General features: G+C 34.7%; 8 protein-coding genes and 2 non-coding genes across 12 annotated transcripts; 4 read left to right on the plus strand and 6 right to left on the minus strand.

The window, feature by feature from the left end:
- The first annotated feature begins 1,057 nt into the window (after window positions 1-1,057).
- On the plus strand, window positions 1,058-2,402 carry LOC146919851 (uncharacterized). The gene is made up of 2 exons (XM_085710680.1): window positions 1,058-1,896; window positions 2,010-2,402. Exons 1-2 carry the CDS (start codon window positions 1,642-1,644, stop codon window positions 2,100-2,102), a joined length of 348 nt encoding a protein of 115 aa, XP_085566806.1. The 5' UTR covers window positions 1,058-1,641; the 3' UTR covers window positions 2,103-2,402.
- A 2,630-nt stretch (window positions 2,403-5,032) lies between these two features.
- On the minus strand, window positions 5,033-9,286 carry LOC146919852 (protein DA1-related 5-like). The gene is made up of 5 exons (XM_085713255.1): window positions 8,633-9,286; window positions 8,274-8,543; window positions 5,962-6,310; window positions 5,482-5,693; window positions 5,033-5,387 (listed from the first exon to the last, which is right to left on the minus strand). Exons 1-5 carry the CDS (start codon window positions 9,225-9,227, stop codon window positions 5,341-5,343), a joined length of 1,473 nt encoding a protein of 490 aa, XP_085569381.1. The 5' UTR covers window positions 9,228-9,286; the 3' UTR covers window positions 5,033-5,340.
- A 3,561-nt stretch (window positions 9,287-12,847) lies between these two features.
- LOC146919853 (putative disease resistance protein At5g66900) lies at window positions 12,848-17,913 on the minus strand. The gene is made up of 5 exons (XM_085713253.1): window positions 17,157-17,913; window positions 16,173-16,576; window positions 15,293-15,669; window positions 14,366-14,637; window positions 12,848-14,010 (listed from the first exon to the last, which is right to left on the minus strand). Exons 1-5 carry the CDS (start codon window positions 17,782-17,784, stop codon window positions 13,145-13,147), a joined length of 2,547 nt encoding a protein of 848 aa, XP_085569379.1. The 5' UTR covers window positions 17,785-17,913; the 3' UTR covers window positions 12,848-13,144.
- Window positions 17,914-18,846: 933 nt separating this feature from the next.
- On the minus strand, window positions 18,847-18,918 carry TRNAW-CCA (transfer RNA tryptophan (anticodon CCA)). The gene has a single exon. It is a non-coding gene; the product is annotated as a tRNA-Trp (tRNA).
- Window positions 18,919-22,127: 3,209 nt separating this feature from the next.
- Window positions 22,128-27,514, plus strand: LOC146919855 (uncharacterized). 3 transcript variants are annotated; one of them, XR_015011615.1, is made up of 3 exons: window positions 22,128-22,273; window positions 22,448-24,902; window positions 25,019-27,514. XR_015011615.1 is itself a non-coding variant. In XM_085713246.1 (2 exons), exon 2 carries the CDS (start codon window positions 22,457-22,459, stop codon window positions 24,704-24,706), a length of 2,250 nt encoding a protein of 749 aa, XP_085569372.1. In that variant the 5' UTR covers window positions 22,128-22,273; window positions 22,352-22,456; the 3' UTR covers window positions 24,707-24,905. The 3 variants fall into 3 exon arrangements, 2 of the variants coding, with proteins under 2 accessions (XP_085569372.1, XP_085569371.1); XM_085713246.1 differs by lacking the exon at window positions 25,019-27,514 and having other exon boundaries at window positions 22,352-24,905; XM_085713245.1 differs by lacking the exon at window positions 25,019-27,514 and having other exon boundaries at window positions 22,448-24,905.
- A 1,341-nt stretch (window positions 27,515-28,855) lies between these two features.
- Window positions 28,856-28,927, minus strand: TRNAW-CCA (transfer RNA tryptophan (anticodon CCA)). The gene has a single exon. It is a non-coding gene; the product is annotated as a tRNA-Trp (tRNA).
- Window positions 28,928-29,123: 196 nt separating this feature from the next.
- Window positions 29,124-30,529, minus strand: RTNLB13 (Reticulan like protein B13). The gene is made up of 3 exons (XM_085713257.1): window positions 30,170-30,529; window positions 29,525-29,736; window positions 29,124-29,427 (listed from the first exon to the last, which is right to left on the minus strand). Exons 1-3 carry the CDS (start codon window positions 30,445-30,447, stop codon window positions 29,243-29,245), a joined length of 675 nt encoding a protein of 224 aa, XP_085569383.1. The 5' UTR covers window positions 30,448-30,529; the 3' UTR covers window positions 29,124-29,242.
- A 1,905-nt stretch (window positions 30,530-32,434) lies between these two features.
- On the plus strand, window positions 32,435-35,684 carry LOC146919858 (uncharacterized). Its single transcript, XM_085713258.1, has 3 exons — window positions 32,435-32,599; window positions 34,489-34,836; window positions 34,927-35,684. The coding sequence occupies exons 2-3, from the start codon at window positions 34,492-34,494 to the stop codon at window positions 35,572-35,574; spliced, it is 993 nt and encodes a 330-aa protein (XP_085569384.1). The 5' UTR covers window positions 32,435-32,599; window positions 34,489-34,491; the 3' UTR covers window positions 35,575-35,684.
- Window positions 35,685-36,695: 1,011 nt separating this feature from the next.
- LOC146919859 (L-ascorbate oxidase homolog) lies at window positions 36,696-40,932 on the plus strand. The gene is made up of 9 exons (XM_085713259.1): window positions 36,696-36,743; window positions 36,846-37,003; window positions 37,100-37,209; window positions 37,700-37,970; window positions 38,440-38,536; window positions 38,638-38,983; window positions 39,366-39,725; window positions 39,845-39,923; window positions 40,474-40,932. The coding sequence occupies exons 2-9, from the start codon at window positions 36,854-36,856 to the stop codon at window positions 40,675-40,677; spliced, it is 1,617 nt and encodes a 538-aa protein (XP_085569385.1). The 5' UTR covers window positions 36,696-36,743; window positions 36,846-36,853; the 3' UTR covers window positions 40,678-40,932.
- On the minus strand, window positions 40,776-43,817 carry LOC146919860 (methyl jasmonate esterase 1-like). The gene is made up of 3 exons (XM_085713260.1): window positions 43,389-43,817; window positions 41,434-41,568; window positions 40,776-41,300 (listed from the first exon to the last, which is right to left on the minus strand). Exons 1-3 carry the CDS (start codon window positions 43,755-43,757, stop codon window positions 41,013-41,015), a joined length of 792 nt encoding a protein of 263 aa, XP_085569386.1. The 5' UTR covers window positions 43,758-43,817; the 3' UTR covers window positions 40,776-41,012.
- Between the last annotated feature and the right edge of the window lie 24,457 nt (window positions 43,818-68,274).

Genomic DNA, 68,274 nt, shown 5'->3' on the forward strand with positions numbered 1-68,274 from the left:
CCATAGAAGCAGGGAGAAAAAGGTTTGAAAAGCACAGGAAGCAGACAAGGATGAAAATAGCAAGGCAGAAGTAACAGAAAAAGTAAGACTAGGGTTAGGGTTTGTGAATGATGGAACAGTTCACCCATGAGGGATAGCATATAAAGAAATGGATGGAAGCATCTAGATCCTGGATCAGATGAACACACAACTTCTCACTAGGCAAGATCCGGCCCAGGTGCGGCGGCAGCCCAAGAAGAGGGTGCAGCTGAAACCCTAGCGCACAAGAAACCCTAGGAGACAACTTCTAATAGCAAAAGATTCTTTTATCTAAAGGAAGGGAAGTCTATTAATTTCCTAGAAATCACGATACATATGAAAGCATAAATTTCCCGTCAAAAATAAAAATAAAAATATGAAAGCATAAATTCATAAATCAATCAAAGATGTATCCGATTTTGCTTTTCTAAATTCTTAACTCTTACTGTGTCTTTTGCGATTGAATTGACTCTAGGCTCTAGTCCACGTGTGTCTGCCTCTGTATCATCTTTGTAATACATTTGTATCAACACATATATTTGTGGCTAAAATTCTCCAAAATGTATTCGGCAACACTTAGACAATTATTTCAATTGAAATTCAATATTTTGATCATGTTACTTTAAGATCTATTGATCAAATATTAAAACAAAAAAACGTTTAATTTAGAAGAAGCATGACTATGTGAAATTATAATTTAGGTTTGAAAGGATTTGTGGAACTTATTTGATTCTTTTAAGTTTGTGGATGACCAGGCGATCCATGAAAGAAGAAGTTTCAAGGAGAATTATTTGTTATGGAGTAATTTTAGTAAATTAAGTTGAATCACTAAAACATCTTTGAAGGGATCACGGAAACATTTTGTTTCCATATTTTAGACCATCGGATTGTATAGATTGAATGGTTGAGATTTGGTGTAAGTCTTTTGACTTATATTTGGTGTCAACGGATCCCACCTAATATATATATGTGTGTGTGTGTGTGTGTGTGTGTGTGTGTGAAGATCTTCATCGTGCTGTAAAAAAACTCTCTCCTTCACTTTATGCTACAAATGAGAATTTTAAATAATAAATATGAGTAATACCTCAAATTCGTCCTTGAATTATCAGCAATCCATCAAATTCGTCCCTGAATTTATCGAAATATCTATTTAGTCCCTGAATTTTGCAGACGTCCATCAAATCAGTCCCTCCGTCCAAAAGCACCGTTAGTGGTGATGACATGTCCCCTTGCATGCTGTGTTGTCCTGTACACGTGTCAACAAGGCAGCCACGTGTACAGGGACGAAATTGATGGAAATGGAGAAAATTCGAGATTTAACTTTTGAGGGTAATTTTTCCTGTGTTTCCAATTATACCCCTCTATTACCATTGTCTTTCATCCTCACATTTTTTTTCACTCAGAAGCATCAAACCAGTCCCTAATCTTTCACCTTCCCGCCTAAACTGTCACCCTCTTCACTTCCCCAAAATCATCATCATCAAGAGGAAAATGTTGATGGTACTCAAGGAATGGAGGAAATGGCTTGTGATACTCAAAGAAATGATGAAGTCAATGTTGGTGCAACTGTAACCCAACAAACTCAACCTGAAACTCAACCTGAAGAAACAGTGACTCAGGTAAATGTCACCCAACAAACTCAGAATGAAGCTTCAAATGTGGGTAAATGTCACCCAACAAACTCAGAATGAAGCTTCAAATGTGGAAACTGTTGTTGAGAATGTTGCTACTGAGGTGCAACAAGAGAATGTTGCTACTGAGAATGTTGCTTCTGAGGTGCAACAAGAGAATGTTGCTAATGAGAATGTTGCTTCTGAGGTGCAACAAGATAATGTTGGTACTGATTATGGACCTGTAACTGATGCAGTTTCTAGACAGGTATGACTTTATCCAAAATATGGATCGATTTGAGACTTACTGGCATAATTTGAGGACTAATTTGATGGATTTTCTTATAATTTAAGGGCTGATATAATTGATTTTATTTGCAGATAATGAGTACAAGGAGATATGGCATGAGAGGACCAGTGATTCATTCAAATGACATGCATAAACAAACACCACTGAGGGGTCCTGCTCCATAGAATCCAACTGGTCCTGGAATTGTTAGAGTTCCAAATCCAAATTACGGGCCATCCGCTTCTACTCAACCCCAATACATGGAGTTTATCCCAACTCCAGGATTTCCAAAGCATTGATGCTTGTTTAAATTATGCTTTTTGACTAGTTTAATTATTGTTTTTTGGACTTGTTTAGTTTATGGTTTTTTGGATATGTAATCACTTAAGAACATCAAATGATTTGATGACTTGATGGCTATGTAATTTGCATTTTTTTGGCTATGTAATGACTTATGAACATCAAATATATGACTTATGATGGTATGCAATGTATGTCTTTTTATAATCAAAGTATGTATCTTTTACTTTTTACTTTATTCAACAAATGTATGTCCAAGGATCTAAGTGATATCTGGTGTGAAAATTCAAGGACCTATTTGATGGTAATTTCACTAATTTGAGGATCGATATGATGGATATGCATATAATTTAGGGACCAATTTGATTGAAATTTTTTGGCAGAAGGGTTTGATTCATTCATTGACAACCTCTTTTCATTACATCTTTGCAACATTACATGGACTTGGCACAATACAATAGCATTCTAAACAACTCAATCAAACATAATACTCCTATCAATATCTTAATCAACCTAAGCTCACTTCCTACACAATCAACTATATCCATCAACTTTGCCTTCCAAACCTCTTCTCTGCTCCTATCATTTGGCTTCTCTATCAACCTTGCATTTCTTCCATGACCAACGCCATTGGTTTTAAAATAGCCTAGTTCTTCAGTTTCATCAACCCACACAAAAAATTTACAATTTTCATCATCATCCTATACAATCAAAAAACAAAATCTGTACTATTTAAACAAACCATTCACACATCACATAACCATTGTTAAACAAACCTTAGGAAGAGGGCAGGCATAGAAAGGCCTTCCTTTGGACAGTGTTTGCTTTTCTTACAACACAAATTCTAGGACACCAACAATGAAGCTCTCTCACATCATCATTGTACATAGAGCTTGAAGATGAAGACCGGTTGCTGTAGTCGTTTTTGCCCATACGCCCACCACCCATCATATGTTAACACCAAATCTTCAACAATGACCAATGATATTTTAATTTCGAATTGAATCAACAAAATTAGGGTTTTATGTTTTTTGAATTGGGGAAGAACACCTACTCAATTCATGGAAGAATTTTGGGGGATTTTGAACTCTAGGTGACAAATAATAACATTAGGGTTCCATATTTATGTATTTGGGGAAGAAAGAGCCGTTAATTTGGAAGTGGAGAAAGAGCCGTTGCTGAGTTTGTTGAGAAAGAGCCGTTGCCAATTTTCTGAAAATCCATCAATTTGGTCCTTGGAAATTTTCTGTAAATCAATCAATTTGGTCCCTGCTTGCGTGGCATCTGACGTGGCAAGCCTTGTAAGAGGTTAACGTTAGACGTCACCTCCGTTAACAGACCAACTTAACGGAGGGACTGATTTGATTGACATTTTGTAAATTCAGGGACTAAATAGATATTTCGATAAATTCAGGGACGAATTTGATGGATTGCTGATAATTCAAGGGCGAATTTGAGGTATTACTCTAATAAATATATTCTGAAAATCTTCATCATGCTGTCAAATATCTCTCCGCTAAAGATGTTTATTTAAACACATAGACTGAAAGAAAATTTAAAGATCTTCATCATTCTTAAACATATTCTTGGGCTATTTGGATTATATAATCTGAAACTATTTAGCCAGGTTCAGATTATATAATCCGAAAACTCTCAGTTTATTTGAACAGTGGCATTTCACCAAAGGTTTGGATGGTTTGTGGTGTGCTTAAAGCATTTTTGGACATTGGAAAATGTATCATTTGACTATAGTTATGATCTATGACTTGTTTTAGGCTATAAATAGGCTTTCATCTTCAACGAATTCCTTCATTCTTCACTTCACCACTTTTCTTACTTTTGCTTTAAAAATAATAATTAGTTTTTAGGAGTGTTTATGGTGTCATGGTCATTGTTGACCGTTCATAGAATCTCTGCAATTGCTTTGCAGCTTATGCGTGGATTCTATGACGGTCGGCAGAGACCTTTGACATCAAATACAACACTAAAATCACAATTCATAAGTTTTCGGATTTTATATTCCGAAAAAGCTAACAATCTTTGCCATTTTTGCAGGACGCATGAGAATAGCAAAGGATGGGAAAAGTAATAGTCAATGATTTTTCCAAATAATGAACTATAACAAATAATATGTGTAATGTGAATATGTGATTGTAGAGTACCATTCTTCTCCCATATGTTTTTTCTCATTCCCTCCAAAATAGTCGAGCGTGAGTTAACTCACGCATGTGTATTCTCAGCATGAGTTAACTCACGCATGTGTATTTCTCAGCGGAAATGAGCAAAAACATATGAGAGAAAAGCAATTCTCATGATTACATTCCATTATTATTAACATTACAAATGACAAACTCTTAGCCTGTGGTGGATAGAGCTAAACTCTTAGCTTGGAAGTGGTTCCTGGCTAAGTGTCCTGGCAGTTCTTGCACTTTTCATGAGTGGGAGGTGCAACCCGTCCTTTGCTGGCATCGGTAGGGTTTGAGGTGGTGGTTTTTCTGGGGTTGTGAGGGGGTTGGGTGGGGGTTTCGTTGCCTCCTCCTTTCCGACCTGGCTTCCTGGTTTTTTCTTTGTGCTCTTTGTCTTTGCAGGTGTTTTTGCAGGTGTGGGGCTGTTGATATTGGATGGGCTCACCTTGTGTATGTTTTTTGCTGGCCTTTGTTTGCGGTTTTTTTAGTCCGTTTGGGGCTTTGTTTTGGCTTTTGTTGGTGGTTCTTTTCTTACTTTTTTGGGCTTCTCTTGAAGTCTTGTGGTGTATTTGTACTGTATCTAAACTTTTATCTTTATTTATATATATATTTTGCCATTAAAAAAAAAATTACAAATGACAAACTCTCTTTTATTATATAGGCTCCAAAGGAGAGCTCTAGACACATCATGGGATAATATTCTAAACATTTTAATAGAGAGTTCTTCACATTTCTCTCAACTAATTACATTTAATGTTTTTTTTTTTTTGTGAAAATTACATTTAATGTTAAATCTCTACTATTCTACTACTTCTATATTTCTCTAGAACTTTCTTTTAACCCCACCACTTAAACTAAAATGGGTCTAACACTTCATTAGTCCAATGGACCAAATCAAATTTATTATCCAACAAACCACTCCATGCATCTCTTGATCTTATCCTCGTTTTCCATTTACAGGAAGGGTCATACCAGCTACTATACCTATTGAACAAAACAAAATAAAATTTAATACAACCAATTCGAGAGGGGTAAAAAGTAGATAATTAAAGGAAATTAATCATATTCATTCATGTACCTATATAAATAAATGTTAGGAAGTCCATGCAGGCTCCTACATAAGAGATTACCAACAACGTTGCCATAACTCCCACAAACACATGCCAATCTTTCTTTATGCTTACCACGAACAACCACCTTATTGATTTTTCAGTCCATGCTCGAACTGTCTTTGCCATTCTCACAGCTGTTTCTTCTTTCAATTCAAGCCTCAACAAGTTTGGTGGTTCCCTAAATTTCACACAATAAATAAATGGAACTTAACTACCTATTTAGCACATAGCACCAACACTTTAGAATGAATAAGTGTTTGATGTTACATCAAAACTAAAGTGTGTCTAATGGCCAATACACATATACAAGACATTGATACATATAGTTACATTTAATCACTTCAATTTTCTCAAATTATTATTAGTACCTTCGTATCCGTGTTAGTCTACATAATGGAAAAATAGAGAAATTTGCATTAGAAGTAGAGGAAGGAGAAGGTGCTCACTTGCCGAAAAGTCTAAGCATGTTGGAATAGAGGAATATTGAAGTAACAACAAATATAGTGAGCCATGAGATAAGAGTGAGGAAGTTAAATTGATAAACTTCCATCGACACCCATGTTGCTGTTGCCGCAATTAGAACAATAGCACTAAGTTTCTTCCTCCTCCATAGTACTAGAATACTTGTACTTAGTTTCTTCCTCCTCCTTAGTACTATGTCCTTCAACATGTCATTGCCATCATTTTGCGCCACAAAATTATTACGTGTCATTATGTTCTTGCCACCATCTTGCCCCACAAAATAATTACCTGATGAATGAGAGGGAGTTGAGAAAGGTTTTGTTTCTGTTGTTTCTGTAGACATTGCAAATAATATTGTGGTTAATTAAGTGAAGATGATATTGTTCAATTCAAAGGAAGGAGTAGAAAAGTATAGGCTAAATTGCATTTTTGGTCCCTTAACTATTTAGGCAGTATCGCTTTGGTCCCTTAATTAAAATTTGATTTATTTTGGTCCTTTAACTTCTCTCCGTTACACATTTTGGTCCTTTCCGTTAATTTTAATTCAAAAACATTAGATTTTCTTCATTTTCTTCTGAATTTTTTTGGGATTCTTGTTGTTAAAGGTTGATGGAGATGATATGAAGATGAAAAAGAGGAGAAGAAGATGAAGAAAATCTAACGTTTTTGAATTAAAACTAACGGAAAGGACCAAAATGTGTAACAAAGAGAAGTTAAGGGACCAAAATAAATCGAATTTTAATTAAGGGACCAAAGCGATACTACCTAAATAGTTAAGGACCAAAAATGCAATTTAACCAAAACTATAATAATTAGTAGTAAAGTAATGAAAACTTTATTTTAATATATGATATGATGACAGAATGCGGTGGTTGGTAGCATATGAAGTATGAGTTATAGCCCCCTAAGAAAAAGGCTTAACTGCAGTTTTAACCCCCTAAGAAAAAAAAATACAAAACTGTCCCTTAAGTTTTGCAACTGTGGCAGTTTTGGCCCCCAAAGCCAATTTTGACTCAGTCTACGCTGACGTGGCACCCTAAGTGAGGTGCCACGTGTCATTTTTTTTTTGCCTTGGGGGCCAAAACTGTTACAGTTGCAAAACTTAGGGGACATTTTTGTAGTTTTTTTTCTTAGAGGGCCAAAATTGCAACTTTAGAAAAGTTAGGGGGGCTAAAACTGCAATTAAGCCTGAAAAAATTGTTGAACAAGGTGATAGGAATAGATTCAGCTGAATTACAAAAGGGTCTGTTTGGTAAGGCCACCAAAAGAGCTTATAGCTTATAGCTTATAAGCTCATTTGACAAAAAAAGCCCTGTTTGGTAACTTTTTTTACAATGAGCTTATAGCTTATTTCACGAATTTCAACGAGCTTATAAGCTATTTTTCAGAAGCTATTCCAAGTAGCGTTTGAGCTTATAGCTTATAGCTTCTCACTTTTAATTCCATTTCTACCCTTATTATTCTAACTAAATTCCATTTTTACCCATTACAATTTATTAATATAACTTCCTCATAAATACTACTGTGTCTCTTGCGAACAAAAATCCAATTCTTTTTCAAAAAAATTAAAAAAAGAAGCACTTGTCTTTCCTTGTTTTTTTTCTTTTCTTTATACGGCATACCGTCAGTTTTGTTAGTTTTTTTTTTACAAACCAAATATACTTTTTTTAACGTGCAAATCAATATACCTTCAGCTGTATTTTACAACTGATGAAAATATACCTTTTGTTATTTTGAACTAAATAAAAATATTTTACATCTATTTAGCATGCATATGATAATTATTAAACTTTTTTTTCAAGAAGATTATATTTAGCGTAACTATCAATTATTGTTAATAATACATATAATAATAATAATAATAATAATAATAATAATAATAATAATAATAATAATAATAATAATAATAATAATACATTCCAATAACCGTCTATTATTACACTTAATTTTTTTATAAAGTATAAACACTTAAATGAAAATATTTATATAATATAAAGGATATATTAAGTTAATAAATTTAAAGTATTTTTTCAAAAAATATTTAAATAAAGAATTTTCAAATACTTAAATATTAATTGATATAAATTTTATTATAAATTAAAAATACCCTTTTATGTCATTTTACATTTATCAGCTAGTTGAACCGCTAATTTTACCAAACACTTCAACTAGCTTACCAGTCATCAGTCATCAGCTAGCTTATCAGCTAAAAGCTATCAGCTAGCTTATCAGCTAAAAGCTATCAGCTACCTTATCAGCTATCCGCTATTTTTACCAAACAGAGTCTTAGTCTCACCAGTCAAAAAATATAAGATCTTATAATCTGGCAATTGGAATCGGAACTTATCAACAAGGCCTTCTGAGCCAGGCCAAACATCATCCAAGACTAATAATATTGGATATATACTAATTTTCCAAAATAGAAGTCCCAATTCGTTAATTGCATCTTCGTCACTTTGAAACTCAGGCATCCAAAGTCCACAGCGGGCAAACAGTGTTTGTACAATGTACTTCAAGTTGGGAGTTCTTGAGACGGGAACAACGAAAATGTTTCCACGAAACTTGGCTAGTCAAGACAAAAAAGTTTTCTAAATCAATGAGAGTGAATTGTATTGAAATGAAACAAAATAATTTTGATGATTGAATTCCAAATACCTTGGATTTGTGGATCCAAAGAAAGATTCATTCGAAGAGTGGGTTTAACAGAAGCACCCAAACCAGTCAAAAGAAACACAGAAACACCATACTTGATCAACTCAATCTTCAACTCAGTGAAAAGGTCAAGCCTTGGAGTAAATTCAGGAACTTGAGGAGGAGCACCACACCAAAACCTTATTTGATTCCCATGAATCTTTTCCGCAAGAACCAACAGCTTCATCAAATCCCTTTTATTCTCAAATGGAACAACAACAGACGAATGCCAGTGAAGAGCGTCAAGTTTCTTCTGAAGCTTTGCTTGTTGAGCTGGACAAGACAAACAGTTCTTGAAAGTAGGCTTCTTGCTTTTTCGTACAAGCTCTGTGAGCTCTCCTGTGATAGTCTCTACTAATTCTGTATCTTCACTTGGTCGACCCAACGAATCGTTGCAAACTATTATCTCTTCAACCAGAGGAGCCAAAGCATTGCAAGTTTTTCTGCCTCTTTCGAGAGTGGAAGGGTAATGTCGACCTCTGTTGAATGCTTGAATTGGGTATTTCATAGCCTCTCCCACCACAGCTCCAACGACAGCTCCACTCACTAGATCCGCCATAACTATGCAAGTAATAATGCGTTTTGTTGTTTTTGTGGAATCAAACAAATGTTTTGGATGAGAAAGAAAAGTCATGAACTCAAGTTATTTATAGATGGAGATTGTGATTTTTGGTCTTCATTTTACCCCACTTTACCTTTGCCTACATTTCCTTGTAGTTTCTTGGTTTGGTAGTACTAGTTCCGCGTTCACGTTTTATTTATGGGTAGTGATATATAGACCATCTTAGGTGGCATGTACCACTTATACACCCACATATAATTGTGACATGTGTTCATGTGGTCCCCACACAAAAAAAAAACTCACATTTTGTGTTTCTCACACACTCTCACATGAGGTAGTACAATGTATGTATGAAGAAAAGGGTGTCCATAAAACATTATCCTTTATTTATTGCTTTGTACAAAACATTTCTGCTGCGTTGTTGTGATAAAAGAGGTCATGAGGGGAGGTAGATTAGATCATTTATATCTTATAAATACATGACAAAAAAAGTTTTTTTTTTTTGTGTCTAGGTTCGAATTCAGACCTTGTATATATTATGCATTGTCCTTACCAATTGAGTTAAGCTCACCTGACACAAAAAAACGTGTTTGATAAAGGTTATTTCAATGTCAACTTATAATTTATTTTTAGATGCTATTTTAAATAGTGTTTGGATTTATAATTTATCATTAATATTTCTATCATTTTTTATCTTTATTTTTTTATCTAAAACTATTTTTATCCATTATAGTTAAGAATTTTTTTAATTACACCCCATGTATTTCTGGTGACATCCCAAAATGATAAAATTACCCTTAAATAACTCCGTTTATGTAGGTCCTATAAACTGAATTTAAGTGTACATGCTTAAACTTAATTTAAATAGGGCGCTGGGTGCGAGAGTGAAACATGTAATGTACTGTACCATGCATTTTCCCCATGCATTAGTAGTTTTTTACGAGCTTACATTACACTTGCTTGTACCATATAACATTCAACCCTTTTTTGTCCTCTTTATCTCCCTCTTCTTCTTCCTCTTTCACTTTAGGAACGGAATCAAACCAAATTCAACAACCTCTGCTATTTGATGAACTCTTCCCTTCAACATAAAATTTTCTTATCTATTTTTTTAAAATGAACATTAAAAAAAACACCAAAAAATAGTGTTCTTAAAAATTATCGAATGTTTAGGTTTAAGTGTTTAACATTTAAAGCCAACCCAAAAATTGAGAAAATGTATTTTTACTATTAAAATCAATCACAGCAAATTTGCAACACTATAACACTATCCATTTTGAGTTTGTTCCCTTTCTAATCTTCCATATATTTAATCTTTAAATTTATTTTTTATTGTTTGTTTTGTACAATAAACCATTTTTTATTGTTACACAAACCTTTTTTTATTCCCACCGTGACAGAGATTTAACAGGGTCTAAAATGGAAAAGGTGATGAAGGGGGGAAGATAAGTAGATTTAGGTGTGTTTTGTTTTTCTTCCTTTTTGTGGGTTTATTTTGTTGAATTGGGATAATTTGATTCCATTTTTATTCCCTGGATTTGGATGCATTTGATGATAAATTTGGTAAGGAAGATGAAGAAGAAAATAAATTTTAAAAAATATTTATTTTATTTAATCCTTTCTAAAGTTATTTGATCGTTTTTAAAGTTTAATAAAGAAATGCTACAGTGTGGAAAGTATAACATACTATGGCTATGTTTGGTAAACCCAAAAAAAGAGCTTTTAGCTCTTAGCTTTTAGCTTATAAGCTCATTTGACAAAATATGTCTTGTCCGCATTTGATAAACAACTTAAGCATTTTTAGCATAAGTTCTATTTGTATTGTTCTGTCTCTTTATATATCTCACGTGTAAATCTCCAAAACGTGCGTGATGTAGCTTCATCATCCTCTTTTCTGTTTTTCTCTGTCGCTTTTTTTTACGACATTCATCTTTCTTACTGCTAGCTAACCTCTTTGTTCCAGTCAAAAAAAAAAACATGGGTCAAATATGGATGTTACTCAAGCATTCCTTTTATCGTTGGTCATGTAGTCATCATTGGCAAATAGTAATAATAGGAAATGTACACTACTTAACTCCATAAATTAAAAACCTCAATTTATTGTAAAATAATTCAAACAATGGAATAATTTATTTAGTTTTTGGGTTAAATATATTTTTGTTCCCTATAAATATGTCAATTTTTCGTTTTAATCCCTCTAATTATTTTTTTCAACTTTTAGTCCTTCAAAAATTTTCATCTACACTTTTGGTCCATCCTTTAAAGTGGTCGGGGTTCGAACCCCAGACCTTACATATACATTACAACTGAACTCAGCTCACGAGTACTTGCTATTTTTTTTTTAATATTACAAGAATCTCTCCAAAAAAAATTAGAATTTTTTAACAAAACATAAATTAAATATGAATTTTTATATTTTTTGCGGTTAAAAATTCATATTTAATTTATGTTTTGTTAAAAAATTCTAATTTTTTTCGGAGTGATTTTTACAATATTCTACACATTTCTGCACAATTTCATTAAAAAAAAAATACAAAAATTTACTTTAAAATAGAAACTAAAATTAGTGATTGAAAATTTTATAGGGATTAGAAGTTGAAGGAAAATCTTAGAAGGACTAAAACAAAAAGTTAATATATTTATAGGGACCAAAAACATATTTAACCCGTTTATGCTATTTTATTTTATTTCATCTCAGTCCATTTCACATTATTTTTCATCTTAGATATTCAATTCAAGCATTGTCTTAAAGTTTATACAGTAATTTCTTTATAAATATAATACCAGTCCCATTTATCAACCTATATAATATTAGAGTAATGATATTTTGACAACCATTTGATGACAACTTTTGTGACAACCTTACTTTCCTTTCTTCTCATTGGTCAAAAACAATAGAGAGAGAAAAAGGAAGAGAGAGGATAAGTACATCATGTGAGTATGAGAGAGAAAGTTGTACAAAAGTTGTCATAAAATGGTTGTACAAATATCATTTCTCATAATATTAAAACCAAAATAAAAGTGGACCAAATTATCAAAAAGGATACTTTAACACCTCAAGCTACAATCAAGTTTATTACAGAATAATTGTCATGCTAAAATAGCACATGGAGTAATCTTTTAGGCCACATGGAGTATATTACATGTGCAGTGTAGTGACAAACTCCTGCTTTGTTCACTACACTTACCAAGACAAGATTATGATGAAGACTAGTTAATAAAACAACATATGTGTAGCAACATTGTTTACAAGTTTCAATATGAATTCTAGTTACTGTATCTCAGGGAAACAACATTCAGGAACGAGACCCATGAAGAAAGTTTAAGGTAATATCAACTTCAGGCATCTCTGTCTTTAGATTGGGAATTTTGCGGAAATTTTTCCATAATGCTTCCCCTTCTTCATCACAGATGACTTTTATTCCATGCTTTAGATTTCCAAAATTGATGACAGAATAAGGCAATCCAGTCAACTTTAAGCATCCCTTCATGTAGAGCTTCTCAAGCTTTTGCAAGTCACCGATATCTTTCGGTAATTTCAGAAGACTCATACAGTCTGAGATGTCGAGACAGAATGAGAATTGATTATATTGTATTGAAATAATTCAAATGGAATAGAATGCCAAATGAGATGAAATTGGTTTTATCTCATAACTCAATATTTTGGAGTACTGTAATTCTGCTGTACACAGATTCTATTTTCTCTACAAATGAATGAGAAAATATTGTGCTAGTTTATTACAGAATAGTAGTCATGCTACAATAACACATGGAATAATCTTTTAGTACACATTGAGTATGTTACATGTACAGTAACGCAAACTCATGCTTTGTTCACTACAGTTATATCGACAAGATTATGATAAATAGGAAAACATATGTGTTGCAACATTGCTTAAAAGTTCAACACGAGTTCAAGTTACTTTTTCTTCGTGAAACAACACTGACGAACGAGTTCCATGAAGCCAATTTAAGTTACTCTCGACTTTAGGCATATCTATCTTTAGATTGGGAATGTTGGGATATTGTTCCCATAATGCAGCACCTTCTTCATCACAGATCACATGTATTTCATGCTTTACATTTCCCAAATTGATGACAGAATAAGGAAGTTCACTCAAGTTTGAGCAACCCTTCATGTAGAACTTCTCAAGCTTTTTCATGTCACCTATATCGTTCGGTAATTTTGAAAGACTCACACAGTCTGAGATGTCGAGACAACAAAGCTTGTTTAGGCCTGCAACAGATTCTGACATCTCTTCTAAATCAGAACAGGAACAAAGCCTTAGCACTTCCAAATTCTCCAACTTCGCAATATCTTGAGGCATTGCAGAAAGCTTGTGGCAGTTTGTGATACTGATCTTCTTCAATGTGGTAATGTTACAAAATCCATCGGGCAATTTAATCAAATCATTACAATAGTCAATGCTCAACTCCACTAAATTTGGCATGGCATCTGAAATTTGGATGGAACAGTTTTCAAAAGCATCTCTTGTATTGCACATATGAAGGGATAATTTTCGCAGATTCTTCATTCTGTATAGGCAAGGGACTGAAACTTTCTCCAACCTTATTCTTTTCAAGTTTGATAAAGAACCAAGTAGCTCAAACTTGGTTACTTCAGAACGATGGAAACCATAATTTGTGACTATCAAAACTTTCAGTTTGCTCATTTTGTCGGTGAAATCCGGTAATGAGTACTTGTCAGACCGAAGATTTAAAACCAGAATCTCAGCTTCATCAGCTTGCATGTCACACCAATCCGAAGAAAATGTTTCATCTGTAAAAACGTCATATATGTCAAAATAATTGAGATGATGTATGACATGAGAACGAGTATTTAATATTGCACCCTCTGTTACAAAATAATTGTCATTTAAGGATTTAGTTTTTCCAAATTATTTGTCACTTCAGAAAATAAAATAAAAATTAACTGCCTTTTAGTTTTATCCAACTTTATTCTTACCTTTTAATGTTTTCTATTAAGTGAGATGGAAGATCATGGATAGAGTGAACATATAATGCAGTCAAATGAACTTACATAATCGTGAAATAATTGGCGAAATCTCTCAATAAAATTATTTTGTAATGTTATCATTGGTAAGCATGCATATAATTTAGACATAGAAACATACCGGTTGTTATAGACAATATGCGGGCAGAAACCTTTAGTTGTCTCTGTTTTACCAACATTCCGGCAATGAATGAGTACATACGACCAATGATTCCTTGCTGATTCAGTCCAATCCACCAATCAGGACGAGTATCTCCATTTAAGTCAATGATCAGTCTTTTTCTCTGTTCAAATGGTTCCCCTTTGCTTTGATGGATTGCTAGTTCTCTGAGGAGATCATGCAGCATGACATAGTGGTTATTGTAGTACTTGTCTGTTTCTGTTGCAACTTTCCTGTACAACAAGCATAATTTAGGAACTGAGGGAAGAACCAAATCACCAACAAGACGAATAATTTAATCTATTTGATAGAATAGTTTTACTGCTTTGCTTCATAATGACAATCTGAAATCCATGCATTCTTTACTTCTTTATTTACAATTTGTTTAAATCCTAACTCATGAGACAATGCATTTCAAATTGCATCCTTCCTGAAATGGTAAGAGCAGGGCCGGCCCAATGCATATGTAGGCCTAAAACGAATTTGAATTGAGGCCTTTTAAATAAGTTGACAAAGAAACATAAACAATAAGAATCTTAAATGTGTAATTTTATTTGATGCATGTCGAACACTAAATACAAGTATCGCTCACGGTCAGCGTTTAAACATTGAAATGGAAGGTTAACACAAAAACAAAAATAAACTTTGCTACCTCTGAGACCAAACTTGCAACATGAACTACAAGTCTACAACTCTTCATTTAACCAAGCTACACGCAAAAATGTTTAAAGAATTTAACTCATGAAAATATATTTAAATCAAAAAAGATTCAGGGGCATAAAAATTTTGGGAGCCTATAGCCCTTGCTTTAGTGGCAGCCCCCTTGGGCCGGCTCTGGGTAAGAGTACAGGCTTTATTATAAACTTAACATCAAGTGATATTGTTTACCTTGTAGCTATGACATTAATCAAATTCCTGGTGATTAAATCATGGACAATGGCCATTGCTTTTGTACCATCTTCATCTAGGTCATGCAATTCTGCCCACATATCAATGAGGACAGTAACAGGGATCCTCTGGTCTTCAGGAAATAGTCCCATATCCATGAAGCACTCCTTCTCCTTGATATCCTCCAACATATCCAAACTTTGTTGAAGATAAAAGAGCAAGGCAGTGCTATTATTGTGAAAATAGCTATCAGACTCCAGAATGGATCGACTCTTTAAGCGTTCCTTCATTTCTTCCCACTTCTCAAAAGGCTTCCCACAAAGTGATCCAGCAATGACCTGAAGCGCCAACGGTGAACCCTTACAACCTCTCACTATCTGTGCATAGAAGCGAAATCAGTGAGTAACATCAAAGGTTTGGGTAACTAACTTATATGCAATTGTATACTAACAAGGGACTATTTGGATTGACTTAATTGAACTTATCTACTGGTATAATTACTTTTGAGACTGCTTGGGAGATTTTATGAAAGCAGTGCATGTCATGTCGGTAAGCTAGCTTATGAAAACAGCTTATTGCAATTATATGAAAAAAATTCAACTTTATTTTAACTTTTATTATAAAAATGGTTTATAGTACATAAACACTTACATGATAAGCGCTTATGTTGTGACTTGTAAGTTCTAAAGTAAGTTGTTTATCCAAACAGGACCCTAGTCAGTTGACAGCTTTGAAAACTAATCATGTTTCTATTCATAAATAGTTTGTTTATATCCCATAGTAGAAGATTTAACATAACAAAGAAATATAAATTTCTGTCATGCCAATCATGTCTCATTGGTGCGATCAAAATTTAGATGGATTGAAGAGAAAGAAGCACCTCATCAACAAGATTTTTATCAGGCATGTATGAGCTGCTTTGATTCAATTGAGAAAAGTGATGGAAAAGAGACACAGCAGGATCATGATCAAGTGGATCCAACTGGCATGGGGTGCCAAATCTTTTAAATGCAACCTTTGAAGTCACCAAAATCTTATAATCTGGCAATTTGAATTTGAACTTCTCAACAAGGCCTTCTGAGTTAGGCCAAACATCATCCAAGACTAATAATATTGGATATCTACCAACTTGCCTCAGCAGAGTTCCTAATCGGTTAACTGCATCTTCGTCGTTTATAAAGTCAGGCACCGGAAGTCCGCAATATTCAAATAGTGTCTTTACAATGTTTTTCAAGATGGGAGTTTCTGAGACGGTGACAAAGAAGATGTTTCCACCAAACTTGCCTATTCAAAACAAAACAGCTTTCTAAATCAAGTAGAATGGATTGTATTATATTGAAATGAAGTCAAATGGAATACAATGAAATGAAATAAAATTGTATGGATATTTTTTATGATTGAATGCCAAATGAGATGAAATTGGTTTTATCTCATACACCTAAAATGAGAGGAGTAAAAAAAAGATGATAGAATGAAACTACATAAAGTGCTATCCAATCTCAATTAGAAGTCAGTTTAGATAATCCATCCATAACATAAGGCTAACGTCCTGTTTCAAATTAAATGCATGTCATACAAAACTACTAACTAAAGAAGCAAGTAGATTCACAAGACTAACGCCTTGTTTGGATAAACAATTTAATTAAGTGCTTATCATATAAGTCATTTCTATAATAAAAGATAAAACAAAGTTAAACTGATATCATATAAAGTACTATAAATTATCATAGAGAGCTCATGGAAATAAGCTGAAAACACATCATGAACATCCATTTCTATAAGTTCTCCCAAGCTGGTTGATAAGCTCAAATAAGTCAATCAAAACATGCATCACAATAATTTAGTGAAAAAAGAGAAGCAATACCTTTGATTTGTGGATTCCAACAGAGCTTCTTAGCAAGGGTGCTTTTACCAGATCCACCCAAACCAGTCAAAACAAGTACAGAAGCACCCTTCTTCATCAATTCAAACTTCAACTTATTCAAAGGCTCATCCATTCCAATAAATTCAGGCTCTTCAGGAGCACCAGACAAACCCCTTATTTGTTTCCCATCAAACTGACCCGAATTCACCATTCTCGTCAAAATTTCATCCACCTTATCCCTCAGCTTCATCAAATCAGTTTTATTCTCAAGTTGAACATTAACAGAGGAGTATCTTTCAAGTTTCTGACGTTGCTTGTGAAGCTTTGATTGGTATCTCGGAAAAGACAAAAAGTTCTTCCAAGTAAGCTTATTGCTTTTTGTTACAATCTGTTCCCATTCTCTTAAGAGAGCCTCTAGTCTCTCTATCTCTTCTTTAGGTCGATCCGACAAATGATTGACATCATTCATCTCTTTAACCAAAGGAGCCAAAGCATCCAAAGTTTCTATGCTTGCTTCAAGAGTGGAACCAAATTCTCGACCCTTTTGGATTGTTTGAATAGCATATTTCAGCAATTCTCCCATTCCAGCTCCAATTGCACCTCCACTAAATAGATCCGGATCCACCATAATTACTATATATGTAACTGTTTTGTGTTTGTAAGTAACAACCAAGGTAGGTACTCTTGTGTTTTGTTGTTGTTGTTAATGTAGTAGAATGAAATGTTTTGTAAAAAGAAAGAAAATGCATATGATCTTATGAACTCAACGATAACTGTTATATATATAGCAAATGGAAAATATGCTTGGTTGACTTGATGATTTTTTGGTCTTGATGAGATCTTAGTTTATTCATTTTTTTCTTAGCTTAGCCTACAAGTTTTATTTCATAGCACGCGTATACAAGTATATGGTCCGCAGTGGTACTTACTTGGAAATTACAGTTACTTCTAAATGAAGCCTGGATACTCCAAAATGGTGTCGTACCCGTGTCGGATACGTATCGGATACCGATACTCCGCGGATACTCCGGATACCGTATCCCAGAAGTATCGGAATTAATTATTTTAATTTAAAATATATATTTTATCGGATACTTAAAAGATACTCGATGGATACACACAGATACTTATAAGATACTTCACACAGACGTATCCAAAAAAAATGAAGTGTATAAAAATGAGATTGTGTTGTGAAAATTTAAGATACGAATCACTATAATTACTTTTCAATTAACAAATTAAATATTATGATTTTGGTGGATGAAAGTAACGAGAGAGGGGAGATGTAATCAATCAACATTAAACAAACTTTGTTTTGAGTTCTTTTATTGATACATTTGTTGATATCCTAACATATGAATGAAAATAGAATATGATTTATACAAAAACTTTACATTTTTTATTTTGATCATATGTTTTTTTTTTTTTTTTGTAAATTGTAACTTTTATGATTATATAGTATGAGTAATCAATGTTTTTTTTAAGTATTTTACACGCATATAAATTTTAATATAAATATTTTGTTAACGTATCTTAGCCGTATCGTATCCTAAATTTGAAAATTTTCGCGTATTCGCGTACCCGTATCGTACCCTACCCGTATCGCACTACGTATCCGGGCTTCATAGCTTCAGTCTAATGAATACTTCTAAAAGAAATATTAGCAATAAAAGAAATATTAGCAAAAATGTGAACCTGACGTGAATCGAACACGCAACCTTCTGATCTGGAGTCAGACGCGCTACCATTGCGCCACAGATCCACTTGTGATAACAATCGATACTCAGATTTAGAAATAACATAATCCACGTTCTCTAGAAAAATTTACTACCACCTCCTAACCAACTACGACAATTAGAAATTTTACTTGAAGCTTCCCATGACCAATGTAATTGTTATTGACTCTGATTTTCTCATATACACAAATAACCTTTTACCATTTGAAGGGATACCTTCCATTCAAGGTGGAGGGAGAAGCGGGGCGCTGGCAGCAGTGGTGTTGCGTCGCGGCGTCGACGTCAACGGAGGTTACCGAAGTGAAGCTCTCTCCGTTGTTCAACTGAAGTTCTGTTTCAAATTTTATTCAATAAATTGTCACTTTTACTTTTTAACGGACTTTTTTTTATTTCTTTTTTCAATAAAACTTTCTAATTTATATTACAATTACTAACATTGAAATATGGGCAAATTGCACTTACCTCCCTTCAGGTTTGTTAAAATGTCACTCACACCCCCTCTGTTTTATAATCAGACACAAACCTCCCCTACTTAATTTTAAATGTGAGAAAAACCTCCCTCATAGATTAACACCGTTAGGTTCAGTTGAAACATACATTGTTTGATCCACTGGCAGTAGATCAATTGAGCAAACATGCATCGTTACCTTTATTCCACACTCTAAATTCTCTTTCATTTCTACTTTTTGTGTTTCTGTATTTCAAATTAAAATTGATTGTGTTTCTGTGTTTCAATTTAAAATCGATAGTCAATATGGAATTGGTATTTGTACGAATGTTGGGATGCACTTTAAACCAATTAGTTTGCTATCATGACGCAAGCACATGACAGAGGAGCAATTGGCAGTGAAAAAAATGGCAGCACCTATCTAATGCTAATAAAAAAAACAATAGAATTATGAAGGTTCCCTAAAGTAATCAAGGAAATTCCGATTAAGAAAAAAAACTTGTTAACACAGTATACAAAAGTGAAAAATACTGATTAACAGAAACTTAACAAAGAAAGTGGCCTGGGAAATTCAAAGGTAAATTAAAGAATGTCGTTCAAGGAATTCTGTGGAAAAAATGCAAAAAACTAGGGCACAACTCAGAGAAGTCAAGAGTCAAAAGTGGATAAATGTTTTTCTCACTAACAGTGTTTCAATGGTGTTAACTTGAAGGGAGGTAGGTGTTAATTTAAAAAATAGAGGGGGTGTTTGTGTTGTTTAGTTAAACCTCGAGGGAGGTCAATGTAATTTTCCCTTGAAATATAACATAAAAAAAAACATTGAAATATGCATTTCCTAAAAAAAAAAACATTGAAATATGCATTATCTTGATTGTCGTTCCAATTTTTTTTAATTTTTTTTTAAGAAGTCGTTCCACTTTTTTATTATGCTTAACTGTATATTTATTTTATGAAATCCAATTATAAATATTTTGGAATACAACACAATTAAATAAAAATTTAATTATCCCCGTGAATTTATCTCAGTTGGTGGGGATAATGCATACAAATAGATTGTACACACCTTGACTTTGTGGTGGCTGAGGCTAGTCTTTCCGGATTCAAGGGTCATGCATCACACTAAATTGTTGTCCACTCTCGATTGTCCACCTACAACCATATAAGAGTAACTGACACAAATTCCATATACTTCGCCAAACAACGCTTAGATTACATCTAAGTTTAGCATCCAGAAAAGAAGAACGGGGGAAGTACATGGACTTGAAAATTCTAGCAACCAAAGATTCCGGATTAGACAGAAAGTTCCATCCCTACTTAGCTACCATATCAAGGTTAAAAGCTTTGAAGTTCTGAAACCTCATTCCACCAAACTCCTTAGGAATGCCACTCATTCCCGAGCCAATGAGCCATCCATTTGATCCCCCGGTCATTACCGTGACCTCCCCACCAAAACACATTAATCATCTTCTCAGTGTCATCTATAACGGAATTAGACATAATGTAAATACTCATAATATAGGAAGGAATAGTTTCGAGTACAAATTTGATCATAATTTCCTTACCCGCCTTCGATAACACGCACCCCTCCATGCATCGAAGGTAATCCTAAGTACTTGCCTGTGCCCACAACATGTCGGATACCAATAATACGCGCCAAGTCCTCTTGCGCTGCCCCACTCATAATACACACATTTTTTTTAGGGTACACGCTATTAAAATTCGAAGTATTGAAATTACCAGAGTTGTAGTAAAAAAAGTTACTTACCAGCGTTAAAAATTAAAATTACTAGTGCACACACGTCGCCAATCACCACCAAAACAAAGCCCTACCTCGAAGAACAACATCATGTGACATTCGCTGACACACACAGAGTCACATATTTGGATTCACTGCATCTGGGATGTTTGGATGGGCGGCTGCAAATAGTGTTTGATTAGAAATTACGACAAAAAAAACCACTTTAATGCAAAAGCTATAATTCTCAACTTCTTAAAATCGTGGTGAATTTACATCGATAGTGTGCATATGTGATTTGGCTTCATCAAACGCCACTCCAAACATGCATTCCATCAATAACGAATTATTCAATAGAACTTAAGTTTAATTTTTAGGTGAAACAATTCTTGACAACCTTTCCTTAAAAACCGGACGATTAACATAAGAAAATGTAACTTTTACTCTCAATTTTTTTTTTGAAGGAATTTTACTCTCAAATTTATTATCCAATTATTTAAAATTATAAATTAAATTAACTTTAATTAAAAGCAATTTAGCCAAAATCAGTTTTGATCACCGTTTATGAAAAAAAAATAGAAATTACATGTTGCTTTAGCTTTTACAGACAGAACACAAAAATGAAAGTTGATAAATATTGTGTTTGTCTAGGACATCTCCATGAACATAAATAGTAGTAATATACTCTCTCCGTTTCAAAATGAGTGTCGCTTTATTCAAAAAAAATTGTTTCAAAATGAATGCCACTTTCGGTTTTCAATGCAATAATAACTTTTTCTTTTCAATTGTACCCTTCAATTAATATTATGTTACACTTCCAAAGTATTATTTTTCCTTTAATGAAAAACAAACCAATAGTTGATTAGGATAATTTGGTAAAATTGCTATGACATTTGACTATTTTATTCCATTCCTTAATTTGTGTGCAATTGGCTAAAGCGACACTCATTTTGAAACGGAGGGAGTATTTTGAATTAAAAAATACAAATAGAATTGGGGGGTGAAACCGTAATTTTGTGAGTGTTAAAAACCCTTTCTGCCGAGTCATCTTTGTAGATGAAGCCACGAATCTTTCCCTCAGCTTCATAGAAACAAACAGAGAAGAAACAGAGACATTCCCCAATTTCCATTTCGCTCACCGACGCTCCATAGTTTCCATAGTTCAAATGTCGTCGTCGTCGTTTTCTTGATGCTTCAGGTTTCCTCCTTCTTCTTCTTCTTCTTTTAAACCCACTTTTCTTTTTTCATTCTTAACAAGACTATACTCTCACTCTAGCTTTGTTCCCAATGATGTTGATGTTGATAACGCTGTTTCTTCATTCAACAACTTTTCCATGGAATTTGAATCTCGATTCTGATTAACACTACCCAGAAGCAAGCAATGTTGAAGAAAGCTTTCAAAACCCCTCGCTTCTTCAGGTTCCGCCACAACCACAACAATTCTCTCACAACCTCTTCCGTTAGTTCCGACCAACGAGGTATTCGTTTCTGCATCTGGGTAGCTCTCAAATTTGAGAATCTTAGCTACCAACCTTATTGCTTGGTTAACCGTATCCTTTTCCATAAAAATTGGTATTCCATTTACTGGGAAGCTCTTGAGCTTCTCAAGAAAAAAGGTGTTTTAGTAACTTCAGATTCCGTTAGAGCTTTGGTTAGATCTTATTCTCATATGGGTTATACAGAAAAAGCTATAGAATCATTCAGTAGAATGCGTGAATTTGGCGTTGAACCTGATGCTCATATGTATAACACAATTTTGAGAGATGTGTTGAATGAAAAGTTACTTGAGCTTGCTCTTGCATTGTATACTACCATGCTTAAATCTAATGTTGAGCCTAATTTTTATACTTATAATATGTTGATTGATGGGTTTTGTAAAAGGGGTGAAGTTAAGGGCGCACAGGAGATGCTCGATGAAATGAAGAGAGTTGGTATTGTTCCTTGTGTCCTATCCACGACTTCGATTCTTTATGGGTGTTGTCAGGCCAAGAATGTGGATGAGGCGCATAAGTTGTTTAATGATATGAAAGAAACAAGGTACCCGCCGGATATGATTTCTTGTAATGTTGTTCTTAATGGGTTTTGCAAGATGGGGAGGCTAGAGGAAGCACTTTCGTTTGTATGGATGATCAAGAAAGATGGTTTCTCCCTTAATCGAAATAGCTATGCTTCACTTATTAATGCATTTTTTAAGGCTAGGAGATATAGGGAAGCACATGCGTGGTTTACAAAGATGTTTAAGGAGGGGATTGTGCCTGATGTTGTTTTGTACGCAATTATGATACGTGGTTTGTCCAAGGAGGGCAGGGTTGGTGAAGCTGCTAAGATGTTAGAGGAGATGACTCAGATTGGTTTAACTCCTGATGCTTACTGCTACAATGCTGTAATTCAAGGTTTATGTGATGTAGGTCTTTTGAATCGAGCACAGTCTCTTCGTCTTGAAATTTCCGAGCACAATGTTTGCACGCATACAATTCTCATATGTGAAATGTGTAAGCGAGGAATGGTTGCTGAGGCACAAGAATTATTTAATCAGATGGAGAAGCTTGGATGTGAACCTTCGGTTGTGACCTTCAATACGCTTATAAATGGACTGTGCAAAGCTAAAAATCTTGAGAAAGCAAAAAATTTATTTTGCAAGTTGGAGGTCGGGAGAAGACATTCGTTACACCTCAGTCTTTCTCAGGGTTCTGGTCAGGTTTCTGATAGTGCCAGGCTCCTGAAAAAGGTGAAGGAAATGTGTGAGGCGGGACAAATTTTGAGGGCTTACAAGTTAATCACTGATCTTGCTGGCGAGGTTAAGCCTGACATCATTACATACAACATTCTACTCAATGCCCTTTGCATGGATCGTGAAGTTAACGCTGCTTATAATTTTTTTGAGTTCCTGCAAAAGAAGGGTTATCCCTCACCCGATGGTGTTACATATGGGACAATTATCAAAGGGCTGTTCATGGTTGACAAAGAAGATGAGGCATTTAAGGTTTTTCAACGTATGCAGAAGACTGGCAATGAACCTTCCCTTTCAGTTTATAGAACACTTATGACTTGTTTGTGTAGAAAGAGCAAGGTCTCACGTGCATTCACTCTTTATTTGGAACATTTGAAGAGCCTTCCTAGTCGGGACAACGACTCAATCAGTACTCTAGAAAAATATTTATTCGGAGAAAAATTGGAACAAGTGATTCGAGGTTTACTTGAACTGGACTTCAAGGCCAGAGATTTTAAATTAGCTCCATATACAATTCTACTTATTGGGTTCTGTCAAGCAGGAAAAGTATCTGAAGCATTAATTATATTCTCTGTTCTTGATGAGTTCAATATCAAAATCAACGCTACAAGTTGTGTACATTTGATCAGAGGCCTTTGTAAGGAACAGAGGCTATATGACGCTGTAAAAATATTTCTTTACAGTCTTGAGAAGGGTTTCATGTTGAAGCCAATGATTTGTAATCACCTCCTCACGTGTCTTCTTTATTCCCGAGATTATAAGGAGTGTGCTGTTGATCTTATTGGTAGGATGGAATCTTTTGGATACCGTTTAAATTCAGAAGAATTTGCAACGACATTGACACTTTTACACCACTACCGAAAAGGAAAGAAAAGAAAAATAACCATCAGAAAAGATTAAATTACACTGATTGATTTAGATGAATGAGTTTCTTTATGCGGCTCTTCAGTGAATATCCCCAGTTACGAAAATGGTCGTGAATGCCCTTTATCCCTTCTGTATATGTTTTTTCTTGAAGCAGTCCTTATGTGTATGTTAAATTTCAAATAATGTGTTTCCAGAGTTATTATAGAATAGTACAAGGATCAATTGAGAGGTATATCCTTGCATGCTTCCTTTTAGAATTTTACTTTAAACCAAGAAATCACATGTCTATAACTAATACGGAATCTAAACACTTAAAATATTTCGGAATTTTCTTTATTGCTGTAGGATTTTGACGAGTGATTATCGGAGTTTTTTGTACAAAGAAACTGGCACATCCAATATCACTGGGACTTTTGGTCTCTCTGACATGAGATACCCACAAAGTTTCTTTCTTTCTTAAGTCTGCATTCAGTTCTTCATTTGCAGGTGTTCCAATGTGTGGAAATGTATGGACATGTCTCTTGGTGATTACAGAGAAATTACCGTTTGGGCTTTCTGCTCCAATGGAAAAGAAAAGATGCACTATTTTTTTTTTTTTTTTTTTGTGGGATTATTTTCTATTAAATTCATTAATGTTTAAAATGTTTCTATGATGTTGGAACATTGTTGATGCCATTATTCTTTACAATTACCCTAACTTCTTGCAGGGCTGATGTTGTCAAGACAATTTTTTTGCTCTATTGTCCCGCATGATTGTCATTACATCCTGTAGACCTTTGATTTGAGGTGTTTTAGGGGTGTTTCGGTTTGTTGTATGCTTCAGTATATTTCTTTGTATACACCTCAGAGCCTCGAGCAAATATCGGCAAAGAAGATTCGAAGACTGCTATTTCCCATGCACACATTAATTGTGGAGATATCTCATATATAATATACTTGTAGGTAAGGGTATCTTCCTTTAAGGTAGTCACTGTTTGATTCTGAACGCACAATTGTCCTTGCTAATAGTATATTTGACGGGATTTCTATTTGATGCTACACCCTTTTGTTATTGAAACATGCAAGGACCAAAACTTCGTAAAGTTTAAACATTATTGATGCTTATTTTGTTTTGCACCTAGAATTTAGGCCACCCAAGTGATTTAGCTCAAGTGATTAGAGGTCTCATTCAACGGATATGCAAAAATAATACACATGTATACATAAAAAACAAAAAAAAAAAAAAAACAAAAATACACATGCATACATTTTCTTTTTAGCTATATCTATCTATAGAATGAATCACCAATGTTAGTTTGCTGAAATTGTAGTGATTGATCCATGAAATTGTCAAAATTCTAAAGTAGTAGTTGAAACTCAGAATCCTCAATCACAGTAGTCTGTCTATTTGAGACAATTTTGAATACAAAATTAGTTGATCTAAAAGAGCTAATAAGGTAATAGGAAAAGTGTCATATTTGAAGTTACATATTTGAGCTAAGGTAACATGGTTTCCACGATATCTATGGCCTTAATCTAGTAATGTTGGGCAAGCAACTTTGGAAATTGTTAACCAACCCAAATCTATAGTTTATAGAGTCTTCGAAGTAAAATATTTTTCACATTGGAACTTCTTGGTGCGGTTATTGGCCACGATCCAAGTTATATTTGGTGTAGTATCTAGACTTTACGGATGGTTTTAGAAGAAGGACATCGCTGGAAAATAGGTGATGGTTCGTCAATTAATATTTGGACCGATCATTGGCTTAGTAGTATGTACATCCCATGTGTACAAACACCTTATACTTTTTTCACTCTATTACAAATAGTTGATAACTTGATAGATAACAGTACAAGATCTTGGATTGGTACATAAGCAAATATACTTTTGGAGGTTCTGATGTGAGTGCAATTTTGAAGATTACTTCGTTGAGATTGAATAAACCTGATGAGAGGATATGGATATTTGATGGTAGAGGAACTTATGCAGTTAAAAATGCTTACATAGTTTGTGCAGAACACTTGGCCAATATAAAGGAGCTTAAAATTCAAGGAGAAATTTTTTATGTGGAGATTTGGGAGTAATTGTCTCCCAAAATGAGCAAACTTGCAGACTAGAGGGGTTGTAACATGCCCCTCAGTCCGTGTCTGTTGTGAGTAAGCAACATAGAATTCTTGATACTTGTACCTTGAATGTACTGAGTAAGCAAAATATGTCTCTTTGGCCAATATTGAATATGCTAATACCCTCAGTTGAGAGATTTGATGATTTTTCTGTGTGCAGGTTTCACATCATATGATTGATAGTCAAATGTCCATGTTTACTATTATAGCATAAATAAATGGAAAAAAATAAATAAATCTGAGATTGCAAAACTAAATCGATTGATGGTGTTATTATCTGAGATAAAGACTGGCTACACTCTTGGCAGCACACACATCAAATTCACTAGACTAAGACCAATTCACAATTTTTTCGGAACCATCTCCATTTGGCTTCTTCAAATGTAATGTTGATAGAGTTATTTTTCAACAACATCTTGTTCCAGTACTGAAATGTGTGTGAAAGATGATCAGGGTGAACTTTGTGATGGCAAGATGGGATTGGTATTGCATGAAGTTTTAGGAGGGTAAATGTGAATCTTGAGTTTATATCTTGCTCTACAATGAATTTTAGCTTCAGTTTTGAGTAATGTTATGTTTGAGTTAGATTGTAAAGTAGTTGATGATATTCAGCATGTAAAATTCAATCTATTGGAATATGACCCATGGTTGTAAATCTATTTTTTTCTAGATACAACAACTTTCAAGTTGTTTTCACTAGGCAAAAAACTAATGGAGGAGCTCATGTTTTGGCACAAACTTCTATCTCTTATGTTCTTCGTAGTGATTTCCAGTCTCCTCTTGATTGTATTATGAATCTCTTAAAACATCCACAATAGAGGATGTTTTGCCTATTTAGCATCAAACTAAATAGGTACTCTTATTGTGGAGTAAAATATTTTGGTGTTTATAGGGAATTAAGACTACCAAAGCATCCTCTCTTTCTTCATTTATCGCATGTTCCATCGAATAAATTGTTCCATAATAAATGAATTTTGTTGAAATGTAATGATATAAAATTTATTTATAGGATCAATTTTATCAAAAAAAGATGATCGGTCAGAGAGATTGAATAATTTGTTTTTGGTTGAAGAAAAGATGCTTATAATATTTAATTTATAATAATAGTGTTAATACAATCGGGAAAATCAGAATAAATTATGGGGCTAACTGACAACGACATCGCCTGCAAGGACATAAGTAACCACATTTGCTTGTCGCCTATTAAACTCCACCCTAGAGTCTGTAAAATGCGAGGAAAAAAGATTCTGACAAGTTGTAACAACGTAGTCAAACTTTGTTACATGTTGACCTGCAAATTATAAATCCATACAAAAATGGCTTCCTCCGCGGAAACGGTGTTTTGGAGAGCAATAGAGATGTCATCCCATAACCCAGCTAAATTTGATACCTGAACTGGGGAATGAAAGAAAACATGAGCTAGGTCCTCAACATCATCATCACGAGTAACACAAGATATTGAACATTGCACTCTTTTATCTTGCAACCTAACTTTAGTGGGCAAACATCCACGATACATCCATTATGGAAATTCTTAATTTTTGGCGGTCTATTTCATCATTCATTGTCGTGTGTAATTCAACATGAAGGCTAACCTATTTCAAATTTTTAGCTCCTAGGTTAGATCTCGAAACCTTCCATTTGGTTCTAGATATTTGAGAGGTAAGTATGGAAATATTAACTACTAACTTGAAGATTAGTAAGAGAGATTGTTTTGGCAATAGTTTTCGTCTTAAAGAGGTGTAAAATGGCTAGGTTGGATGGTATTGGGTGTACTCTTCTCAATGGTCAAATGATAGAATTATATATCCCGTTAAGTGACAATATTTGGAAGGAGTATACTGAAATGATATCCTTCTTCAGCAAGAAAGATCCATATGGATTATTCTTGGTGACATGAACACTAGATTTTTTCAACAATCATCTCTCTATCACAAGAGGCACAATCAGATCTCAGCCCTTAAAAGAGGACAATGACAATTGAGTGCATAGTCAAAATATATTTTCCCATATTACTTTCAAGAAAAATTGGGAAGTGCTTGAACCGTTGGCAGTGAAAATAAAAAAAATACCAAAATGTGAACCTGACGTGAATCGAACACGCAACCTTCTGATCTGGAGTCAGACGCGCTACCATTGCGCCACAGATCCACTTCTGATAACATAATGCAGTCACAAGTATATGTTATAAAATTCATGCACAAAAGGGCCATCAATTTGAATTACGATTTTTTCTCCTCTTCTTTTCTTTGGAATAAATTAGAATCACGATTTTAGGTCAACAAATTCCCATATCCTTAACCAACTATGACAAATAATTTTTTGAATAACCAGTTATTACAAAAAGTAGTGTGAAAGTTATTCCATTATTATTAACATCACATTACATCTATAAAAAAAAAATATTACAATACAGTGCTTAATTTTTTTTACACAAGCTTCTAGTTCTAGCTATACAAAAGCAAATCACTCAATTTTCTTCTCCTTTTCCTTCTCATTATTTAGTATTCTACTTTTGATCTTCTTAATTGCCTTTTCATCTATAATCTCATAAGATTTCTTGTACTTTTCCCTCAGCCACTCCATGCATCTCTTGATCTTGTCCTCGTTTTTCATATAAGTTATAGGAAGTGTCATACCAGTTAATATACCTATACCATAAAACAAAATCAAAATTTAATACAATCAATTCAAGAGGGGAAAAAATAGATGATTAAAAGAAATTAAGAAATCAAATCGTGAATTTACCTATATAAATGAATGTTAGGAAGTCCATGCAAGTTCCTACGTAAGAGATTACCAACAACCTAGCCATAACTCCCACAAACAAAGGCCAATCTTCCTTTATGCTTACCATGAACAACCACCTTATTGATTTTTCAATCCATGCTCGAACTGTCTTTGCCATTCTCACAGCTGTTTCTTCTTTCAATTCCAGCCTCAATAAGTTTGGTGGTTCCCTAAATTTCAAACAATTAAAATAAATGGAACTTAGCTACCTATTTAGCACATAGTGTATCAGTGTCGTTGTAATGGTACTAAAGTTGATATAAGGAAATCTCAATTAATTGATAATGTTTTACTGTGAACACACAATGACAGAGTACAATTACAAGAAATAAAATTGCAAGAAAATAAAGATAGTAAAATGAGAGAAGAGGTTAGGAGAAGAATGTTGACATCACACATATTCCTTCCTTATTTCCTTGGTTTTTCTCTTATTTATAAGGGTCCAATTTCTATTTCCCATATTGCCCTTGATTGCTGTTTGACTCATTACAGTCGTGTCTGGTGTCTGTGCTTCATAACATATAGGTAAGATTCTAGCAACTAGATAATGGAAAAATAGAGAAATATGCATTAGAAGAAGTAGAGGAAGGAGAAGGTGCTCACTTGCCGAAAAGTGTAAGCATATTGGAATAGAGGAATATTGAAGTAACAACAAATATAGTGAGCCATGAGATAAGAGTGAGGAAGTTAAATTGATAAACTTCCTTTAACACCCATGTTGTTGTTGCCGCAATTAGAATACTTGTACTTAGTTTCTTCCTCCTCCATAGTACTATGTCCTTCATTATGTCATTGCCACTATCTTGCTCCACAAAATTATTGCCATTGGAATGAGAGGGAGTTGTGAAAGGTTTTGTTTCTGCTGTTGTTTCGGTAGACATTGGAAATAATATTGTGATTAAGTGAAGATGATATTGTTCTAACTTCTTCTAAGGTTGAGTAGAAGACTATATATTATATGGGAGTAAGGGCATCGCATGGTTTGGTTTTTGCTTTAAAATGTGTTGTGTTGTAGCAAAATACTAATCTTACGGTGTACGTAATTCAAAACATGGTAATACTCTGTCTTTGAGTAACACGTGTACAACTTTGAGGAGACGTGGAAGATTTGCAGCCTCCGTGTCACCTCTAATCTCTTTAGCACAACTTTAGATGCCGGTGACATTTAAATTTATTTTGACAGAGATGGAAAATAAGTAACTACAAAAATACAAATCTATGATCAAAGATAACTGCCATGGTTGGTATATGAAGTATGAGTTAAGAGTTCTCCATCGAATTAAAACAATGAGAGTTTATAAAAGTGATTATAGATAGAGATAAAAAATTGTACTCAATCCAAACTAGTCTCTCTTGTTTTCACAAGGAAATCAAATTAATCTCTCTATTAATATGTGTCAATATTATAAAACTAGTCTCTCTGTTAATATAGGTATTATTTTTTTGGAGAGCTACTGATTTATATGATTACTAATTTATATGATTTTTCTGTCCATCATCATAAATAAAAAACTTGTGAATTGATCAAAACGCTTCATAATGGTAATGGTTAATTTTGTTAATATAGGTATTATTTTTTTGGAGAGCTACTGATTTATATGATTACTAATTTATATGATTTTTCTGTCCATCATCATAAATAAAAAACTTGTGAATTGATCAAAACGCTTCATAATGGTAATGGTTAATTTTTGATCATTTCAACTTTTTCATTTTTAAATAAATTAATACAAAAATTAGATAAGCACATACTCAACTACTCCCTCCGGTCCTATTTACAAGAGACAATTGATTTTTTAGATACATTAAATAATTTATGTATTTAGTTTAGATTCTTGACTAGATACATAAGTTATTCAATGTATCTAAAAAGTCAACTTTCTCTTGTAAATAGGACCGGAGGGAGTAAAACTTTAGGAATGTTATTTTGTTCATAAAAAATAAATGGTGAAAAGAGTGGTGTCTTTGAAGTTTGTTTATGTATGTAAATATCATTCAATTATCTAATTATATGTCATATTTTTATATTAATTATTAAAAAATAAATAAATAATTTAAATGATTTTGCGAGTATCGTATCCAACCACTAAAATAAAAACGATCATGCTAACAAGTGTCATTCTTATTAAGAAGTTAAAAATAGTAAGTTTGCATTGAAAATTACAAATTTTAAATTAATTTTTAAAAAAATTGAATTCATTATTTAACAATTTCACCATAATGTTTTTACTTTTGTTTACTTAATCCATGTCCAAAGGACCCATCAGTTTGGTTCGAGAGTTTTGGAGGGGAGGGGAGGAGAGAAAATATTTTTAATTTGAAGTGTTTGGTTCAATTTTTAAAAAGGAAGGAAGGAGAGCAAATTTTATTGCACTGTCAAGATCATCCGTAGATTAATTTAAAATCTCAATATTATCCTTATAACAATTATATGTTATATTATCTTGTAACAACTTTTATTATTATTAAATTATATTATCCTTGTAACAAATTTTATTCCATATTTTTTTTTTCGATAGAAAATTTTTATTCCATATTATTAACAACATTTTCTCGTAACAACTCTTATTACTACTTGTAACAACCCTATTACTAATTTATTATTCCATCGTCTACAACGTGTTGTTATCTATTACATCGTTATTGTTTCGTTACTTTATTGTCCTTATTTAATTAAGTTTAAGAGTAAAACAGTAAAATTATTTTAAAATCTCTCCAATCCTCTCTCCTCCGTTAAAATCCCTCATCACCCCTCCCCTCCTAATTCTCGAAAGATTCCTCAAATAATCCTAAAAAAACGAATTCTCCAAATAAAACAGGAATTCTATTTTGAAAAAAAACAAACTCTTAAGTTGTTTTGGAAAACTTAGCTTTTTCTTTTCGCCCCCACTTCAAATGTAGCTTTTAGAAAACTTATTATAAAAAGCTTATAATTTACCCTACTTTTCACTATTCCACTCTCACCACCACCACCACCACCACCACCACCGGGTTCTGCCTTCTCGTGCTTCATCCCTATCAATTCATCAACGGGTAACTTCCCTTCCCTCTATATTCTATTTCCTTTTATCATTATCTCTCTCGGATCGATTCTGCATGTGTGTGTATAATCCTTTTCTCTTTATTATCAACAATGTATCAAATTTGTTTATTCTCCTACTATGAATATATATATATACACTAAACTATGTCACATTCATTTATTCACTTTGTAAAATTAGCGATTAAACTCTCTGATTTGTGTGATCCTTATATCAATGATTGTTGTGGTAGTCATACTCATATCCCCATGCAAAGTGAAATTAGGGTTAGGGGAAAAATTAAATTGTTTTCAAACAATTAATTTGATGTCCAAAAATTAAATCGTTTAATATGACATTGATAGGAAATATTGTTGAGGTAGTGTCTACTATGTAGTGGTTTTATTGTGCAAATCATGTATGTTGAGTGTCTTACTTCATAATTCTCAATTAACAGTTTTTAGTACCTTCAAGGTTATTAAGACAAAATCATTGTCAGAACTTAATTATGTCTTTGTCTTGGGACCTTTTGTGTCGATTAAACAATATTTCCCCTATATCTCGATGAGATCAGGCCTGGACATACGTTTATAAGTGGGGGAAATCTTCACTTTACAAGTTAGTTTTGTAAGGGTTGAGTTATACCTAACTTTAAATTTTAATATGGTGTCATAGCCTATCCAAGATCCATTAGATGACCACCTGCTATTAGGATACCGCTATCGGGCCACTCAAATTATGTTCGAGATGTCCAGTTGTAGATGTGGTGCTGTGTGTCTGACAAGAGTCTTTCATTGGACGAAATAAGGTTTGCATATAAGTTTATAAGAGGGGTATTCCTCATCTTACAAACTAGTTTTGTAAGGTTGAGTTAGACCCCCAACCTAAATTCTAAGAATATATGGTGGAAAACAGGCTTAGGTGGTTTGAACATATAGAGAGAAAACATATAGATTTTGTAGTAAGGAGAGTGACTAGATGGAGGATAGTCATATTACTAGAGGCAGAGGAAGGCCTAGAAAAACTATCAGAGGAACTATTAGGAATGATTTGGAAATTAATGAGTTGGACTGAAATATGATTTATGATAGAACATTATGGCGTAATTTGGTTCATGTAGCCGACCTCACTTAGTAGGAAAGACTGGCGTTATTTGGTTCATGTAGCCGACCTCACTTAGTAGGAAAGACTCGGTTGTTGTTGTTGTTGTTGTTGTTGTGTCATTTTGTGAAAGGTAGAGGTCATACTGAATTGCAGGGTAATAAGCATAAACCTCATGGTGTAACGTTATGATTAAAATATGACGAATGAATTACACATACTTCTGTTCATACTAGTACTATGTCCCTAACTAACTAACTAAATAACTTACTGCATGATCAAATCTCATTCTCAACACTTGATAACTTCCCTAGTCCTAACTAACAGTGATCTGTGTGATTCTCAACATATTTCACTATGTTACATTTGCTAAACTTTAGAAAAAGTTTTAATCTACAACTTTCTTATTGTTAAAGCAAATTGGTTTAACCAAAAGTGGCAAAGACCGAATGTTTATTTCCTACGGCGAGATCTGTGTGTGTTTGTGTCTATGCTTGCATGTTTGGTTGTTGCTAGAGTTTGTTACTATTATTATAAACACATTTTCCTTACAAAATAACCAATTTTCTTTTTGAGCTGCTGTTTAAGGCAGTAGCAAACTAGACCAGATACATTTCCTTTGAAAAAGCTAGAAGCAGTTGAAATTTCATTGGGATATATATAGAACATTCAAAATACAGTCTGGTGTTATGTCTGATTCTTAATATTATATCTTATTAGTTGGAAATTTGAATATTTTATACTACTATTTACATAATCGATGATTAGCGTGAAATATTTACTTTTTTTTATTCATTGCAGCTTATGGCTAGTAAAGAAAGCCTTATCCGCAATCATGAAATTCCAGAAAAAGCAAAGTGGGATCCAATTAGGACCAAAATGTTACTCAATATTTGTGGGGATGAGATTAGTAAAACTAGAAAACCCGGAATTGCATTTAAGAATAAGAAATGGGAAGAAATACGAGTAGAATTTAACGATCGTGCTGAAAGAAACCATACACAAAAGCAATTGAAGAATAGAATGGATAGTTTGAGGGCTGATTGGATTCTATGGAAACAATTGACGGGCAAAGAAACACATGTGGAGTTAAACAACCACACAAAAACTATTGAAGCTAATTCTGCATGGTGGGATGCTAAAATAAGAGTGAGTATTCTAAACATTAGTTTTTTTTATCATTTGAACGTTAGTGCAAAATATCATGTGTATAAATCCTTTTCTTTAATGGTTATGTAGGAGAATGCAAAATTTGCAAGATTTCGATATCAAGGATTAGAATTTCGTGATGAGTTGGAACACATATTTGGGGAGCCAAAGCCAATGACAAGTCAAAATGCACAGACACCGATTGTGGGATTGTCAATTGAATCTAGTGACAAAATTGAATCTATTGACAAAAATATTGATTCAAATGTGCCACTAGAAGCCATTGAATCTAGTGGCAAAAATATTGGTTCGAATGTGCCACAAGAAGTTATGGAATCCGATGATGAAGAACTTAATCTTGATGATGAATTTATCCCTATCACTAACACTCAATCAAAAAAGAAAAGAAAAACATCACAAGATATAGGGGAGACAGTGACAAAGGATACACCAAAGGTTGGGTTTGCAACATCTATGAGAAAAATAGAACGATTTGTTGAAGCGACAGAACTTAACAATGATGGTATTGCAGGACCATCTTATGTATGTGGAAAGTACTCGATTCCAAATTGCATTGAAGTCTTGAAAAACATTCAGGGGGAAGGTCTTTTGAATGATAGACAATTTTGCTTTGCTTTAGAATTACTTAGAAATAGCCAAAGTAGGGTCATATTGATGTCCTTAAAAGATTCACATAATGCTTTAGTGAATTGGATTTTGTACAAGTATGACTTGTAGACAAATCTCTTGAATTTAGATTAAGGTTTGGCTTTATGTTTCTTATTATCGTGTCAAACATTGAGAATATGCATTGCCATTTATATATACATCTGAATTATTGATATGAATATGTGTTTATATTTATATTATGTTCTTGTTACCAAAGAACATCCAAGAAAAAATATAAAAAGGAAATGCATGAACTTCTATAAAAATAGGGAAATGTTATGGGGCAAGGACAAATGCATGTGTATATCACATGAAGTATTTATTGAAAACAATGTAACAACAGTACCAGTACTGATGTATTGAGTTTAGTTTGCATTTAGGCATAGCACACTGACATAATTTTACAATTGAGTGCAATGGATAATGATGTTTTTTTAATGGTTAAGATTCAACTTGGTACTCCAGTCTAATTTAAAAGCATTTTTGTAATACAATTCATTTCAAGATATTTGATTAATTTTTGGAAAAGTAGTTTATAATTGTCATCGAAGGCTTATTGCCATCTCTGCCTATCAGAGTATCAGTTGCTCAATTTACTAAGGAGCAGCATACATATACTTCCAGGCAGAGTGTCTCAATATTTTAACATCTTATCTGTTTCAGTTTCAACATAAATAAAATTTTTTATTTGGTTTTTTCATTTTAAATTCAACTAATTGAAAAAATTATTGTGACTATTAAATGTTAAAACTCTTGTACCCTTTATGGACCTCACATGGGTGGACATACTTTAAGTACATATCTGTTCTGTCAACAAAATTCAAAGTCGGTGCTCTTTTGACAATTAGATTAACCTGCTTTCCACTTTAATAATGATTATTATATCATCATATGTTAGACAAACTAGACATGATTATGGGATTTCCTCAAAAAAAAAAAAAAAAAAAAAGACATGATTATGGGAGATTGGGAGACATAATAGTATAGTACTATACTTTAGCTGGAAGCAACTACAAACAAACAAAAACGCGTTACCTGCACCGAATACTTATGATTAATTTGCAACTTTAAGATCCTCAAATCATTATTATTACTATTAAAATAATAATTCTCATTCAACCAACCCAATCATAGTTTCAAGCTCACTTCATTTTCATGTCTTTATATTAAGCCTTCAAAGCTAAGTCGGTATCAGTATTGAAGTGTGTCACTCTTCCAAACGGAGCATAATAGATCTGGTAAAATCTAGTTCTTTCCTTTTATAGAAACTTAACAGTGATGTTTTATTTTTAGTTCCCAGCATTCTAATAATAGTGTATTTCTATTTTTTCATTTTTCAGTTAAAACAATGGGAAGCAAAAGCACTAGTTTGCTATCTCTACTATGTCTTGTTGTTGCATTAGTAAGTGTGTCGTTAGTGCAAGCAGAAGATGATTATAAGTTCTACACATGGACTGTGACTTATGGAACTCTCTCTCCTCTTGGTACTCCTCAACAAGTGAGTGACCAATATGCTTTTATATTGGATCTAAATCTAATAACTTTTTGTTAGAAAAAACAGATTCTGACTTTTTTTTGTGGTTTCTTTTTGAAGGTTATTTTGATTAATGGTCAGTTTCCTGGTCCTAGACTTGACTTGATTACTAATAACAATGTGATTCTCAATCTTATCAACAAGCTAGATGAGCCATTTCTACTAACTTGGTGAGGTTTTGTTTATGTTTTTATTTTCTTCTTGCTTGATTCAAGTTCTTTGCTTTATGATCTGCATTGAGTCCCTTTGTGTATACATCAATGTTGTAAAAACTGAACCAAATTAGTCGGTTCAACCAGTTGAACTGGAAATCGGCCAGTTTGTCATGTTGGTTTGTTCCGATTGTATCGCAGTCTGGTTGAACTGGATTGAACCGTGGCTGGTTCCACTGTTTTTCTTTTTGCACTTCAATTTACTTTTGTAACACTTTTTTACTGTTTATTACTTTATTTGTCATAAGCTTCAACCACTTTTGAACTAGTTAAACCATGACCTCTAGAGGTCTTATTAGTAGTTTGATCTTTCGTCCGATTTTTAAAACATTGATATGAAGTATCAACTTGTGTTTTCTTTTGTATGTTTTTCTATTTGTTTGCATTACTTGTTGGTTCGTGGGATTTTCTCCGAGAACATGATTTAACATTGTTGGGAATAAACCAGGAATGGCATTAAACAAAGGAAAAATTCATGGCAAGATGGAGTTCTGGGAACAAACTGTCCTATTCCTCCAAACTCAAATTATACTTACAAGTTTCAAACCAAGGATCAAATTGGAACTTATTCTTATTTTCCATCAACTAAAATGCATAAAGCTGCTGGAGGGTTTGGAGGGCTCAATGTTTATCGTAGATCTGTCATTCCAATCCCTTATCCAAATCCTGATGGAGATTTTACTCTACTCATTGGGGATTGGTATAAGACCAGCCACAAGGTAAGTAACATATGTTTTTTTTCCCTTCCTTATAAACACCCTATATTAAATATCATTCATACTGCTAGGCTGTTTGTGAGAATTAAGATCAATTTGTTACATATTATAAAAAAAAAGGATTTTGACATTAAAAATTTATGTATTATTAAGAAAAGTAAAAGCTGATTTATGTTTGTTTACCATAATCAAAATCACATTTTAAAAAAATCATCTATGGAAAATCATTTTCAAGAACTACTCAAAAGAGCTTCTCATTTGAGACATTTTTAGATTTTGTTAAAATTCTAATTTTTTTTTTTTAAAGTAATAACTAACAGATAAAAACTTCTGATATATTTTTTAAAAACAAGTAATTTTTTATAAAATTTTGTTTTGTAGCAAACAAACCTTTAAAATTGGCGGCCCCAAAATATGAGATTAGATTTGCTTGTTTCCTGTCATGTTAACTTACATTTATTATGTCTTGTAGGTATTGAGACAATCTTTAGATTTAGGAAAATCTCTTGGTTTTCCTGATGGGCTCCTTATCAATGGTCAAGTTCATTCCACCTTCACTGGTAACCAAGGTAATTTTGTGTTTTAAACCATGCTAAAATTTTAACAGATACTATACATTTTAACTTTGTAAAATTTGCTTTTACCAACAGTTTTGCACTTTGTTTTTCAGGAAAAACGTACATGTTCCGGATCTCAAATGTGGGTTTATCTACCTCAATCAACTTTAGAATTCAGGGTCATATGCTAAAACTAGTCGAAGTTGAAGGATCACATACTCTCCAAAATCTATATGATTCACTTGATGTACATGTTGGACAATCAGTTTCTGTGTTAGTTACCTTAAATCAACCTCCAAAGGACTATTACATTGTTGCCTCAACAAGATTTACTCAAACTGTTCTCAGCACAACTTCTGTGCTGCACTATTCAAACTCTCGTTCCTCAGCATCAGGACCCTTGCCTGCTCCCCCTGCTGATAATTATGGCTGGTCTATGAAGCAAGCTAGAACTTACAGGTATTGAAGAAAGATTTAAATATGTTTTTAGTTTTCAAGTTATGGTATTTTGCACTCTTTTTTCTCTCTAAAGTTCTTCGTCGCATTTTGGTCTCCTGTTCGTAAACAGGTGTGTATTTGAACAACTAAAATTTGACAACTTTTGCGACAACAATCTAAATGTTTAACACAGTGAAATAGGTGGTTAAATATGTTTGGTAGATGATTAATGTATATATCAACTTGACCATATATTGAACATAATTGCCACCTATTTGAATTGTGTTAACCAGAAAGTCGCGAAAGTTGTCAAAATTAGGTTCTTCGTAAAAGCAAAACCTTTGTGAATTTGCTTTGATTTGTTTATAGGTTTTAATCTGTTTGAAATGAAATATTCTTGCAGATGGAATCTGACAGCAAATGCTGCTAGGCCTAACCCACAAGGGTCATTCCATTATGGAAAGATAATTCCAACCAAAAGAATATATTTGGCCAATTCAGCACCATTGATCAATGGAAAGCTCCGTTATGCAGTTAATAGTGTCTCCTATATTAACCCTGATACCCCTCTTAAACTTGCTGATTACTTCAACATTCCTGGAGTCTTCAGTGATATTCAGACTACTCCATCTAATGGTCCTGCACATATAGCTACATCGGTGTTGCAAACTTCTCTTCATGATTTCATTGAGGTTGTGTTTCAAAACAGTGAAAATAACATGCAATCTTGGCACCTTGATGGTTATGATTTTTGGGTCGTTGGGTATGTTTGTTAGCTTCTTGATTTGAGTTTTGTTCTGTTGTTTTAGTTGATGGTGATGAAGCAATTTAGAATTTTCCTAATGGTGTTTTGATAATGCTCAATGCTACAATTGATTGCAGTTATGGTTCTGGCCAATGGACAGATGCTAGTAGAAGTACCTATAATCTAGTGGATGCCTTGACTAGACACACTGCACAGGTAATAAAACAAAACAAGTGTCGCATTCCTTCTGAATAATATTTCTGTGAGAAAATTTATGAAAACAACATATGATATGTCATAAGATATTTAAGTTTATTTCAACAAGTTTTCTAAAATAGTTTATGAAAACAGTTTGCATTTTTATATGATTAGAATTTGGCTGCATTATATTTAATTATAGAAATAACATATACACAAACACTTTGATGATATGTCATTAGATATTTATTTCACCAAGTTTTCTAAAATAGTTTATGAAAACAGTTTGCATTATATTTACACGAACACTTTCATAAGTTTTAAACTATGTACCGCAGACACTTAAGATTAAAGGTGTGTACATGTCTGACACATTTCAGTGTCCAACACCGACTCATCCGGTTACATTCTATTATTTAATTTTTTTGAATTATTATAGTGTTGATGTGTCAGTGTTGTGTGCGCGGTCAGTTCTGTGTATGTACTTCATAGGTCTTGATGCATGATATGCCCAATTTTTATTTGGTTTTTATATGCTAAATTGATGAGCTTATGTATAAATGTGTAGGTGTATCCAAACTCTTGGACAGCAATACTGGTATCATTGGATAACCAAGGTATGTGGAATTTGAGATCAGCCATATGGGAAAGGCAATATCTTGGACAACAGTTGTATATGAGGGTGTGGAATGCACAACGTACTGCGGCCAATGAATACGACATTCCTAATAATGCTCTGCGTTGCGGCAAAGCATTGGGACGTCATCCTTAGAGGATACGTTTTCAACCATTTATTTATTTGTGTTTTATTCTAGTCATGAGAGCTTGACTACAACTAGATTTTTTATTTATTAAGAAGAAGATATAGGATTAGAGGGAGAAGTTTATTTTCTCAGATTTGTGACAGTCTCAACATATATTTGAGAGAAATCATGTACTGAAATTTCTCTGCCAATTTATTTTCATACAGGCACTTCCCGATAATTATAAATATTATGATTATATATCGTCTACCTTAATATGGTAACCAACGTCGCACAATCCATGAGCATGCATGGTTATTTTACTAGTAATTTCTGAATTCAAATCAACAGACACATTCAGTTGCTAATAATACGTGTCTGCAATTTCTTGAAGATATGCACAAAGCGCTTTCGGTTTAGAGAACATAGGCATGTGGTCAGCATCAGCAATCACTTTGACATCATTAGCCGGGTTTCGTTCAATCATTGATAGCTGAAACTCATGATCTAACACTTTGTCTTGTTGGCACACAATGAACACTTTGGCAACAGTTCCATGGTTATCTTTTGTGACTCTTGTTTTCTCTTGTAATAGTTCTTCATCACCATAGCTCCTAGCAGGCCTTAGTAATGACAATGCAAGGGACAGGTCCTGGTTCATATATAAGCATTTTAAAAAATTATTAGCATCTTATTTATTTCACAAAGAATTTAAAAGTATTTTGGCAATAACTATAAAGAAAAGAAGTTGTAAGCATTTTTTGTGTCAACATAAGCCAGCATACCTCAGGTGGAGATAGTTGATACACCTTGGTTGCTAAGAATTGTGGTCCAAATAACATGGAACCATTTGGTTTTTCATTTGGGCTATCATCAACCGTAATCTTTGTGTCCAAGCTGGAATCCAATCTTTGTTGATACTGCAATTTGGTATTTCATCATTGTATGTGGTCCATAATAAAGACCACATACATCATTTAATGAATGAATCTAAAATACAAAGTTTTGCTTATAATAGTGACCGGAGGGTGTAATATTTAATGATGATTGAAGAAAAAGATATAAAATAAATAGGAGTATGTTGGTAAAGAATTAATTAATGTACTTTTGAAAATACCAAAAGGGTCTTATAAAAAGAGACAATTTTTTTCTTCAAAAGGTCTTGTATTTAGGGACGGGGCACTTGTCGTAACATGCACTTGAGATATGGCTCACGACTCTCTAGTCTTAAATTTAATATTCTCTTTGACTATAAACAAACAAACAAAAAAGTCGTCTTCAAACAACATAGTAGTGATTTGAGATACGTTCTTCATGGGATGAGGTTCACTCATGTGATATTTTCGTTGGAGGAAATGGTGAAGTGAAACTCCTCACCATTCAATTTCTTATGACATTGCCCCGTTTGTGATAGAGATAAATGAGTGACTGAAAATCAATTATAACAAAAAAAAATAAAGGGAGAGGATATGTTTTCCGTTGTTTATTGCCTCGTTAGAGGAATCATCGCACCAATAATTTATTGGTGCGATGATAATTATTGGTGTGATGATTCCTCTAATGACTGTGATAAAAGAGATCTTATTCTAAGAGAAATGCTAACGACACACATTTTTCAACACATTATCTTTGATTGGTTAAAATTCACATGGGTCCCACCAAATTTATATGGGTCCTACAAGATTTGCTAGAACCGATGTGAATTTTAACAAATCAAAGAGAGTGTGTTGAAAAGTGTGTGTTAAAATGTGTGTTGCTAGCATTCCTTTTTTTTTTTTTTTCACTCAAGGGTAGGTTTGTGAGTTCTGCAGCTTAATTTAAAGAATTGATTATGGTATATTTGGTTGTTGTAGAGTGAAATTGATTCTGCCTTTAGAATTGGTTCTGCTTGAAGCTCAAATTTGAAGTTTTTGATTCTTAAATTGACTTTCACACACAAATTTATAGCTCATCTCACTTTCGCATAAATTTATTAAAACACATATCACTTTTAGTCAAAATTGTTTTCAATCAAAATCAATTTGTACACAATCAATTTTATCAAAATCAATTGTCTCCGCGATAAATTGTCACATAGCTTGCCTTATCACTAACACATCATCTAACTTTAGCATCTCTTTTTTTGAACAAGAACTTTAGCATCTCTATTACTAAAAGATGAAATTAAAAGATAAAAGATAAAAGTAGATATAAATTTTGATCACGATATTATGTAATCAAAACTGCATGTATGCAGTCTTACCGTCAAAAGATTTTTAGTTGTCCAATTAAGATTGGACGAATCTTTATTTTATGATGGAGTTTATAATATTTATTATGAACCTGACCCTTTTAAAGTGAGTAATTCACTTTAGAGTGTACATGATGTGCAATATCAATCGGTAATTAACATATTAAGGGTAAATATTATAGATATACAATAACAAATCATGAGTTTGTTACGATAACAACCATTAATTTTCTTAATTTACACTTTATTCACTTTAGAGTTTAGGAGATCCTTGCCCATTTATTATATGGATTTTTTTAATTCTTTTTTGTTTGGATAGATAATTCTTTAGATTATACATAGAAATCAAATTTTATTCACCCCAACTATATTATTTTTGAATTTTTGAATTTACGTTCTCCTCGTTAGATACACGAGTCACATATGCATGTACATGCATATGTTACCAGAGTTGATGATAACTATTAACTATGAAATATGAGAAAGCTCAAAATAAGGATAATCAAGTACCTCTTGGAGTAGACTCAAGAAGCTTACATCAGGAGAAGGCATGAAAGCTGTAACAAATACAGCAGCTGCAATTTTGTTAGGAAATAATTCCATGGCCACAGATATACACATCCCACCTAAGCTATGACCCACTAGGATAACTCTTTGCTCTTGTGGCAGTGATCTTAGAAATTCAATCAACGGTTCATAATAATCTGTGACAGAATCCAGCTCATGCACTTGCTTTGGATGGATTCCAGAAGCAGCCATGTCTAGGGTTGTGACTTCGTGTCCAGCAGATTTTAACAAAGTAACAACCTTGTACCAACACCATGCCCCATGGCAAGATCCATGAATCAACACGAAATGTCTCTTAATCTCAGTACTCATCTACCTTTTCTAGTGCTATGCTATGTTTTTTTTTTTTTGACAAATGTGCTATGCTATGTTGGCTTTTGCTTATATATATATATATATATATATATATATATATATATATATATATATATATATATATATATATATATATATATATAACCGAGTGAGTTAACATCTTGGTCTCTCACAAAAAACACAAAACTTGGATTAGTATGAGAAAACAAGGGGCTCGATGGTATAGGTGGGCCATGACCCAATTTTTATTTATTTTAAATTATAGGGGGGCGGGCGGGTGGGTAGGTTTGATATTTTTTAGTCTCACATGTATCGCCTTTATATTTGTGGGTAAGTTCAAGCGTCATTCACGGATATCATATGGAATAAAGTGGCGACCTTCAAAGTGTCTCTTTTAGTATGGAGATTGTTGAATTAAAGGCTTTCAACTAAATATAATTTGACTCATTGTGAAGTTCTTCAACCAAGATCGTTGTTATGCTTGGGTGATTGTGGGATGGTGGAATCTGGTGAATCATTTCTTCTTGGATTACGATTTTTCGGGGAAGTAGTTTGGTCCTTCATTTTGAAATGGTTAGTGATATTTAGCGCGCTTCCATCAGATATTAGTTTGCATGCTTCTCAGTTGGATGGTGTCCATCTTTTTTGAAAGATATTTGCATTTGTCTTCAACTAATTTGGAAGGAGCATAACCTTCAGGTTTTTCACAATAAAAGAGTCATCTAACACTTAGATGGTTGATAGGGTGAAACTCCATTCTTAGTAGTGGCTTAAGGTGTACAAGCCTAATTTTTTTCTTCTTCTTTCGATTTCCATGCTTAGTGGACATATCTATATGCTTGTTTAGAATATTCCACCTTGTGATGCAGTTATTTGACTATTGTTGTTTTTCTTTTTGTTCTCTGTTTTCTTGACACTTTATATCGATTCCTTATTAGACACGTCTTATGCTTAACTTCAACTTCTTTTTTTATTTATGTATTGTTTTTGGCTTCTAAAAAAACATATACACACAAATGGTATGTCCACATTATCATCAGCACTGCCAATTTTTAGAAAAAAAACTAGTAGAGCATGGAAAAATTGTATTCCACATGTTTGCGGTGTAACTCCCACCTCCAATTTATCTCTTTTGGATAGGGTACATATTTTTTTTGTTGAAGGATTTTGGACAGGGTACATAAACGTAACTTTCGCATGAATGCGATGGTGGTAGCTTGTGTTACATGTATGATACTCTCTCCGTCCCGCACTAGATGACCCATTTGAAAATGTGCAATTTTGACCTAACTTACTTTGACCGTATTTTTCTACTAATATACAAAGATAAATAATATTATAAGATCTCGTTAGATTCGTCTCAATGAGTATTTTCAAAATATCAAAATTTCATAATTTTTTCTAATATATTATTCAAGATATTTAAGCTCAAAGTTATGCATTGACATGCGTAATAAGGTCAACTGTGTCAAGTATTATGGGACGGAGGGAGTACAGAAAAGGAAAAACTGACAGGTCTACCCTACGTGTTCATCTTTTTTTTTTTTGTCGTAATAGAGAAATTAACCTTGCCATTTTCAGGTTCCTTTCAAGCTTTTTGAGTGAAAATTTTTACCTTTATTTTGTAGGTATATATTTGATTTTTTTTTATTTTTAATTTTTATCTTTTTGTATATAGTTCTGATGACCTTGCAATGCAATGATTATCTGATTGTACAATTCGATCCAATTAATTTAACAAATTGAACATATTCACTCTTAAACTCCACTTATGTATGAAATACATTTAAATATAGTGAACCACCAAAACCCTCCTACAGACTTAATGACCTCCAGAAGGGTCCGACCCCATGTTGGCATCACTTCGCCTTGTCCAAAGACTCGTGCTTGGGGGCTGTGAACTGTCATAATATTCCTAAAGACTTAGAATCCCTCCAGAAAGGCTCTGAGACCTCCAGGAAGGCTCTAAGACCTCTAGAAGGGCTCAAGCGTCCTCCAGAAGGGCTCCTGAGACTCTGGTGCGCTCGCCTTAAGGCACCGCCCTTTTAAGCTTCTAGAAACCTCTAGAAACCGCCTAAAATACACAAATACCCCTGTTGCTTGGAAACCAAGCAACCGAAACTCAAGCCCATAACAGGCTATAAATACTACTCTTGAGAGCATTCTTAAGGCATCTAATCATCAGTTTAAACCCTAGTATACGATTCTTAACCCTATAATCCCTTACCGTACTTTTGCAAGTACATATAGTAATTGGATTTAAAGCAGTAAAGCACTGAAACTGCATGCCACCAATTTCCGGTCACAACATATCATTTCCAATTAATGTAGAGGTTTTGGTTGAAATTAAACAATGGAATCAATACATAGTGATTCGTAAAAAAAATTGACATGTAGCTTATTTAGGGAGATTTTGGAAGTAAATGATTTTTTTTGGTCCATGATCCACGATGACGGCTAATAGAATTTAGACATGCATATACATGTAACAAATATATTGTTGCAACAAAATATATAGTTTTTTTTTTCTAACAAAATAATAGACATATAGTTGCATTTTGTCAAAAAAAAAATAAAATAGACATATAGTTGCAAATAAAATATTGTAAAAACAAAGGACAAACCATTTTCAAGGAAATTGGCATACGTGTAGTTCACTTAATCATTATTTTAATATTGTTAATAAGTGGGATTTGGTTTGGATTTGTTTATTTATGAAAACTAAATCTATTCACACCACATTTGTTTCTTTGTTTTGATATCATATTGGTAATGACTAGCAAAGAATAATCTTAGTGGGATGTGAGTAAGTAATTGAATACAAATAAATGAGTGAATGTGTGGTTCCTACACATAAATTAAGCTGCCAAAATTGTTCTCTTTAAAATGACCATTTTACTTTCGACAACAGTTAGTTGTCGTTCCAACTGTAGTTTAGTGTTGTTCATATCATTCAGTTGTTTGAAAAATTGAAAAGAATATTTAAAACTAAAATTTTTCAAACTAGATTCTTTGGATTAAATTTTGTCACAATTTGGTGTGAATATTTTTGGTAGATATTTTAGAGTTGTTTTGTGTAGAATCTGAGCAAAATCTTATAAAGATTTCTATCTAGTGGGACTAGTGTTTTTTCAATAAGGACCCGTTCAACTTAATTCAATCACCTTACAATTAAGTCCAGTTTGATGGCTTGCTGAAGAAAAAAATTCCAGTCAGATTATGTCAAAAAAAAGCTATGTTTTTTTTTTTGACAAATGTGCTATGCTATGTTGGCTTTTGCTTATATATATATATATATATATATATATATATATATATATATATATATATATATATATATATATATATATATGGGTTTGCTAGAACACACCCACTAGTTTTTATGTGGGAGTGTTTTAGCAAAGCTACACCTTAGGGTGTAATTAACCACTTTTTAGTTATTTACTTGCTAAAACACTCCCACATAAAAACTAGTGGGTGTGTTCTAGCAAACCCCATATATATATATATATATATATATATATATATATATATATATATATATATATATATATATATATACTGAGTGAGTTAACATCTTGGTCTCTCACAAAAAACACAAAACTTGGATTAGTATGAGAAAACAAGGGGCTCGATGGTATAGGTGGGCCATGACCCAATTTTTATTTATTTTAAATTATAGGGGGGCGGGCGGGTGGGTAGGTTTGATATTTTTTAGTCTCACATGTATCGCCTTTACATTTGTGGGTAACTTCAAGCGTCATTCACGGATATCATATGGAATAAAGTGGCGACCTTCAAAGTGTCTCTTTTAGTATGGAGATTGTTGAATTAAAGGCTTTCAACTAAATATAATTTGACTCATTGTGAAGTTCTTCAACCAAGATCGTTGTTATGCTTGGGTGATTGTGGGATGGTGGAATCTGGTGAATCATTTCTTCTTGGATTACGATTTTTCGGGGAAGTAGTTTGGTCCTTCATTTTGAAATGGTTAGTGATATTTAGCGCGCTTCCATCAGATATTAGTTTGCATGCTTCTCAGTTGGATGGTGTCCATCTTTTTTGAAAGATATTTGCATTTGTCTTCAACTAATTTGGAAGGAGCATAACCTTCAGGTTTTTCACAATAAAAGAGTCATCTAACACTTAGATGGTTGATAGGGTGAAACTCCATTCTTAGTAGTGGCTTAAGGTGTACAAGCCTAATTTTTTTCTTCTTCTTTCGATTTCCATGCTTAGTGGACATATCTATATGCTTGTTTAGAATATTCCACCTTGTGATGCAGTTATTTGACTATTGTTGTTTTTCTTTTTGTTCTCTGTTTTCTTGACACTTTATATCGATTCCTTATTAGACACGTCTTATGCTTAACTTCAACTTCTTTTTTTATTTATGTATTGTTTTTGGCTTCTAAAAAAACATATACACACAAATGGTATGTCCACATTATCATCAGCACTGCCAATTTTTAGAAAAAAAAACTAGTAGAGCATGGAAAAATTGTATTCCACATGTTTGCGGTGTAACTCCCACCTCCAATTTATCGCTTTTGGATAGGGTACATATTTTTTTTTGAAGGATTTTGGACAGGGTACATAAACGTAACTTTCGCATGAATGCGATGGTGGTAGCTTGTGTTACATGTATGATACTCTCTCCGTCCCGCAATAGATGACCCATTTGAAAATGTGCAATTTTGACCTAACTTACTTTGACCGTATTTTTCTACTAATATACAAAGATAAATAATATTATAAGATGTCGTAGATTCGTCTCGATGAGTATTTTCAAAATATCAAAATTTCATAATTTTTTCTAATATATTATTCAAGATATTTAAGCTCAAAGTTATGCATTGACATGTGTAATAAGGTCAACTGTGTCAAGTATTATGGGACGGAGGGAGTACAGAAAAGGAAAAACTGACAGGTCTACCCTACGTGTTCATCTTTTTTTTTTTTGTCGTAATAGAGAAATTAACCTTGCCATTTTCAGGTTCCTTTCAAGCTTTTTGAGTGAAAATTTTTACCTTTATTTTGTAGGTATATATTTGATTTTTTTTTATTTTTAATTTTTATCTTTTTGTATATAGTTCTGATGACCTTGCAATGCAATGATTATCTGATTGTACAATTCGATCCAATTAATTTAACAAATTGAACATATTCACTCTTAAACTCCACTTATGTATGAAATACATTTAAATATAGTGAACCACCAAAACCCTCCTACAGACTTAATGACATCCAGAAGGGTCCGACCCCATGTTGGCATCACTTCGCCTTGTCCAAAGACTCGTGCTTGGGGGCTGTGAACTGTCATAATATTCCTAAAGACTTAGAATCCCTCCAGAAAGGCTCTGAGACCTATGATAAGTGTTTAAAAGTGATATATTTCATATAGGAGTTTAGGCATTTTAGTGACTTGTTTTGCAAGATTCTCCATGGAAAACTCCAAATATTATGCAAATATGTCATATATGCTTTTGAGCTTTATTCTACCCAATGTATGCAGGAAATGACAAGCAAGGTACAAGAAAGAAGAATTTGAACCAAAGGTAGGACGCTTTCGCGTCCTATGGACGCTTAAGCGTCCACAATGTCGTATGCAACTCATTGCACGCTTTCAGGACGCTTTCAGGACGCTTTTCATGATTCAAGTAGGACGCTTTCGCGTCCTCATCACGCGAAAGCGTGCAAGCTCCAGAGGCAAACCGTCTTAGGACGCTTTCTGCACGCCATTAGCACGCGAAAGCGTGCTCATCTACTTATGCCAGAAGATATTTTCACTGCATACGTGGCAGCTTGCTATTGGTCACTGGGAGATTTTTGTGAAGGACGCTTAAGCGTCCTGAGGACGCGAAAGCGTCCAACACGAGTGCAGCCCCATTTAAATAGATTTTTTACCTCTCTTTTGGATGCACTATTCCATTGAAACATTTTATACATTTCTAGAGAGAGGTTAGAGCTATTTCATAGAGAGAAACACAAAGCAAGTGATTAAGGAGTAGATTCAACCCTAGATTCATTGAGACATCAAGGATCTTGGCATGGAATCTTCATCTTTCCTTCCTTCCTTGCATTAGTTTACATGTCTATATGTAACTATCACCTTCTATGTAGTATTGAGGTAACAATCAAGCTATTATGTAATCTTTTGATCTTTTAATATATAAGGTTCTAGCTTAATGATTCAATATTGTTGTTATTCTTGCTTTTAATGCTTTCAAAGAGATTCAAGATGATTTGGACACAAACCCTTGAATCTAGAACTAGAATAACAATCTATCTTATGTTATATCACTCTTGACAAGTTTGTAAACCTTTGATAATTACTTTTAATCAAGCTTTTAATGCTTTCGGATACTTAATCAGGCTGGACACGGTCGATTAAGTCATCCGATCGACTTTGTTATCGTTTAAGGAATTTGGACACGAATGTTTAAACGCTAACTTGGAAATAACGATGTCGCTTTGGACACGAAGGATATTGTAGAAATGATTGTAATAATATTGGTTATAAAGCTAGAGTCTGTTAATCGATCGAGAGATTGCTGCTGTTATGCTTGCTCGTTATCTTATACCGCAAGCGAAATAGTTCGATCCCCTCTCGTTTTTACTTTAGTGTAAAATATGGATATAGTGTTACAAACAAACAAATTATATCCAAACCCTTAATGTGAACGATTGTGTAAATGCTTATGATTAAACGTAACTCCCTGTGGAAACGATCCTATATATACTCACGTGTACATAGTTATATGACATGTAGGAAAAATACTACATCAAAATGGCGCCGTTGCCGGGGAGTAGCGGATAATTTCATAAGTATCGAAACAATTTTGTCATGTTAAGCAATTTTGCACAAACTGATTCTTGTATATTTGTTGTACATATTTACACCTATACTTTCTTTTATGTTACTAACCACTTGGTCAAGCCGATGTGTCCAATCAAGTATTCAAAGGAATCTTAGAAAAGAAGGTCGTGTTGGCATCACGAATAGATTGGTCAGTAAAGCTTGATGAGGCATGTGAAATCCGTGCCACTTGTCGGTTGAACTAGAGCACGAAGCGTTTTGTGCGCACAAAGCGTTTTGATTTCTTAATTTTGACCAAGGGTATGTGGGCAAATAGAGGAAGGTTCAAATGCAAGAATGCGGAGAAATGCGCGACAAGCGTTGAATCTTCTAAAGTGTACAAGGAGAAGGTGAGCGCTATCATGGCAAGCGGATTGTGAAACAAAACTTTGAGCTAGGACAAATGGTGTTATTTTGTAACTCAAGATTTCGGTTAATCCTGGGAAAGTTCAAGTCTAGGTGGTCTAATCCGTTTACAATCAAAGAAAAAAGGCCTTATGGAACGGTAGTGTAGAAGTTCCAATGACAAAGTCCGACTGGACGGGGAATGGGTAAAGATTGAAGCCCTACTTCGGTGGTGAAATTGATCGGAATTTGTCGACGATTTCACTAATCGAACCGTGATTTCTTCAAAGATAAAGGCGTCGAGCTCATGACGTAAAACAAGCGCTTGCTGGGAGGCACACCCAGTTTTATAAGTATTTTTATGTAATGCATTTAGTTTTAGTCATTTAGCAATCAAAGCAAGAATGGTAAAAAGCAAAATTTTGAGCATACTTGGGAGGACGCTTTCGCGACAGGAGGTCGCTTAAGCGTCCTACGCGTTGGTTTGAAAAAAAAAACATAACGTTTTCCAAGGGGATTAACTCCCCTTAACCACACACACTCACCCACTTCCCTCTCATTTTCGGTTACACAACACAAAAACAAACTTCTCACTTTTCTCTCTTCACAAACACAAACCTAATTTCATTTTGTCAAATCCAAGTCACTCACTCAAAGATTTGTGCATTCATTCTCTTTCATTTGAATCTCCTTTCAAAGATTTGACAGGTTTGTTGCTCCTTCCCATTTTCTTGCTCTTAATTAGAAAACACATACATGCTTCATGCATTTGTAGAAAGGCTAGGGTAAGGCTAGATTTTTATGATTAGAGACTGTGTACTAGGAATCTAGTGGTGAAAAGAATCAGTTTTGAATCAAATTGCCATGAACATTCAATTTTTGGAATGGTGACCCATTTTGAATCTTTTGAAAAAAAATTTAGGGTTTGAATGGTTCATGTGCAAATTTCTTGATCACTAGTGAGTTTTAGAGACTTAGGAAGTTTAATGTTGTCAAAAATATGCTGGATTGGTGTTGTGTTGGAATTTTGGGATGAAATTATGCAGGTGCAGATGGAGGACGCTTTTCATCAGTTCTGAGGACGCTTAAGCGTCCAAAAAGCGTGCAAATGGCAGAGTCTTCATGATAGCACGCTTTTGAGGTCGCTTAAGCGTCCCAAAAGCGTCCTACCCCCAGTCATTTATTTTTCTGTGCTTTTCAAATCTGTTTAACTAGGTTGATTCCATTTGTGTTCTAATTGAATTTTATCATATGTGTATGGACTTTTCTGGTTGTTTTGCAGATGGCACCTAAAAACAAAACCACCGGCACCAAACGAACTAGAGGTTCCACTTCCGGAACCATTGAGCGTTCCATACCCGTACCACGTATTTTTGACCGTAACCGGTACTCTTCCGGGAAACATCTCATGAGGTACAATGAATTAAACAAGGGCACCTGGCACGAGAAAACCTTCAACATCAACCCGACTGGCAATTATGCCCACATCCTTAACATGATAACATCTAGGAAGTGGGATAAGCTCTTGACACCTGAAACCCAAATCAACCCAGACATTGTACGAGAGTTCTACGCCAATGCTTTACCCAATTGTGAGAAAACGGAGATGGATGCTAGGTTCACATACACTAGCTTTGTTAGGGGTACCAATGTGAGGTTTGACCGAGACACAATTAACACATATCTCGGTAACCCCCTAGAGCTTGACCCACCCGAGGATCCTACTATCCCCACCCTTTGTGCCTATGGAGAGATGGAGAGAGACAAAGATTACAGCTTTAGGCAAATAGCTAGAGACATACTCTTACCAGGGAAAACTTATAACAAGGGAAAAAAGAGCCAGGAGTATACAACCGCCAATTTTAGGGACATGAAACTTGAAGCTGGTATTATATTCCAATTCTTGGTGCATAATGTCGTTCCTAGGAGTCATGTCACAACCACACCTATGGCTGCCCTACCTTTGCTTTGGCACATTCTTCAAGGAGGGCAAGTAGATGTTGCCCGAATTATTTCTGACCAGATGAAGCATGTCGCATTATGTGGTTTCATAGGGAAAATAACCAAGCTATCCTTTCCTGGTCTACTTATGGGTCTACTGAAAGACCAAGGAGTCATCATACCTGAGCCTAGAACAGAAAAGCTTAAAGGAGTGGTTGATGATCGATACATTTTCATCCATTCCCAAAGACTAGCTGGAGTTATACCACATGAGCCCGAGCCTGAGCATGACCAGGAGGATACTCAGCAGCAGGAGGATGTGCACCAGGAGGATACTCAGCAGCAGGACATACCTCATCCTCCTACTTCATTTGAGTTTTCATCTTTTCAGGCTTATATGATGCAGTACGAGCAGAGACAGGAGCAGCGGGACCATTTCATTATGGACCAGAATGCTGCACTTTACAGGAGCCACAGAGGCATCTACCAGTCACTGTATGAGGCTCGCATGGACCCTGCTTACCAGATGTTGTCACCTGAGACTTACATGGAGGCTTGTAGATGGCCTGGGGACAGGCCAATTTTCCCAGGAGGGGGCAGTGGTGCAGCTTTTGGTGGCCCTCAGGGTGATGATCATGACATGGATGATGATGCGGCAAACTGACCGCATCAGCTTGTATTTTTAGTGATGCTTTGATATTTCTGCTTTGACTATTTATGTTTATGTTTTTATGTTGATGTTGGAACAATTTAAATGCTTTTGTAATTATACTTTTTGAGCACGGTTTCGAGTGTTCAATATTTTGGTTTAGTTAAATTTCATTTTGGGTTAAATAACTTAGCTTGTTGTTTGGTTTTTAACTTATTGCTTTGGATGAAAATTTTGTTTAAACTTGCTTGTGTTTCGTCAAAAGAAAGATTGCTCATGAACATCAAAGTTTAAGGTGCTCCAAGGAGCCAATTATTGAGCAAAAGCAGATGAGTGATAATGTTATGAATTGTGAGAAAGCACAAAGCCAAGGTATTAGTTTCCCGTTATTCTAGGTTTTTACTAAGAATTTGAAACAAGTACTTTGCACAAAATGTATCTCATTTAATTCTTAACATAAACTTAAATATTTATGAACCACTTAGTACTTAACATAAATGTGAGGTAGCTTCAATCTGTTGTATATATGCTGGAGACCGATAATCACCGTCTAACTTGTTTTAGTTATGTTAAATCTGATAATTAGTTTGAACTGTTTGAAAGCATGGAAAGGATAAAAGCACTTTTTGAATTGAGAGTAACCTACTTGACCACATAAAGCCTACCTGTGAGAAGAGCGAGTACCTGATACCCCAATCTGAGCCAAATGAATCAAGTCCTCAAACATGAACTGTCAATATTCATAAGCACAATGCTTGTTGAATTTGCCTGAAATTTTTCAAAAATCCAGTTCATGGTTGAATCTTATAGGACTTTGATATTTTTACTTTGTTGAACCCTTAACCTTTTTGTACTTTGTCCCTTGCCTTAGGATAGGGGAACATTCAATTAGAGTTTTGTTGTATTCAAGTTGGGGAGAAAAAGGAGGCATTATATGTCAAGTTTGTGGTGAAATTGTTAGAATAACCTGACAACATAGAATCAAAGAAAAAGTTGTACATTTGATAAAGAAAAGAAAAGAAAAGAAAAAAGAAGAAAAATAAAGTACAAAATCAAAAATAGAATAAGTTGTCAAGGTTATTAGTTTGATTGTTAATCACCAAAGGTTGTAATTATTGGTAGGGAAGATATTGGATTTCAAGTTGTATTACAAAGAATGTTCCTCTTTGATAGGCTTTCTGATCAATTGCCCCACATATGACATTTCTTTTGTAGCCCAGCCAAGTTATAACCCTTGCAAGACTTTTTGATCCATGCTTTTATGCTTTTTGAGACGATATTGGATGAACACCTAACTTAAATAGGATGTTAGCATGATTGTTGGATGTGTGTTCATTACCTCACTTATTGTTATCTTAGTATTGCATTTACTTTTAAAGAAGTGTGTTAGGTGTGGTTCATAGATAGTTATGTTTATGTTTTGAAGTTTATGATATATGGTTTGTGCTTAGGACATATTTCGCATTCTTAGTTTGCACCTAGAGTAGCGGAGGACTTCATGCTTGCCAGCGCGATCATATTTGAATCACCATTTGTTTAAATTTTTGTTTTGAATAGTTTGACACCATATTAAAAACCTTGTCCAAAGCCTTGTTAGTTTCCTTTTCAATTGATTTGTTTGAGGACAAACAAAAAGCCAAGTTGGGGAGAGTTTGATAAGTGTTTAAAAGTGATATATTTCATATAGGAGTTTAGGCATTTTAGTGACTTGTTTTGCAAGATTCTCCATGGAAAACTCCAAATATTATGCAAATATGTCATATATGCTTTTGAGCTTTATTCTACCCAATGTATGCAGGAAATGACAAGCAAGGTACAAGAAAGAAGAATTTGAACCAAAGGTAGGACGCTTTCGCGTCCTATGGACGCTTAAGCGTCCACAATGTCGTATGCAACTCATTGCACGCTTTCAGGACGCTTTCAGGACGCTTTTCATGATTCAAGTAGGACGCTTTCGCGTCCTCATCACGCGAAAGCGTGCAAGCTCCAGAGGCAAACCGTCTTAGGACGCTTTCTGCACGCCATTAGCACGCGAAAGCGTGCTCATCTACTTATGCCAGAAGATATTTTCACTGCATACGTGGCAGCTTGCTATTGGTCACTGGGAGATTTTTGTGAAGGACGCTTAAGCGTCCTGAGGACGCGAAAGCGTCCAACACGAGTGCAACCCCATTTAAATAGATTTTTTACCTCTCTTTTGGATTCACTATTCCATTGAAACATTTTATACATTTCTAGAGAGAGGTTAGAGCTATTTCATAGAGAGAAACACAAAGCAAGTGATTAAGGAGTAGGTTCAACCCTAGATTCATTGAGACATCAAGGATCTTGGCATGGAATCTTCATCTTTCCTTCCTTCCTTGCATTAGTTTACATGTCTATATGTAATTATCACCTTCTATGTAGTATTGAGGTAACAATCAAGCTATTATGTAATCTTTTGATCTTTTAATGTATAAGGTTCTAGCTTAATGATTCAATATTGTTGTTATTCTTGCTTTTAATGCTTTCAAAGAGATTCAAGATGATTTGGACACGAACTCTTGAATCTAGAACTAGAATAACAAACTATCTTAAGTTATATCACTCTTGACAAGTTTGTAAACCTTCGATAATTGCTTTTAATCAAGAATTTAATGCTTTCAGGTACTTAATCAGGCTGGACACGGTCGATTAAGTTATCCGATCGACTTTGTTATCGTTTAAGGGATTTGGACACGAATGTTTAAACGATAACTTAGAAATAACGATGTCGCTTTGGACACGAAGGATGTTGTAGAAATGATTGTGATAATATTGGTTATAAAGCTAGAGTCTGTTAATCGATCGAGAGATTACTGCTGTTATGCTTGCTCGTTATCTTATACCGCAAGCGAAATAGTTCGATCTCATCTCGTTTTTACTTTTATGTCGTTTAGGAACATAGTTTTACAAACAAACAATATATATCCAAACCCTTAATGTGAACTATTGTGAAAATGCTTATGAAATACGCAACTCCCTGTGGAGACGATATTAAAATACTTACTTTGTTTGATGCAAAATTACTACATCAAAATGGCGCCGTTGCCGGGGAAGATGAGGATGTGCCTATCTTAATGGGAAGGAATTTCATGCAAACGGCTCGGATGATGATTGATCTTGATGATAATATCATGAAGGTCAAGGTAAATGATGAAGAGGTTACCTTCAACATCCGAGAGGCTTTGAAGTACTCGAAAGACAAGGGTGCGTGTTTCAAAATGGATGCAACCGAAGAAGTCATCTTGACTACTCGGAAGCAAATGCACAATAGAACACCCCTTGAGAGTGCTTTGGTGGACGCACTCAATGCTATTGATGAAGACGAAGCAAGTGCCATTGAAGAGTGTTTGAAGGAGCTAGATTCCTTGAAGGAGGTTCTTCCTAATCAAGCCATACTTGAAGATTTGAAAGAAGAATCCAAGGAAGAAGCCAAAGTTGATGACACCAAGGTAGAATTAAATGTTTTGCCATCTAATTTGAAATATGTTTTTCTTGAGAAAGATGGTACAAAATCGGTGATCATTAGTAGCTCCTTGTCCATCGATGAAGAAACAAAGTTGGTAGAGGTTCTCAAGGCCAACAAAGAAGCAATAGGGTGGAAGTTATCCGACTTGAAAGGGATAAGTCCATCTTATTGTATGCACAAGATTATGATGGAAGAAAACTTCAAGCCGGTAGCACAACCGCAACGCCGCTTAAATCCAAATATGAAAGAGGTGGTGCGAAAGGAAGTAGTGAAGTTGCTTGAAGCCGGCATGATCTATCCTATCTCGGATAGTGCTTGGGTAAGCCCGGTTCAAGTAGTTCCCAAGAAAGGAGGAATGACGGTGATCACTAATGATAAAGATGAGTTGATCCCAACTAGAACCGTCACCGGATGGAGGATGTGTATAGATTATAGAAGACTCAATCAAGCAACAAGGAAGGATCACTTTCCCTTGCCCTTCATGGATCAAATGCTTGAAAGACTCTCCGGTCAATCCTTTTATTGCTTCCTAGATGGTTACTCCGGTTACAATCAAATCGCCATGAACCCAGATGATCACGAGAAGACGGCTTTCACTTGCCCCTTTGGTATTTTTGCTTATCGAAGAATGCCATTTGGCTTGTGTAATGCACCCGCAACTTTTCAACGGTGTGTTCAAGCAATCTTCTCCAAACTTATTGGAAAATGCATGGAGGTGTTCATGGATGATTTCTCGGTTTTCGGTTCGTCATTTGATACGTGTTTGAATAGCTTGGATACCGTGCTGAAGCGGTGTATTGAAACTAGCTTGGTGCTCAATTGGGAGAAATGTCACTTCATGGTTACCGAGGGTATTATCCTTGGTCATAAGATTTCTGCTAAGGGTATTGAGGTAGACCAAGCAAAGGTCGATGTCATAGGAAAGCTTCCTCCACCGGTAAATGTCAAAGGTGTTCGGAGTTTTCTTGGTCATGCCGGGTTCTACCGGAGATTCATCAAAGACTTCTCAAAGATTGCAAAGCCTATGAGCAACTTGCTCAACAAAGATAAGTCTTTTGTTTTTGATAATGAATGTCTTGATGCATTTGAATCTTTAAAAGAAAAGTTGACCACCGCACCAATAATCATTGCTCCTAATTGGGATTTAAATTTTGAATTAATGTGTGATGCAAGTGATTATGCTGTTGGTGCGGTCTTGGGTCAACGTAAGGATAAAATTTTTCATGCTATTCACTATGCAAGTAAGGTTTTGAATGAGGCACAAATCAATTATGCCACAACTGAAAAAGAGTTACTTGCAATAGTTTATGCAATGGAGAAATTTCGTTCTTACTTCGTAGGTTCCAAAATTGTTGTTTACACTGACCATGCAGCTATCAAGTATCTCCTTACTAAGTCCGACTCAAAGCCAAGGCTCATCCGTTGGATGTTTATGCTTCAAGAGTTTGACTTAGAGATCAAGGATAAGAAAGGCACGGAGAATCTTGTAGCTGATCACCTTTCAAGGTTGACAAACAATGAGGTAACCAAGAATGAACCGGAGGTTCGTGAAGAATTTCCAGATGAACGGTTGCTAGGAATCAATGTGAGACCGTGGTTTGCCGACATGGTGAACTACAAAGCAACCGGGTTCATTCCGGAAGATTTTGAATGGCAACAACGCAAGAAGTTCCTTCATGATGCTAACCACTTTGTGTGGGATGAGCCTTATTTGTTCAAAATTGGAGCGGACAATCTCTTGCGTAGGTGTGTGGATGATGAAGAGGCAAAGAAGATCCTTTGGCAATGTCATAATTCGCCCTATGGAGGTCACTTCAACGGGGAGAGAACAGCCGCAAAGGTACTTCAATCCGGGTTCTATTGGCCAACTCTTTTCAAAGATGCCAATTTACATTGCAAGTATTGTGATGAATGCCAAAGAACCGGATCAATGTCAAAAAGAAATGAGATGCCTCTACAACTCATCCTTGAAGTGGAAGTGTTTGATTGTTGGGGTATAGATTTTGTTGGCCCTTTTCCTTCATCATATTCAAATGAGTACATCTTGGTAGCTGTTGATTATGTTTCAAAGTGGGTGGAAGCCGTAGCTTCGCCTAAAGCCGATAGCAAGACGGTAGTGAAGTTCCTAAAAAAGAATATTTTCACCCGGTTTGGTACACCAAGAGTTCTCATTAGTGATGGAGGGTCACACTTTTGCAACACACAACTTGCCAAGGCCCTTGATCATTATGGAGTCAAGCACAAAGTAGCATCACTGTATCATCCGCAAACGAATGGACAAGCCGAAGTTTCTAACCGGGAGGTCAAACGCATACTTGAGAAGACGGTCTCTACATCTCGGAAGGATTGGTCGGCTAAACTTGATGAAGCTTTGTGGGCATATAGGACTGCATACAAGTCTCCTATAGGCCTCACTCCTTTCCAAATGGTTTATGGCAAATCTTGTCACTTACCGGTCGAGCTCGAACATAAAGCATTTTGGGCATTGAAGTTCCTCAACTTTGATCAAGAGAAAGCCGGTGAAAGAAGAAAAGTTCAAATGCATGAGCTTGAAGAATTGAGAAATCAAGCTTATGAATCTTCAAAGCTCTACAAAGAAAGGACCAAGAAGTATCATGACAAGAGGATCATTCTGAGACAATTCATGCCGGGGCAAATGGTATTACTTTTTAATTCAAGACTGAGATTGTTTCCGGGCAAATTGAAGTCTAAGTGGTCCGGACCTTTCATGGTTAAAGAGGTTAAACCGTATGGAGCTGTTGAACTTGAGGACCCAGTCACCAAAGCCAACTGGACTGTTAATGGGCAAAGGCTTAAGCCCTACTTCGGTGGTGAAATTGATCGGTGTTTGACGACGATTTCACTAATCGAGCCATGATTTCTTCAAAATGCGTCAAGCTAAGGACGTAAAACAAGCTCTTGCTGGGAGGCACACCCAGTTTTGTAAGTATTTTTATGTTTATTGCATATAGTAGTAGTACATATACATTTACAAGCAGAAATGAAAGACTTTGAAAAACTGATCCTGAAGCCTCACGCCAATAGCGAAATTTGCGCTATTAGCGTGAGAGCTCCAGAGAGCCACGCTATTAGCGTGAGTTTGGCGTGAGGGAAAAATTTTTGTGGGCCCAAGGGGAGTAACTCCCCTTAACTGCCCACAACCCACTCCCCTTATTCCTTTTACGGTTTCATTCTTCCCTTTTTCACTCTCACACACAAAAACTTCTCTCACTCACACACTAACCCTAAAAATCAAAACCCTTTTCTTTTGGGTTAATTGGTTCCAAGCATTCATCTTTGCATCATTCATTCTATTGCTTGCATTCAATCACTGCACTAACAGGTTTGATTCTCTTTCCTTTCCTTGTCTTGAATTGAAAAATACATGTTTTGACATGATTAGCAATGGTTAGGGTTAGGGTTAGAATTTTGATTTGTGAATAGAGATTGTTCTTCATTGATAATAGTTGGAAAAGGAACAATAATCATAACCCACATGCAACAAACATTCATCTTTTGATTTTGACCCATTTTGTAAATTTGAAAAATAAGGGTTTTGAATGATTTGTGTACCAATGTTGTGATTCTGATTCCTTTTCATGATTCTATTGTGTTTTAGAGACATAGGATGAAACCTAGGGTTGAAATTTGCTGGTTGGTGTTGTGAAATTGCAGGAACAAAGATTTTGAAAATTTGAAAATTGCAGGTACGAAGAACTACGCTAATAGCAAAATATACGCTAATAGCGCAACTTTTCCAGAAAAATTTCGCTAATAGCGTACCCTACGCTAATAGCGAAAGTTTCCCAGAAAAATTTCGCTATTAGCGTGGCTGGCGCTAATAGCGTAGATTTTCATACTTGCCCAGATTTTCAAAATTTTTGATGTTTTTAAATAACCAATTCTGCTTTGTGCTAATATTTTCTATGCAATATGTTGGTGTTTCCTGGTTTTGTTGCAGATGGCACCGAAAAATGTTGAAAAAACTACCGGGACCAAACGTCCAAGAGGCAAAGGTGCCTCTACCTCTGCTGCACCTGCAATCCCAAACCGTTTCCCCACCCCTGCCCACTCTGCCAGGTTTAAGAAGATGGCACAGTACAAAACCTGGCACGAGAAAACCTTTGACATTCACCCTAGTGGTGAGCATGCTGATATGCTCCACATTTTCACTGGTCGCAAATGGACCAAACTCCTTGTGCCCGCAACTGAGATTAACACCGACCTAATTAGGGAGTTCTATTGTAATGTTGTCCCTGATGCCTCACCCGCTACCTTTGCTGAGACTTTCTCTTGGACTTCTTATGTCCGAGGAAAGCAAATCCCATTTGATAGGGATGCAATCAATGATTTCCTTGAAAATGCCTTAAACCTTGAACCATCTGAGGACCCCACAATGCCCACCTTGTGTACCTATGCTAAGAGAAACGCTCAAGGCAATTGGAAATTTCAGCAAATTGAGCGTGATATCATGAACAAGGGTAGGTGCTTTGTAAAGAATGACAAGGGAGAGATTAGGCATGCACTTACCAAGGAGATGACCGCTACTGCCCGCTTAGTTTTCCAATTCCTTGTCCACAATGCCCTTCCTAGAGCCCATACATCCGATGCCCCAAAAGCCGTTCTACCACTCATCTGGTGCATATTGAAAGAAGTGCCTGTTGATATTGCTCGCATCATAGCCAATGAGATGAAGGCTGTGGCTTTGAAAGTTGCCACGGGTGCTAAGAAGGTGGCATTGTTCTACCCGGGTTTGATTATGGGATTGCTTAAGGCTTATGGAGTGCCCATTTCTGGACCCTATGATGAAGATATTGAAGGGGCCATTACTGACACTCATATTCGCACCTGGGAGAAATCAGAGCAGAGGGCAGCCCAATACCATTTCTCTGATGATGAAGGTGGCCTATCTGAGGGTGCTGGTTCTTTTGACTTTTCAGGTTTGCAGACCTTTATGCTGGAGCAGCAGATGCATAACCAGTACGTGAGGGACCAGAACAGCTTCTTAATGGATCAGAATGAGGCAATTTGGAGGAGCAACATGGGCATACACCAGGACCTTTACAATGCTCACATGCATCCGGGAAATGTTGAGTACCCGGTTATGACTCCTGAGCAGTACCAGGCTTATGTTCATTGGCCTGAGGGCAGGCCAAATCCTTATGTGGGGGTGGCTGATGCTGTTGATGATGAGGCGACACCTGATGATGCTGGAGTTGTGGGTGATGATGATGTGTACCAGGATCTTGATATGGATGATGCTGGAGAGGATGATCAGTGATCTGGGTTTTTAGTGATGTTTTTCTTTCTGCTTTCTAACTCTATGTTTTTATTTCATGTTGGAACAGTTGTTTAATTGGTTGTATTTTGTACTCTTCAAGCACTGTGGTTTTAGTGCTTGATTTGTTACTTTGTTACTTTATATTTAGTTTAATAACTTAGCTTTTTGGTTTAATAACTTATGCTTTGGATGAAATTTTTTGTTTACATCTTGCTTGTGTCTCTCAAAAGAAAATTGCTCATGAACAATAAATTTTAAAGTGCTCCATGGAGCCATGTTTGAGCAAAAGCAGGTGAGTGATAATGATATTACTTGTGAGAAAGCGTAAGGCCAAGGTATTGGTTTCCTGTTATTCTAGGTTTTTAATAAGAATTTGAAACTTGTACTTTGCACAAAATATATATCATGTAAGTCTTTTCATAAACATAAATATCTTTGAACCACTTAGTACTTAACCTAAATGTGAGGTAGCTTCAATCTGTTGTATATATGCTGGAGACCGATAATCATCGTCTAACTTGTTTTAGTTATGTTAAATCTGATAATTATTTTGAATTGTTTGAAAGCATGGAAAGGATCAAGGCACTTTTTGAATTGAGAATAACCTACTTGACCACATAAAGCCTACCTGTGAGAAGAGCGAGTATCCGATACCCCAATCTGAGCCAAATGAATCAAGTCCTCAAACATGAACTGTCAATATTCATAAGCACAATGCTTGTTGAATTTGCCTGAAATTTTTCAAAAATCCAGTTCATGGTTGAATCTTATAGGACTTTGATAATTTTACTTTGTTGAACCCTTAACCTTTTTGTACTTTGTCCCTTGCCTTAGGATAGGGGAACATTCAATTAGAGTTTTGTTGTATTCAAGTTGGGGAGGAAAAGGAGGCATTATATGTTAAGTTATGGTGAAGTTGTAAAATAACCTGACAACATTGAATCAAAGAAAAAAATTGTACATTTGAAAAAGAAAAGAAAAGAAAAAAGAAGAAAAATAAAGTACAAAATCAAAAATAGAATAAGTTGTCAAGGTTATTAGTTTGATTGTTAATCACCAAAGGTTGTAATTATTGGTAGGGAAGATATTGGATTTCAAGTTGTATTACAAAGAATGTTCCTCTTTGATAGGCTTTCTGATCAATTGCCCCACATATGACATTTCTTTTGTAGCCCAGCCAAGTTATAACCCTTGCAAGACTTTTTGATCCATGCTTTTATGCTTTTTGAGACGATATTGGATGAACACCTAACTTAAATAGGATGTTAGCATGATTGTTGGATGTGTGTTCATTACCTCACTTATTGTTATCTTAGTATTGCATTTACTTTTAAAGAAGTGTGTTAGGTGTGGTTCATAGATAGTTATGTTTATGTTTTGAAGTTTATGATATATGGTTTGTGCTTAGGACATATTTCGCATTCTTAGTTTGCACCTAGAGTAGCGGAGGACTTCATGCTTGCCAGCGCGATCATATTTGAATCACCATTTGTTTAAATTTTTGTTTTGAATAGTTTGACACCATATTAAAAACCTTGTCCAAAGCCTTGTTAGTTTCCTTTTCAATTGATTTGTTTGAGGACAAACAAAAAGCCAAGTTGGGGAGAGTTTGATAAGTGTTTAAAAGTGATATATTTCATATAGGAGTTTAGGCATTTTAGTGACTTGTTTTGCAAGATTCTTCATGGAAAACTCCAAATATTATGCAAATATGTCATATATGCTTTTGAGCTTTATTCTACCCAATGTATGCAGGAAATGACAAGCAAGGTACAAGAAAGAAGAATTTGAACCAAAGGTAGGACGCTTTCGCGTCCTATGGACGCTTAAGCGTCCACAATGTCGTATGCAACTCATTGCACGCTTTCAGGACGCTTTCAGGACGCTTTTCATGATTCAAGTAGGACGCTTTCGCGTCCTCATCACGCGAAAGCGTGCAAGCTCCAGAGGCAAACCGTCTTAGGACGCTTTCTGCACGCCATTAGCACGCGAAAGCGTGCTCATCTACTTATGCCAGAAGATATTTTCACTGCATACGTGGCAGCTTGCTATTGGTCACTGGGAGATTTTTGTGAAGGACTCTTAAGCGTCCTGAGGACGCGAAAGCGTCCAACACGAGTGCAGCCCCATTTAAATAGATTTTTTACCTCTCTTTTGGATGCACTATTCCATTGAAACATTTTATACATTTCTAGAGAGAGGTTAGAGCTATTTCATAGAGAGAAACACAAAGCAAGTGATTAAGGAGTAGATTCAACCCTAGATTCATTGAGACATCAAGGATCTTGGCATGGAATCTTCATCTTTCCTTCCTTCCTTGCATTAGTTTACATGTCTATATGTAACTATCACCTTCTATGTAGTATTGAGGTAACAATCAAGCTATTATGTAATCTTTTGATCTTTTAATATATAAGGTTCTAGCTTAATGATTCAATATTGTTGTTATTCTTGCTTTTAATGCTTTCAAAGAGATTCAAGATGATTTGGACACAAACCCTTGAATCTAGAACTAGAATAACAATCTATCTTATGTTATATCACTCTTGACAAGTTTGTAAACCTTTGATAATTACTTTTAATCAAGCTTTTAATGCTTTCGGATACTTAATCAGGCTGGACACGGTCGATTAAGTCATCCGATCGACTTTGTTATCGTTTAAGGAATTTGGACACGAATGTTTAAACGCTAACTTGGAAATAACGATGTCGCTTTGGACACGAAGGATATTGTAGAAATGATTGTAATAATATTGGTTATAAAGCTAGAGTCTGTTAATCGATCGAGAGATTGCTGCTGTTATGCTTGCTCGTTATCTTATACCGCAAGCGAAATAGTTCGATCCCCTCTCGTTTTTACTTTAGTGTAAAATATGGATATAGTGTTACAAACAAACAAATTATATCCAAACCCTTAATGTGAACGATTGTGTAAATGCTTATGATTAAACGTAACTCCCTGTGGAAACGATCCTATATATACTCACGTGTACATAGTTATATGACATGTAGGAAAAATCTTACATCAACCACCAGGAAGGCTCTAAGACCTCTAGAAGGGCTCAAGCGTCCTCCAGAAGGGCTCTTGAGACTCTGGTGCGCTCGCCTTAAGGCACCGCCCTTTTAAGCTTCTAGAAACCTCTAGAAACCGCCTAAAATACACAAATACCCCTGTTGCTTGGAAACCAAGCAACCGAAACTCAAGTCCATAACAGGCTATAAATACTACTCTTGAGAGCATTCTTAAGGCATCTAATCATCAGTTTAAACCCTAGTATACGATTCTTAACCCTAGAATCCCTTACCGTACTTTTGCAAGTACATATAGTAATTGGATTTAAAGCAGTAAAGCACTGAAACTGCATGCCACCAATTTCCGGTCACAACATATCATTTCCAATTAATGTAGAGGTTTTGGTTGAAATTAAACAATGGAATCAATACATAGTGATTCGTCAAAAAAATTGACATGTAGCTTATTTAGGGAGATTTTGGAAGTAAATGATTTTTTTTGGTCCATGATCCACGATGACGGCTAATAGAATTTAGACATGCATATACATGTAACAAATATATTGTTGCAACAAAATATATAGTTTTTTTTTTCTAACAAAATAATAGACATATAGTTGCATTTTGTCAAAAAAAAATAAAATAGACATATAGTTGCAAATAAAATATTGTAAAAACAAAGGACAAACCATTTTCAAGGAAATTGGCATACGTGTAGTTCACTTAATCATTATTTTAATATTGTTAATAAGTGGGATTTAGTTTGGATTTGTTTATTTATGAAAACTAAATCTATTCACACCACATTTGTTTCTTTGTTTTGATATCATATTGGTAATGACTAGCAAAGAATAATCTTAGTGGGATGTGAGTAAGTAATTGAATACAAATAAATGAGTGAATGTGTGGTTCCTACACATAAATTAAGCTGCCAAAATTGTTCTCTCTAAAATGACCATTTTACTTTCGACAACAGTTAATTGTCGTTCCAACTGTAGTTTAGTGTTGTTCATATCATTCAGTTGTTTGAAAAATTGAAAAGAATATTTAAAAATAAAATTTTTCAAACTAGATTCTTTGGATTAAATTTTGTCACAATTTGGTGTGAATATTTTTGGTAGATATTTTAGAGTTGTTTTGTGTAGAATCTGAGCAAAATCTTATAAAGATTTCTATCTAGTGGGACTAGTGTTTTTTCAATAAGGACCCGTTCAACTTAATTCAATCACCTTACAATTAAGTCCAGTTTGATGGCTTGCTGAAGAAAAAAATTCCAGTCAGATTATGTCAAAAAAAAAGCTATGTTTTTTTTTGTTGACAAATGTGCTATGCTATGTTGGCTTTTGCTTATATATATATATATATATATATATATATATATATATATATATATATATATATATATATATATATATATATAACTGAGTGAGTTAACATCTTGGTCTCTCACAAAAAACACAAAACTTGGATTAGTATGAGAAAACAAGGGGCTCGATGGTATAGGTGGGCCATGACCCAATTTTTATTTATTTTAAATTATAGGGGGGCGGGCGGGTGGGTAGGTTTGATATTTTTTAGTCTCACATGTATCGCCTTTACATTTGTGGGTAAGTTCAAGCGTCATTCACGGATATCATATGGAATAAAGTGGCGACCTTCAAAGTGTCTCTTTTAGTATGGAGATTGTTGAATTAAAGGCTTTCAACTAAATATAATTTGACTCATTGTGAAGTTCTTCAACCAAGATCGTTGTTATGCTTGGGTGATTGTGGGATGGTGGAATCTGGTGAATCATTTCTTCTTGGATTACGATTTTTCGGGGAAGTAGTTTGGTCCTTCATTTTGAAATGGTTAGTGATATTTAGCGCGCTTCCATCAGATATTAGTTTGCATGCTTCTCAGTTGGATGGTGTCCATCTTTTTTGAAAGATATTTGCATTTGTCTTCAACTAATTTGGAAGGAGCATAACCTTCAGGTTTTTCACAATAAAAGAGTCATCTAACACTTAGATGGTTGATAGGGTGAAACTCCATTCTTAGTAGTGGCTTAAGGTGTACAAGCCTAATTTTTTTCTTCTTCTTTCGATTTCCATGCTTAGTGGACATATCTATATGCTTGTTTAGAATATTCCACCTTGTGATGCAGTTATTTGACTATTGTTGTTTTTCTTTTTGTTCTCTGTTTTCTTGACACTTTATATTGATTCCTTATTAGACACGTCTTATGCTTAACTTCAACTTCTTTTTTTATTTATGTATTGTTTTTGGCTTCTAAAAAAACATATACACACAAATGGTATGTCCACATTATCATCAGCACTGCCAATTTTTAGAAAAAAAACTAGTAGAGCATGGAAAAATTGTATTCCACATGTTTGCGGTGTAACTCCCACCTCCAATTTATCTCTTTTGGATAGGGTACATATTTTTTTTTGAAGGATTTTGGACAGGGTACATAAACGTAACTTTCGCATGAATGCGATGGTGGTAGCTTGTGTTACATGTATGATACTCTCTCCGTCCCGCAATAGATGACCCATTTGAAAATGTGCAATTTTGACCTACTTTTCAAATGGGTCATCTATTGCGGGACGGAGAGAGTATCATACATGTAACACAAGCTACCACCATCGCATTCATGCGAAAGTTACGTTTATGTACCCTGTCCAAAATCCTTCAAAAAAAAATATGTACCCTATCCAAAATAGATAAATTGGAGGTGGGAGTTACACCGCAAACATGTGGAATACAATTTTTCCATGCTCTACTAGTTTTTTTTCTAAAAATTGGCAGTGCTGATGATAATGTGGACATACCATTTGTGTGTATATGTTTTTTTAGAAGCCAAAAACAATACATAAATAAAAAAAGAAGTTGAAGTTAAGCATAAGACGTGTCTAATAAGGAATCAATATAAAGTGTCAAGAAAACAGAGAA

This window comes from Medicago sativa, chromosome 5 (genome assembly GCF_051527215.1).
Source record: "Medicago sativa cultivar Bolivia chromosome 5, Bolivia_mono, whole genome shotgun sequence".
Lineage (NCBI taxonomy): Eukaryota > Viridiplantae > Streptophyta > Magnoliopsida > Fabales > Fabaceae > Medicago > Medicago sativa.

Coding starts and splice junctions, on each gene's coding strand:
- LOC146919851 (XM_085710680.1), top strand. CDS start 1,642: ATGTCACCCAACAAACTCAGAATGAAGCTTCAAATGTGGGTAAATGTC. Junction 1,897..2,009: donor CTGATGCAGTTTCTAGACAG/GTATGACTTTAT, acceptor TTTTATTTGCAG/ATAATGAGTACAAGGAGATA.
- LOC146919852 (XM_085713255.1), bottom strand. CDS start 9,227: ATGGCGGATCTAGTGAGTGGAGCTGTCGTTGGAGCTGTGGTGGGAGAG. Junction 8,544..8,632: donor TTTGGATCCACAAATCCAAG/GTATTTGGAATT, acceptor TGTCTTGACTAG/CCAAGTTTCGTGGAAACATT. Junction 5,694..5,961: donor ATGCTTAGACTTTTCGGCAA/GTGAGCACCTTC, acceptor TGTGAAATTTAG/GGAACCACCAAACTTGTTGA.
- LOC146919853 (XM_085713253.1), bottom strand. CDS start 17,784: ATGGTGGATCCGGATCTATTTAGTGGAGGTGCAATTGGAGCTGGAATG. Junction 16,577..17,156: donor TTGGAATCCACAAATCAAAG/GTATTGCTTCTC, acceptor TGTTTTGAATAG/GCAAGTTTGGTGGAAACATC. Junction 14,638..15,292: donor ATTAATGTCATAGCTACAAG/GTAAACAATATC, acceptor CTTGTTGTACAG/GAAAGTTGCAACAGAAACAG.
- RTNLB13 (XM_085713257.1), bottom strand. CDS start 30,447: ATGTCTACCGAAACAACAGCAGAAACAAAACCTTTCACAACTCCCTCT. Junction 29,737..30,169: donor ATGCTTACACTTTTCGGCAA/GTGAGCACCTTC, acceptor TTTGAAATTTAG/GGAACCACCAAACTTATTGA. Junction 29,428..29,524: donor CCTAACATTCATTTATATAG/GTAAATTCACGA, acceptor TTTATGGTATAG/GTATATTAACTGGTATGACA.
- LOC146919858 (XM_085713258.1), top strand. CDS start 34,492: ATGGCTAGTAAAGAAAGCCTTATCCGCAATCATGAAATTCCAGAAAAA. Junction 34,837..34,926: donor GGTGGGATGCTAAAATAAGA/GTGAGTATTCTA, acceptor ATGGTTATGTAG/GAGAATGCAAAATTTGCAAG.
- LOC146919859 (XM_085713259.1), top strand. CDS start 36,854: ATGGGAAGCAAAAGCACTAGTTTGCTATCTCTACTATGTCTTGTTGTT. Junction 37,210..37,699: donor GAGCCATTTCTACTAACTTG/GTGAGGTTTTGT, acceptor GGAATAAACCAG/GAATGGCATTAAACAAAGGA. Junction 38,984..39,365: donor AAGCAAGCTAGAACTTACAG/GTATTGAAGAAA, acceptor ATATTCTTGCAG/ATGGAATCTGACAGCAAATG.
- LOC146919860 (XM_085713260.1), bottom strand. CDS start 43,757: ATGAGTACTGAGATTAAGAGACATTTCGTGTTGATTCATGGATCTTGC. Junction 41,569..43,388: donor TCTTGAGTCTACTCCAAGAG/GTACTTGATTAT, acceptor ACCAAATTGCAG/TATCAACAAAGATTGGATTC. Junction 41,301..41,433: donor ATCAACTATCTCCACCTGAG/GTATGCTGGCTT, acceptor TATATGAACCAG/GACCTGTCCCTTGCATTGTC.